A 72,089-nucleotide genomic window follows, 5' to 3' on the forward strand; every position below is an offset into this window, starting at 1 on the left:
TGGTTTTCTCTATTATTTTGCTGTTTTTATTTACTTCTACTGTGATTTTTTGTTACTTCCTCTATTTTACTTACATTGGCCCTTTTTTCGTTTCTTAAGGTAAAGGCTAATCTTTTTGAATCTTTCATAAAATTTCCCCTTTGAATTGCTCTATTTATATTACATTAATTTTGATTTGATAGGTATTTTCTGATTTTCCAAATTTCTTCTGTAATCATCAGCTGTTTAGAAACTGTGTGAGACATTTATCATTTCCTTCTGTCACTCATTGATCTATAATTTTCTGAGGTCAGAGTCTATGTGACTTTGATCCTCTTAGATGAAACATGGCTTGTATTAGGACACTGCATACAGTCCCTGGAGAACACTTCAGTTGCACTGAAAAGAATGTATGTAGACAACTGGTACTGAATACAGCATTGTTGTTGACAGCAAGTGTTGCTCAGCTGTTCTGAAATCTTTCCGATTTGCTATTCCAGCCATGTTACCAGTTAGTAAGAAAGAAATATTCAGTCAGAAAGATGATTCAGTGAGTAGGTAAAAGCATTTGCTACCATGCCCAGCAACCTGAGTTCAATCCTAGAGACTCACACTGTGGAATGTATATAACCTCCCCAGATACACACACATTATACCCTCTCCCACACACACACACCATAAATAAATGTAACTTTTAAAATTTTGAAGAAATATTGAAGTATCCAAATATAACTCCTGAGTAGTCTTTCTCCTCTCCATTCAGTCAGTTTTTGTGTCACCTATTTTGGGGCAGTGAGGTTGTCTAGCTACTATATTGGTATGTACCATGCTCTGGTTAGTTAGTTCTTTTGTTATTATGAAATGTCCCTGTCTGTCTCTAGTGACATTTCTTATATTAAAATATGTTTTAACATAGCCTGTCCCAATCTCCTGTAATCATTGTTTGGTATGTCTTTGCTATGCTTTATACTCTCCCCTCTCCAATTATTTTCAGTCTACTGTATGTTAAAGTATTTCTTCATTAGACAAAATAGACTTTTAACCTTACTTCCACCACTGATTGGAGTTTTTAATTCAGTAACACTTGTCTGCCATGCTCTTTTCTTCCTTTCATTTCTTCATAATATATATATATTTTAGTGTACCAATTAAGCACTATATTTTTGAGATACTGAGGTATAGAACCTAGCAAGGTTTTTAAAATCCAGTTTTATTTTGTATAGTTTGGTCTTTTTAAGACAGAGTCTCATATTGTAGCCAGGGTTGGACTGTAACTGACATAAAATTCAGGCTGGCCTCAGACTTGTGGCAATCAATCCTCCTGCCTCAACTTCCTAAGCACATTTTAGAGGTTCAGTTATCTGTGTGTGATGTGTTTTTCCATGTATAGATGTATAAACTTCTGTTTAGCAATATGAGAAAAGTGTTAGAATTGAATTCATCTTTGATTGTCTTAGACATAGGCTCATCCACCTCAAGACAGAGCTGTAGCATTTAGTCAAGATGTCTAGTGATGCAGTAAACGAGAATTCTCATTTACTTGGTGATATTTAATGAAAACCAAGCATAATCCTACTTAAAAGAAGAAGCACACACAGAAAAAAACTAAAATGAGCCCTTAATGTAAGTAGCATTACTATTTTATTAGGCTGTGGCAATTCTTATTCATTTCCTTTTCAATAAGAATTTATTGAACGATTACTCAACACTTGGCACTGGGGAGTCAGTGATGAGCGAGACCTAAGGAGTTCTTCCTCAAAGGAGGTAACAATCAACTGGAAGAGGCAACAGAATAATCACACAAATAAAGCACTTCAAAGGATGTGATCAGGTATGAGTGCATAAAAGAGATTCCAACGGATGCTGAGTCATTGTTTTCTCTGAAGTGCAGTTCAGCATCTGTTTGAAAAATAAGCAGGAGTTTCAGAGACATAAAAGCTTGGCATGCTGAAAACGTCCTGTAGTGAAAAAGAATGGCATGGGGCGCAATGTGGTTGAAACGCACAAAACTCACACAGATGAATTGTTGGTAGAGCCCACGCCACTACCAGACTTATCAGGCTCTGCCAAGAATTTCGGATTTTTATCTCATCTCATGAGCAGTGAGGGCCGCAGAAAGATTTGGGGGGAAATATGTTAGGTTAAGATTTGAATTTTTATAACTACTGGCAGTTGGGGACTAGTGGGACAAAGATGAACAGCAAGACAATAGGAGGACTGCATCATCCATGTGGAAACAGGGAAGGATGATGGAACCTTGGCCAAGGACAATGGCGGGTAGAATCTCAGAACGTGGAGGAATTTGGGTCGCATTTTGACAGTAGGGTGATTGAAAATTCAACTAGCAAAATAGTTCTACCGAGCCAAAGACCCGTTCCAATAAGAACGCTGAATGAGGTTGGTGATAAGTTGTAAGGTGTCCCCACTATCCCTTGAGAACTGCTAGAAGACCCTACGACACTGGGGCCTAATGAAGACTCAAGGCAGGGCTCCCCCAGCCGGCAGGAAAGGCCCACACCTTCACCCTTGGAGGTCATTTGTAATGGCGTGGAACCACGGGGTTTCCTGGGCAACGCCATTGTCGCGCTCCAGGCGGGGGGTGGGGTCGGGTAACCAAGGACAAGGCTGAAGAGAATCCGGAAGAGAGGGCGAGTGAAGAGGCGGGGGTGGGGGAAAATGGGAAACAAGAGCTTCGTCGGCTGGGCCATGGCGGATGATTCCAGTGTTGCGGCACAAGGCTAGAGCGGTGGGTGGGAGGAGCCGAGGAGCGGGCCTGTGATTGGCTGGCCGGGGGCCCCGGGCCGCTCACGATTGGGCGAGGCGAGCTGGAGGCCCGAGTCTGTGGAGCGCGTAGGGTTCTGGGTAGCCAAGGCCTTGGAAGCGTCTTAACCGAAAGGGGGAGGGGGAGGCCGCCAACAAACGGCTGAGCTCACAATCCCGGCCGCGACCCCAGCCGGCCGCCCCCTCCCCCATGGAGAGAGCCAGGCCGGAGCCGCCGCCGCCGATGCCGCGCCAACCGCCGCGGCCCACCCCACCGCGCCCGTTGCGCCCCGCTCCGCCCGCGCAGCCCGTCGAGGCCGCCACCTTCCGGGCCGCGGCCGCCGAGCGTCCCCAATCGCCGCCGGCCCAGGCCGCGGCCGCCATCGCCGCAGTGGCCTCATCGTGCGGGGAGGCCGCGGCGGCGGGCGCGCAGGCCGGGACGCGGCGCCTGCTGCAAGTGAAGCCGGAGCAGGTGCTGCTGCTGCCGCCGCCCGGGCCGCTGTTACCTCAAGCTCCCGACGAGGGTGCCGCTGCCGTCGCCGCCGCCGCCTCCTCTTCCTCCTCCGCCGCCTCCGCCTCGTCCGCGCAGGCGCGTCTGCTGCAGCTGAGGCCGGAGCTGCTGCTGTTGCCGCCCCAGTCCGCGGCCGACGGAGGCCCTTGCAGGCCCGAGCTGCGCCCCATGCAGCCCCGGACGCTGCTCGTCAAGGCCGAGAAGCAGGAGCTGGGGGCGGGCTTGGACCTGTCGGTGGGATCCCGGAGGACCACCGAGGCCGGCCCCAGAGCCTCCAGGGCCGCCAAGTTGGATGGCCCCGGGAAGGCCCTCGACGGCCGCCGAGGGGATGAGAAGAAAGCCAAGCTGGAGGCCGAGGAAGCCTCGAGGGATGCGCTGAAAGGCGGGGAAGGCAGGAACCTGCTGGCCATCGGAGAAGGAGTCATTAAGACCGAGGAGCCAGACAGACTCAGGGAGGACTGCAGGCTGGGCAGCACGGAAGCCGCATCCAATGGCCTGGGCCACGGCAGCAAGGATGCTATCCTGGCCCAGCCGCCCGGTGCTTTCGGTCCGCACCAGCAAGACCTAAGGTTCCCTTTGACTCTCCACACGGTCCCTCCTGGGGCCCGTATCCAATTTCAGGGGCCTCCGCCTTCTGAGCTGATACGGTTGTCCAAGGTCCCCCTGACACCAGTGCCTATTAAAATGCAGTCCTTACTGGAGCCTTCTGTAAAAATTGAAACCAAAGATGTCCCCCTCACCGTGCTTCCCTCAGACGCAGGTATTAGGAGGCAAGGGAATCTGGCTTTCACAGTTAGGTCTATGTTGCCCATAGCAGACATACTAGCAGCCCAGGAGCCAAAGCTCGGAAAATAGAATCATGGTACTGATTCTTAGCCTGCACAGGGATGGTTTCTGACTGATTTTTCTACATATTGGTAAAAATACACAGAAATGTGAAGGATTTCCACAAATATTTTTTTAAAAATCAATTTTAAGACTTAGTAAACAGATTTAGGTAATAGACACAACAGAATACCTTGTTAGGTAATACAGATTCCCCAGCTTACACATAAGTAACATTTCAAATTTCCTGATGTAGTAGCTTCATAGGTTGATGCTTATCAAGAAGTAGAACAACAAATGTTTTGGGGGGAAATGATAATTGTTTATAGTGAGTATAGAGGTTATCTTTAAAAGTGAACAGTAACTTTTCTTGCAGAAAACATTAAATACTGCATTGTAGTATTCTAAAAGCTAAGGTTTTCTAGAAATATTAATAAAAATACTCAATAAGCTAACTTGTTTTTAAAAGAAGTGATAAATTGAAATAGCAGTGACTACAACCAAATACTACTTTCCAATGTTTTTCAAGTATATAATTAGCAAGTCCTTAGGATTAGTTCCTATAGAACACAAGTCACTAAATGTCTTGATAAGTCGTAGCTTTCTTCATATTTTCATGAACTTCTATGCTTATTGTTTTTGTTTTTGTTTTTTTAATTTTCAGTGCTGATTCTTCCCACCCCACTCCTTTGCTTTTTACCTTTTACAATTTAAATAACTTTTTTTTCTTTTTTGGTGTGTGCATGCACACACATGTTCCCAAGCCCTTCTGTGCACATACCACTTACTACACCTGACTTATATGGCACTGGGAATTGCCATATAAATGCATATTAGGCAAGCATTCTACCAACTTAGCTACATCCCCAATCAGCATTCTTTATTCTAAATATCTTTGCACATCTAAAACAGTTTTATATATCAAGTAACCCTAAAATGAATTAATGTGAAACATTCATAGGTAGCACTTTTTTCCCCCCTTTGAGACAGGGTTTCTCTGTTTAACAGTCCTGGCTGTCCTGGAACTCACTCTATAGACCAGGTTGGCATCAGACTCAGAGATCCACCTGCCTCTGCCTTCCAAGTGCTGGGATTAAAGGCATATGACACCATCTCCTAGCCATAGATATTACTTTTACAAACTGCATAGGGATATAAATTTAGTGAACTTCCTTTATAGGAGTTTTTAACTGGTACTGTGACCCTCAGGGTCACTTGTTTATTTTTCTCCCAGGACACGAGTCTAGTTTTAATGATTCACTGTGGCAGGAATTTCACCTTCACAGTGAAAATTTGTGTTAGCATAAATATTGTTTGCTTTGAAGGACACTACTACTGCTCTTGGAAATGACTTCCTTTAAATACTTAAGTAACTAACATATATAGTGCTAGGTGCATAGTCATGAATGAGTCAGTTCCTGGCTCCTAATGATAGACTAATTTTAGTGGAACATAAACTAAATGTTAATTACTTCTAGAGGTAATAATGAAGCTCAAATAAATAGCCATCCATGTGTTTCTAACGTTACTGAACAGTATCTTCAACAATACTATACTCTCTAGGAGTTACTTTAAGCTACAATTTAGAATGCTGAGTTCAGAAACTATAGGGAATTTTGGAATACTGGCAGTATTTTGACTATCGTAGTGTATGTTTTCAGGTACTCAAAATGCAAATATAGATGAAGGTACACTTCAGTTTAAAATTGCATACGTGGCACATTAACTTAGTCTCTTAATTTTTGTCATGTAGGAATACCTGATACTCCCTTCAGTAAGGACAGAAATGGTCATGTGAAGCGACCCATGAATGCATTTATGGTTTGGGCAAGAATCCACCGACCAGCACTAGCCAAAGCTAACCCAGCCGCCAACAATGCAGAAATCAGTGTCCAGCTCGGGTTAGAGTGGAACAAACTCAGTGAAGAACAAAAGAAACCCTATTATGATGAAGCACAAAAGATTAAAGAGAAGCACAGAGAGGAATTTCCTGGTAATCAATGAAATGAACAAAGGCTCTTTCAATTTCTTTTAAATTTATTTAGGTAAAGATTAAGTTAGGTTGAGATTTCCTAATCTTTGTGTGAGAAAGAAAATAATGGCTAACATTATAATAATGATTTAATACTAAGCATATATTTTCTTAAGTAGAACACAGGTGTGAACTATCTGGTCACATATTTACCAGTTAATGCAAATCAGGAGACATGCTTTTACTGTAGTTTTGATTAAATACATATAGGTACATACAAACATACATACACAGGTGTAGCTATATATGTAATAGTAAATCTCCATGGTTCTATTTTGTAGTATACTAGACATATCAAATAATCATGTTATCAGAAAAAAACATAGTTCACACTTAAAAGATAATTAAAATGCAGGAATTAATATCCTGTTCCATTTTAATGTTAAGTGGGTTATCAGAACATAGTTCGGTGTTTTGATTGATAGATTTATTCCTATCATGATACAGTTTGAAATGAGTGATTCGTCCTCAGTAAGGGCATTGAGATAAAGGTTGGGAACTATGCATTCTTTGTGGGTTATATAACCGTACATAACACAAAAAGAATTTTTTTTCTGAAATATAAGCAGAAATATTTTAGGAGGCAAGATTCTGAGGTATCAACTGGATGGAACCAGTGATTTGTTTATGTGATAGCACCAAACTTCTGACTTTGAAGGAAATTTGTGTTTATGGTTTTAGTAATTGTCAAGTCTCAGTCTCAGAGAGTGACTTCCCAAACCAGGCATACAAATAGTGAGTGGCTATTAGTGACTATTACATTGTAAGCTACTGACATTTGTATCTTATAGAGTGAGGAGGAGGAGGAGGAAGAGGAGGAAATAAATCATGTCTTATGGGGTATTTTTCTTTAGGAGAGGAAAGGGTTTGGGATTCAAACTCAATGACTTCGGTATAGAGTGTGCCACGAAGTCACTCTGTGACTCTGAATATGAGGCATGTTGACCTTCCTCTCTATTATGGATTACAAAATTAACAAAATCAGAAGCTATGTGGATGTTAAAATGAACAGTAGAGGATTTGTTCACAAAAATAGCATCATGGAGCTGGAAAATACGCTTTTAGACAACCCATTTTTTTAAACTTTAAAGTGTCCTATATTATTAATAAGAAAAGGCCAGAGTCTGTGTATTCATAATAAAAACTCTATCTTTTTCTTTAGGTTGGGTTTATCAGCCTCGTCCAGGGAAGCGAAAACGCTTCCCTCTAAGTGTTTCCAATGTATTTTCTGGTACCACACAAAATATTATCTCTACAAATCCTACAACAATTTATCCATATCGCTCACCTACCTACTCTGTGGTAATCCCTGGCCTTCAGAACACCATCACTCATCCAGTTGGTGAGTTGGTCCTGTTGTAGATTATTTGTAAATACCTACATTATAATTTTACCTCTTAAGATGAAATTTGGTTTCTATTAAACTTAGAATTTAGAACAATAATAAAGGAATAAAATTAAGAAGAGAGAAAATGAAAACATTAAATGGGAGAAGGAGCAATAGCAGATCACTGTGGACAACTCTGATTTTTAAGTAAGTTAGGATTAGCCCCTATGTTAGTCAGATAATGAAGGAAATGGCTGATGTAATTCAATAGGGAATAGGGATGTGTTTCACTTGCATAATAAATAATGCTTTGCTAATGGGCTATGAGATATTTTGTCATGAAACTTAGGAAGGATACTGATCTATTGAAGACTGTTCTCTTACTGTTCCAGAAAAGCAATGGAAACTATCCATTTTCCCTAAATACTTGTTTGGTTCATGTTCCTCACAGTGTGATCTATGGAAGGTAGGAATGCTAAATTGAGACTTTCAAATCTTAACTATGTGGTACCTCAGTGGCTCGTTCCCCCAGAACTTTTGTAACTGTCTCTTAAGGAAACTGCCATCTACTCATTTTTGCTATGGCTTCAGCTGCTCTTCCCAATTTCTGCCTGTCTGGAGTCTCCTAAAAATAAAGCTGGACCTATGGGTTAGAGATGGGTAGATCTTGGAAATTAACTTATTAATATTATGCATTTTCAGTATTTTTAATTAAAGATTTTTATTTTATGTATACGAGTGTTTTCTTTGTGTGTGTGTGTGTGTGTGTGTGTGTGTGTGTGTGTGTGTGTGTGTGCGTGCTCTTGCATGGTGCTGGTGGCAATCAGAAGAAGGTGCCAGATCCCTTGGGCCTGGAATTATACTTTGCCTTTTGGCATTGGGAATTGGTTTTAAGCTGCTGTTTGGGCACTGGGGACTGAACCTGGGTCCTCTGCAAGAGCTGCAGGTACTCTTAACTGCTATACAGTGTCTCCAGCCCCCATTTTCAATGTTTTTTCAACTGTGTCATTTTAGCCATTGGAAGTAATAAAGCTGCACTCAAGATATCTCTGTTCAGGTGAAAGATGCAGAAAGTTGGTCTGTAGCCCTGATTTTGCGATACAGTCAACCACTCTTTGTGTTGCTTGTAAATCTGTATTTCAAACTAGGCTTCACTGTTTCTCTGTTTTAGTTTTGCACTGTTAAGTATTATTTTTTACTTTAGTACACACTGCTTCTTGTTGCCCCTGTAGGACTTTACTTGCATCTGTTTGTCCATTTTTGAATGCTCATGTTTCTCAAGAACAGATGGGTCAATGTTCTTATCTGAAGCAGTTGAGCCTTTATACAGTATATTACATTTGCACCTCTGTGCAAAGATGTGGGATGGAAGAAGACTAAAGATTTTTTTATGATATTGGGAGGATTAGTGCATCATGATTTTGTTATTTAAGTATGGTAAACAGGATTATAGGAAGCAGTTTGGAAACATATACAACAGTAAACAAAAACATGATAATGAGTCTTTGTTAGCTACTTTAAGAAATTGTTTACAATGCCATGTATTTCTTGTGAGGGCCAGAGAGAGTAAAGATTGATTTCATGGACTTCAAATGATAAGCAGAAGCATTCTATAAAGATAATTTGAAAATTGTTTTTAGATAAGTATCATTCATAGTGAAATTTATTTGCTACCATGCTGTCCAGTTGTGCAACTTTGAAATATATTTAGTTATTCCCATCAGCTTGGTATCATATTACCTAGAGGTAATAGTATAACTAGGAAGTTTGGAAATTTAAGACTCTAAAGCATCCATAAAATTATTAAAGTTAGTTAATAGACTATATCATAAGTCCTTTCAAGAACCAAAGTTATTGGCTAGGCATGGTAGTGTGTAACATGAATTTCCAAATGTCTTTTAATAAAAAATCCGGAACCAGATATTGGGGTAAATGCTGAAAGATCAGAGAGACAAAGGAACAAGCTACTGCCATGTCTTACTTCTAGGACCCCTCAGCCTGAAAAGCCTTAGCCAATAGGCCTCTAGCCAAATGAACTTCCTCAGCCAAATGTCTTTAGTTCCTGTTTCTTCAGGCCTCATATACTTTTCTCTACCCAACATATCACTTTCTTTCTCAGTCTCTCTAGTGCTGGGATTAAAGGCATGTGATTTTCAAGTACTGGAATTAAATGTGTGTGCCACTACTGCCTGGCCTCTATGTTTAATCTAATGGCTTGTTCTGTCTCTGATCTTCAGGCAGATTTAATTAGGGTACACAATATATCACCACATTTCCCCCTTTTGTCCAAAATAATAAAAGGTTATAACTAATAGAAGAAAAACTATATACAATAAGTACAATAAGTATATACAATGTATATATAGTCAAAAATTACATTAACAATGTCTAGTCCACTAACATTTGACAGATTCAGAGAAAATACTCCATTATTTATCCTATGTTGGTGAATCCAAAGTTCTGTACCTAATTCACATTTTATTCTAACTTGTATTACCAACTAAAAACTACCTTTTGATGTCTTTCAAATGTATACATTTTGCACCTCTTTAGTGAGTTTCTTTTCTGAATTTGATAACAAGGAAAACTATAACTATGACTAATCTTCACCTCCTTCAGAGACCCAAGAAGGAAATAATATTACCTAAATAAGCAGAAGTGCAGACATGCAACTTCCAAAAAATGTGAGAAATGACAGAAACAGCTGGCTTCCTGGACAGTTACCCAAGGTTCCTCCACAATGTTGGGGGCATCCATCTTTGGCCTATAGGCCTAGCATATCTGACAGACTTATCTGTAAAGCAGGATTTTCTGAAAGGCTGTCCTACCTTGTCTTGGCAAGGTTCTACAGTCCTTTATTTTGTGTCCTGCTTGTCCATTTGGACAGCATACTGTTATCAGTCAAGGCAAGGGTACTTTCTTGCCAAGTGGCTTACTTTTGCCACAAAGAAATTAAACTTCATATGGAGTCTCTTTAATGTCCATCATCTTCTCTGAAGTAGATTGGTGCTGCCAGGAGAAGACATGTCTCATAGTCATAAAAGAATCTATGCTATTAAAACATCTTAAATGTCATATTCTGAGGATCTCTGAAGTGTTTGAAGACCCTCTAAAATATATCTGTTTGACCTTGAAAACATACCTAACATTACTACGAGTTTGATTGTAATGACTAACTACTAACTTTCATTTCTTTATATCCTAATTAGTTGATAATAATAACTTTCAAGGACTAGCAATTTGCATTACATTGTTAAATGAGCTGTATAGATACAACATCTTGATCAAGAGTAGAAATATATGTGCAGTATAATCTAACAAAATGAATCTCAACTTTATTAATCCCAATATACACAATTTGTATGCAATATATAAAAATCCAATCCAGTGTAAAATATTTAAAACTAGTAGTTGCTTTGTAAAAGTAGATTCAATAATCTACCTTTTTATCTTATCGTTTCTTTATAATACAGTTTTATATCATATCCCCCTTTCTTCTTTTAGAAAGAGATTGACTATGACCAATAACAATTTTTAACAAACCTCTAAACAAAGACAAACATCCATAATCCATTTTTTTGGGAATGTGGACGTAGTTTTCTAGACTACTTCCTGCTGACTGGGGGCACTGGTAGTCTTTTGGGGACACAAAGAGAATTTAGGATTATGGTCAAGTCCTGATTGGTGTAGTCTGTGAGGCTATATCATCTCAGCTAGCCATTTCAATATTGTCCTGAGCAGTTCATAATCCAAAGCCGATCTTTGGGTGGTGTTTGTCAGCTTAATGGCATTATCATTGTCCATGTGGAATTGTCATTCTGGGGTCCTGTCATATTTTTGAAGACTCCAATATCACTGTTAGGAGTGGTAATGATTCACTGCAGAAAATCTTTATTGCGGGACAGTCTTTATGGATGATTTATCCTTTTTCTTCAGATCTCTTATTTGTCCAGTGTTCTTCAGATTCTTTAGTCTTCATTCTTCTGAAAGACAAAAACAAAACCCTTCCCCAACCCTAACTTTAGGGAGTTTTCAAATCTAATTTTTATCAATTTTGGTTTATGGTTTCTCCTGAATTTTTTGTTTTCTCTTCTATAGCTGTTCTATCACTCCAAGCAGTATGGTTTTTTTGTTTGTTTGTTTGATTGTTTGTTTGTTTTTTAACAATAGGCATTAGGTTCTTTAATTGCTCTAGGAAGGAGTTTCTTCCATGGTGACAGGAAAAGACTGAACAGAATTTGACATGGGGGCCTTTGAGAGGCCCCTCAGGGAGTCTCCTGATGGCAAAGGTAAGGGATTACCTTGTCTGTCCCTTATTGATCTACTTTGTTAGTCCAATGCCTGCCTTTGCCACACCTTCTGCATAATCCAGAAGGGAGAGGTGTTATGTTGGGATTATTCCTTGAAAAAACATTGTTCCTAGGCATGCCCTGTTTACAGTCCCTTTTTAGGTGACCTTGTTTCCCATGATTGAAACACTTGACATTACTATTTTTCTTCAAACCTCTGGAAATCACCTCTCTTCTCCAAGCATCATCATGTTTGTGAGATTCAATATGTATTGTATATCGGATTCATTCATCTAAGGGTGCTGATCTTGACTTTAAGGGCCTACTTATCCTGTTGTGTTGTGCATTAGCATTTTCAAAAGCCAGCGATTTAGTTATTATTATCTGTGTAGCTTCTGAATTTGGTATCATTCTTGTGGTTGATATATTGTACACCCGAATAAACTTATCTGGGGATCAGAAATAGAACAGCCACTTTATTAAACATAGAGGTTAGGCATTGGTAGCACACACCTTTAATCCTAGCATTCGGGAGGCAGAGATCCATTGGATATCTGTGAGTTCAAGGCCACCCTGGAAACAGTCTGGCATAGTGACACACACCTTTAGTCCCAGCACTTGAGATCTCATGTCTTGCTTAGGAAAGACACATGCCTTTAATCCCAGGAAGTGATGGCAAGAAGCAGAAAGGTATATAAGGCATGAGGACCAGGAACTAGAGGCTTTTAAGCTTTTAGTATTTTAGCAGCAGTTCAGCTGAGATCCATTCAGGTGGGGACTCAGAGGCTTCCAGTTTGAGGAAACAGGATTGGCTGAGAAGTTGGCAAGTTGAGGTTAGCTGTGGCTTATTCTGTCTCTCTGACTTTTCAGAATTTACCCCAATACCTGGCTCCCAAGTTTTTTTTTTTTTTATTAATAAGACTTTTTAAGATTCATGTTACACATTCTATTTACTGCTCAAGTCAATCTTTGTAAGAAATGAGTGAAGGTTTCTTTTGGACCCTGTATAACTCTTGCAAATGACTCAATTTCCTTTCCTACTTCTTCAGTTTTGTCTCAAGCATTCAAGGCTGCCATGGGGCATAAAGCCAGGATGTTGTCATCATATAAGGATTGTCTTTGTTTATCAGCATAATTGCCTTCTCCAAGAAGCTGATCTTGGGATGTTTCAAGACCTCTAGCTCTACTTAGTTGTTCAATAGTCTTAGCCTCATCTTTCCACCAGGTCCTCAATTGTAATTGGGGACCAACCTCTAAGACTGATGTAACCAAACCTCTCTAGTCTTGAGGGGTAATTCAATTACAACTTAACCACAAGTTTAACATCTGTTTAATGAAAGATGAGTCGATGTTGTATGAGACTATTGCTTCTTTGAATCTCCTTAAATCTAAAATTTGCACAGGAGTCCAATCAGCTTTTACATAGCCTTGAGGATATCTATCAGTTGGAAGTTCCTGTAAGGTTACTGGATAAATTAAGGTTGGCTGTTTGAAAGCTGTAGGCTGTTTCTCTGTAACCTTTTAATGCAATGTTGAGATTGGTTCTCCTTTAAATTTTTCTGTCTGTGTCTGAATATCTCTATGATCTGTTTTAACAGGTTTTTCTAAAACTTTTATCTTGGCACTCATATTTACCAAGTTTTTTGATGATAAAACAAATTATCAAATAAATAATATTTATAATTGACATTGCATCTATCCCATCAACATTAATTATCCTCTCATTTAATTATTCCATTTTCAAACCATTTAATGTACAGTCAAACAGAGACCAAATGCCTTCCATTGTAAAAATGTTTCCCATTTTTTTAATGTGGGAAAAAATTTTCTTTTAACTAATTCCTCCCTTTAAGAAATCCCAATTGACTCACCAAATCTGCTGATAGTAACAATTCAGATGACAGTGTGGCAGCAGCCTGAGGAGGGGGCTCAAGGAAAGCCAAAACCCACCAGGAGAGAAAAGAAGTGAAAGATCTAGCCATCTCACAGGGAAGATGTGCAAAAAGTGGCTAATTCCTACAGTTTTGGGGGCCCAAAAGCCTATGGAGTTTGCTGCAGAGAGGCTGCAACAAAACCTTAGCCAGTGGGTTAGGGAGTCTGGCCCAGGCGGGTGTAGCTCCAGCCTGAGCCTGTGGCTTTTTCATGAATTCGTGCCTCACAAGTTGGATGCCAGATGTAATACAAATTTCAAATGGTCGTTTAATAAAAAAAATCCCAGTGCCAGATATTGGGGTAAATGCTGAAAGATCAGAGAGACAAAGGAATAAGGCACATCTTACCTATAGGACTCCTCAGCCTGAAAAGGCCTCAGTTCTTGTCTCCTCATGCTTTTTTTATACTTTTCTCCTTCCAACCATCACTTCCTTCCTAGTGTTGGGATTAATGGCATGTGTGCTTCCCAAATACTGGGATTAAATATATGTGCCACCACTGCCTGGCTCTGTTTCTCTCCTAGACTGAGTCAATCTCATGTAGTCCAGGTGGCTTTGAACTCACAGAGATTCAGATGGATCTCTGCCTCCCGAGTGCTAGGATTAAAGGTGTGTGCCACCACTGCCTGGCCTCTATGTTTAATCTAGTGCTTGTTCTATTTTCTGATCTTCAGGCAAATTTTATTAAAGTACACAATATATCACCACAGTAGTGCATGCCTTTAGTCCCAACACTTGGGAGGCAGTGACAGGTAGATTCCTGTTATTTTGAGGCCAGCCTGATCTACAAAGCAGTTTTAAGACAGCCAGGGCTACACAGAGAAGCCTGTCTTGAAAAACGAAACAAAAATGCTGTAGTTTTAATCTTTGCAGGCACTGATTTTAATACCTTGCTGCGTTGTTTCTTTCAACTAGTTTTATGCTCTTTAAAGTCATGGTAATTTTTTTGTTTTTGTTTTTGTTTTGGATTTTTGAGACAGGATTTCTCTGTGTAGTTTTGTTGCTTGTCCTGGATCTCACTCTGTAGACCAGGCTGGCTTCGAACTCACTGAGATCCACCTGGCTCTGCCTCCCAAGTGCTGGGATTAAAGGCATGTGCCACCACTGCCCAGCTCGGTAATTTTGTTTTTTAAACATGTATTCTTATGAAGGAAAGATATGAAGATAGTGAGGCATGATTTTTCTTTTACAGAAATAATTCTTTTTTTTTTTTTTTTTAGTAATTTTGGTGCATTTATGATACTGTATAGGTGACTAACTTTTTAGGTACAGTAAGTAGACTCACTAAGGTAGTGTGCTTGAAGTCACCATTTGAATAACTAGAAGTTGTTATTCAACTCTACTCTTTATAGGACCTCCTGCCTAGGGAATGGTACCACCCATAGTAAGCTGTATCTTCCCATATCAATTAATACAATCTCCTAAAGACACACCCACAGGCCAATTCAACATATACAATCAATCTGTCATCGAGATTCTTCCCAAGTGATCCTAAACTATATGAAGTTGACATTTAAAGCTAACCATCACAAAAGTGATGTACATTTAACAAAATTGTTCTGGCAGAAACTATTTCTATCTACATTATCCAATACATTATGCTTTACCTTTGAGTTTCACTACAGTAATTATGCTATTGGTACCTGAGATCTTTATTTGTCAGTTTGTAAACTTACCATTGTACTGTATTGATATAGATTTCTCAAACTTCCTTCTGTGAGAATTAGGGTTCAAGAATCATAAGATCTTTAGTAGGAAGGATTGTGTTGTCTCCACTTCAGTTGCCTCTTGAAACTGTCATTGTCTAAGCCAGCAGTTCTCAGTCTGTGGGTTGTGACTCTTTGGGGGTCAAACAGCCCTTTCACAGGGGTTGCATATCAGATATCCTGTATATCAGATATTTACATTATGATTTATAAGAGTAGCAAAATTGCAGTTATGAAGTAGCAACGAAATAATTTTATGGTTGAGGATCACCACAACGTGAGGAACTCTATCAAAGGATCCAAGCATTAGGAAGGTTGAGAACCACTGGTCTAAGCAGTTTCAATGATTTTGTTCTTTCAGGTGAAGAATTTATCAAGTCAGGTAGTATTGCATTACAATTATTTGGTTTTTGTTAATTCAGTTTCCTTCTAAATGCCTGATTTTAAAATGTGTGTGTGTGTGTGTGTGTGTGTGTGTGTGTGTGTGTGTGTGTGTGTGTATGCATGTGTGCACAAAGCTGCTGGTGCCTTAGTAGGCCAGAGGGGTCAGATACTTCTGGTTCTGGTTCTTAAGTTATGGTTGTGAGGCCCTTGATATGAGTGCTGGGAGTCACACTTGGGTCCTCTACAAGAGTAGTTAAGTGTTTAATTGCTGAGCCATCTCTCCATCCTCCAACTGCCTCATTTTACTGACTTAAAACATGTAGAGTAATTTTTTCACACAAGATTTTAATAGGTTTCTCTTAATTTGGCCAATTGGCTTAACAGCTTTGTGATTTAGAAGTAGGTTTTTTCTTCTTCTTTGCTTTTAGCATTATTGCGTAAACAACCACTTTTATATGAATGCTTTGCTTTAGTTATCCTTTTCAGTCTTCTTCCCTAAGCCAACATTTGTGATGCCAAAAAGAAAAATAAAACCTCATTATTCAATTAGTGATTTAGAAATGAATTATTAAATACTTCATACCAAATTAATGGATTTTCTAGTAATCTTTCCTTTTATTTGATGCTCAGTCAAGCTTGCTTCATGTTCCTGTGTAGTCTACCAAGCCCACTTGTTCTAACTGGCAAGCATTTGCACTGCACCACACACTACATATAGTATTTTCAGAATATCTCATAAAGATATTAAATATACGTGAAAACTAAAAGTGTACTCAGGGTTTTATTACCATGAAATCTTTCTATCTCCACTATCTTCTTAGTGAATTAAATGCCATAGTTGCAGACCTGCCTCTCTGACCCTTCTACTGCTTAATACTTATCAGGCACCTGCTATGGGCCAGGTTGTGTTAGGGACAAATGTGAATGTTTCCATAGACCCTCTTGTCAAAGATTTCATACTGTAGTTGTAGAAAAGATAGCTACAGACAAAACTAAGCTTTCTGTTTCCTTGATCAGACTACAGCAGCTTCTTGTCTGTTTTTTTTTCTTATATACACTGCATTTTTTGCTCTGTCTCATGTTCAACATCACACTCTAAGCTCTTCTCCTTCTAGTCTTGAAAGTATATATGGCATAATTGTCTAGAATCTTCTTCAGGTATATTATCAAATGTCTTAGGTGCCACTTATGCTAGCATCCTCATTTTATATCAGCATTCACATTTATATACAGGTTATGAAACTTTTGTGGAAAATACATTTGTTTTACCTACTGCTAAAATGTCTACTTGACACATAGATGCATTTTTTATTATTGAGTTCTCTATATTTTATTTGTCCAGCCTAAGATCGGTTTTGTTGATTATGTCATCACTTAGTTGACAGTCTTTTACTCTCCAGAATTCATACATTTTTTCTAAATGTTTTAGGTATATTTGTGACAAATTTTTGCATCTGTGTGCCATTTGTGTTTATATACTTCTTATTTATGTTTGTTTTTTTGTTTTGTTTTGGTTCACAGGGTTTCTCTGTGTATCCCCGGCTGCCCTAGAACTTGCTTTGTAGCTCAGACTGGCCTCAAACTCATAGAGATCTGCCTGCCTCTGCTGGGATTAAAGGCATGCACCACCATACCCAGCTTATACTTCTTATTTAAATAAAACTGGAAGAAAAAAATGTTCATGACTCTAGTACTGTTCTAATCCAAAAGACAGCAGGTCTATCTGTCTTGGCCTTAAGATCCATTCATAGAAGATGTTATGTCTATTAGAAACTCAGATCTAGCCAAAAATCCCCTTTAAATGTTGTATAGTTTGATGCAGGACAAACCATTTTGACTTTGAACCTATAGCAGCTGTGGTTGTCAACAGGCATGGATGGGAGGTACTCCATACTCATAAGGGATTCTGTCCCTACTGATGAATTTGCCAGGCTCAAATGGATGGTTCCAAGCCCATGGACATAAAGGTGACCCTGGTTAAACTCAGTAGGCCACAAAACAAAACAAAAAGACATGAATATGGGGAAGAGATTTGTTGGGGGAGGTTCATAGGTGTGGAAAGGACATAAGAAAGAGTGGAACATTAGAGTACACATAAATGCATTAAAAATTTGTGAAATTGTCAAATAACAATTAATAAAAGTCTATTTTATTAAAAACAGCAATAAATAAAAAGTAGTATGGTTCTTCATTTAATTTCTCATGAAGAGGCTGGGAAGAGACTCTTGTGGTTCTGATGTGACTGTGTCATGAGCCCCCCAGAGGCTCCCAGGGACAATGTACTCTATTCTGTAGCTGCTTCCAGCTCTTATTGGGGTGTTGGTTGTCAGGGCCCAGGAAGGCTAAAAGGCTAGTCAAAGGCTGGACAATTGGGCATTCATCAGCAGCATCCGATTAGCTGTTCCAGGTGAAGGGACAGGGAGCTATCACATTGGCTGGACTGGATCTCATTAGCTTTCAGCAAGTCCAGAGCTCAGCAGTTGGAAGTCCATAGGTGCTCCCTGGATGGTGTCTGTTAAAGCTGCAGAGACAAATATAGACTAAGGACAAAAGTTAAAATTTAGGAGCTTAAAAGAAAATCTTAAGAACTGAGAATGAACAAACAATATAGCTGCAGCCTTGAGGGAAGGAGCTGATTGCCTGCTGTTGTCTAGCTGACAAAGCTATAGTTAGCTTAGCTGTCAGTGTCAGAGATCTGAGAAGGATTAACCAAAAATGACAGAGGCTAGTTTATAGTCTTTACCGAGACAGATATTCCATGTTCCTTTGGACTCTATGGTCATGAGGGCAGAGTCATCATGACAGAAGTCTTGGCTGCCAGGCACAGAGGATGAGAGGCTTTCCTATGGAAGAGGAATATGGGGAGATTAGCCTTACCTTGTCTAGGCAAAGTGGGGCATCAACTCTCCAGTGCCCTGCTTGTCCACAGTTTGGGCTGAGCCTTGGCAGAAGGTGAGGCATTGGGGGCAGTCTTGCCCAGTGGTCAACTGGTTAGCATTACCAAAGTCCAAGTGGAGTTGTTCATTGCTGTATCCATTGTCTTCTTGGAGACCTTGGGAATCATTGCTAAGATATGAGAGTCTCTGTTTGTCTTAAATGTCATCTTCAGCAAATCTCTGACAGTCTGAGGTCTTGAACCAAGCAATTCCTGTTTGTTTTTAGTTATTTGGTTTAGTTGATACCTTGAGAACATATTGATAAAAACAGTTAGTCAGAAGTAGAACTAAAGGGATTAAAAACCAAGGTTAGCACATTTGAATATTTGCCCAGAACTATAGACACTGATAGATTAGATCATTTAAGGCTACCTATGTAGCCTTCTGATTATTAACCCTGTGTTATAGTTTTGAGTTAACATTTTTGTTATAAATATTAGATTTTTAATTATGTTTTTATAAATTTATAAACCAAAAATTTTGTGGTTGCCCTGTTCTTGTTCTTTCTGCCTATTTTTGACCTCAGACATAGAAACTTCAAAAGCAAGTCTGGGTCTGAAAAATGGTGGGCCATAACCCAACTTCAGAGGCAGCTTTTTAATAAAACAGAACAGTAGAAAACAATTATTATACAGGGTGTAGTTCTAATGGCTAGAATGCCCAGAGATAAATCTGAGGCCAGGTGGCTGGTTGTAACAGTAACAAACATACAGAACATAGTAAACTCATACATTTAAGACTATTCAGACATGCAGGGGCTGAATTAATGCATTCAAATAAATGGAATATATATATATATATATATATATATATATATGGCTTTTGTCCCATAACATCAGTCTAAAGTGTCAGACACAAAACAAACAGTCCAAAACCAAACATAACATACAAACAATGCAGATTCCTCTTGGCCACCTGAAGAAAAGCTGATTTCTCCTGGCTGCCTAGAAAAAGCTGATTCCTCCTGGCCACCTAAGGAAAAGCTCTTTCCCCTCTGGCCACCTGAGGAAAAACTGATTCCCCTCTGGCCACCTGAGGAAAGCTGATTTCTCCTGGCCACCTGAGGAAAAACTGATCTCCTTCTGGCCACCTGAGGAAAAGCTGATTTCTCCTGGCCACCTGAGGAAAAGCTGATTTCTCCTGGCCACCTGAGGAAAAGCTGATTTCTCCTGGCCACCTGAGGAAAACAGAACCTGAGATGATGGCTTGTTGCCAGCAGGGCCTGACTCTGCCTGTCTATTCAAAAACACTAGGGGGATCCAAGATCCAATCCTATACAGAAGGGTCCTGGAATGTCTCCCCGTTCCCCAACCTGCAGTCTTTCAAACATGTCCACCCATACCTTTTGCAGGCAACTTGGAAATTGGCCCAAAGTACAATGCAAGACAGAGACAAAGTGAGACCAAACAAGACAAACAAACAGAAAGAAACTTACTGGCAGTCAAAGGCTCCATGGGTTGGGACCCTGGTGGGTCTGAGAAATCCCAGAAGAGCCCCCAAATGTCATATGCCTGTATCATGGGCCCCCCAGAGATCACCAGGAGTCCAAGCTTGTATGCAAAAGCAAAGAGCCTTTATTGCAAGATCGAGATTGTGTTTCCTGTCCATTCTGACACAGTGGTTGGATCAGGGAGAGCCTTGAGCTCAGCATGGCAGGGTTTTTAAGGAGTAAAGGATGGCGGATAGGGGAATTCCAGATTCAGATGGGGACTGAATTCTTGATTAGACAAGAGTCAGGTAACAGAAACCTTGTCAAACAGGGATTGGTACTGGCTTTGCTGCAAGGAAATTGGCAACCTATATACAGGTTATGTAACCTACCCTTTATGTCTTGGAGCATCTAGAACTTGTTTGTCTCAATTCTGATTGGTCTCCCAGGGCACAGTTTGTGGTTTTCCTGGTTATTGTAATGATGAGGCCTAATCCTAGTATTGTTGGTCTGCAGCCTGTCATGGCTAATGTTAACTTAGGCCTCTTCAGTTCCATCTCATCTTCCTGGGCTCTTTATTGTCACTTTGTCTTCCCAGGACTCCACTTGCTAACAATGGCCTAAATAGCCTTTCCAGTTCTCAGTCTCCCCCTTTTCTCTTTATCTCAAGCTACATACTGCTCCTCCTTATGAACTCTATAAAGCTACTTTTTTTGTATAAAAAAATAGTCTGTCCTCAGTCTCTGCCATGCCTTGATGCCTCATTGTTCATTCCAGTCATGCAACAGAGGAAGCCTGGTGGCACCTTCCAGTCACTCAGCACCTTCAGCGGTTTCTTCCTCTTTGGGACTGGGTGATAGGAGACACGCAGGAATTGTTTACAGGTGTACTGCTTGATTCTTATATTTGAATTTGTTATTTGGGTTTTGGATTTTTACTCTTTTGTCTTTATGTATCTAAGCTGCTTTCCACTTCATGTAATGATTGGACAGTTCTAGCTATTTTAACAGCAAGCTTATGTTTTACTCACATCTGGATGTTTCTGGTGGTAAATATAGCTCTTTCAAAAGACAGTTAATGGATGAAGGCTTTTTTCTTCTACAGCTCTGACATCATTAAAATGTGGTCTCCTAGGCACTGTATTCATACATTTGAACCTGCACAAGGCAGTAAGAACATGGAGGACCTCCAGTGAGTGCATTCATTACGCCAATGATGGACATTGCTTATATTGTATTGGGTAGCCCTTAGCCACTCCTAAGTGCAAGGGAGGCTAGGACATTCTAGGCTTGCTGTGTCCTAGAAGAGGAGAAGCCAAAGCACTGGCTGGTTCCCCAGGGTTGGCATCTACTATACCGTAACAACTGTCTGAGTCATTAGAGCTCTGAGCTGTTTCTCAGTCGTCCATATCACTGGCTTATTGAAGGTTATACACTTTTAAGCTCCTGCTTATCAACCTGAACTTGGACATTTAAAGATACTGTGTTTCCAGATAACTGTGCAACAATTTGCAGTAGTTGATATGTGTTACTTACTTTTTATTTGTCATTGAAGGAATGCAGGGTTATAATCCCAGGCCTCGTTTCCATTTCTTCTTAGAAATGTCTTAGGGAGAAAGAGCATTGGAAAAGATATATCCCCCTTTCAATGACTGAAACTTGATCAGTAGTTCTGTAGAGTTCTTGTAACATTTTTTCCTGATAACTAAATGTGTACACTTGGTATAGGAAAAAGAACTCAACAGAAGTAGATTGTCAGGTTAATTCCTTGAGTATGGTAATAATTCAAGAAATAAAAATTTGAGAGATTTTACAAGTTTTCCTGGCCATGTGATTGTTGTAAGGTGCTTTAAGTCTCCTTAGAGCAGATCAGTGTAGAAGTACTATCAGCTTAGGATTAATTGGTTTTCCTTCAATCCAGTACTAACTCTTTCTTTAAGGATTTGTGTGGGAGTGCATATATCTGCATGAGTGTATGTGCACTTACATATGTGTATGAATGTGTGCCTTTGCATGCCTGTGTACAGAGGCCAGAAGAAGCTGTTGAATCTTTGAAACTAGAGTTAGAGGTGCTTGTGGGACCCCCAGATTATTATGAGAATGTTAATATCTGAACTCTGGTCCTCAGAGTTCACAGCAAAGCAAGTGCTCTTAATCACTGAGCCATCTCTCTAATGCCTCTAACTATTTTTAAATCAGGTTCTTGGCTAGATACTGGTAAAACAAACATGAATAAAAACTTGGCATGATGATACATGTCTGTGATCCCAGCACTCAGGAGCCTGAGGCCAGTCTGGGCTAACAAGATCTTGGCAGCTTCATTTATACCCTCCTCCTGTACTTCACTGGGTCAAGAACCATCTTGAAATGGATGGGGGGCGGGAGAGACTCTTCATTCCTACTAGGAGGTTTAGAAGGGCATTACCTTCCACTACTGAGAGAAGGAAACAGAGGGAGGTCTTACCTGGATAAAGCTGAAAGATCTGTGTTTTGGGCCTCTGAGAGCCATTTCTGACTGCAGTGTCTATACGTGGACTATGATTTTGTTAACAGATATCTAGCTGCATCGGACTACGCTGGATATGATTATTCCAAAGGCTTCTATTTGTATTTTGACATGGAAGCTTAGTTCAGTTTAGTCTAAGTGTGGTGTTTGGATAACAGCATCTCTTATATTTTTGGTTGTGAGCCTAGCCTTTAACGGCTGAGCCATCTCTCCAGCCCGGATAACAGCATCTCAAGCAGCAGTACTGTCTTTTTGGGGAGTGGAAGGATAAGTCACGTGACTGTTTTACTTACCTTTAAGAATTCAGTCCTTAGCAAATCATGTCCTGCCAGTATTTTTTTCAGGTCTGTCACAAATGGCTAACCCATGATAAATCATATTCTTTTTGGAGATTTCCAGCTATAGTCACTTTGAGTGCAGTAAAGTGAAACAATTTTCTTAAATTTTTCAGCTAAAAAGTATCATAATTTTTAATGTAAAAAAGTATGCAAAATGAAAGAAACATGACCCACAGTGCTATGAAACTTCTATTTATATGAAAATAAAATAAATATATTTCAGGCTGATCAAAACCCAAATACTATGAATTGAACATGTAGATTTTCCTACTATCTATGTATCTTGTCCCCTTGCCAGTAACTTTATATCAACATTTTCATGTATACATTCTTCTAAGTTATCAATAGTAATGTCATTCATTTATTTACCTACCTAAGTTGAGGACTCTCCCTACCTTGTGCTACGCAGAAGCTGAGTTTGGGGATACAGTAGTGAACTCAACAGGTCTCTCTGCTTATGACACTCAGAGGCTAGCTGGGAAAGAGGAAAATGTAAATTCACAAGAAATTACAGTGACTTCAGTATTGTCAGAATACTGTAAATAAAGGGGAGAGTGATTTGCTATGAGACCACTACGAGGTAGAGGTGGGTAGTGAACTCCTTCAAAGTACCAGTTCGCAGTGTGGTGGATCCCAGCAGTGACCTTGGCAATGGTTAACTTCTGCTATTTTTATTTCTGAAGGTGAAGCCCCACCTGCTATCCAGCTGCCCACACCTGCAGTCCAGCGCCCAAGCCCCATCACACTTTTCCAGCCCAGCGTCTCCAGCACTGGCCCGGTGGCCGTCCCGCCTCCAAGTCTGACGCCCCGCCCATCACTCCCACCTCAGCGCTTTACTGGGCCTTCCCAAACTGACGTTCATAGGCTTCCTTCCGGAACCAGTCGCTCTGTGAAGAGACCCACTCCAGTCTCTCTGGAGAGCACCAGCAGGATTCCAGCTGGTGCAAGTACTGCCCATGCCAGATTTGCAACCTCGCCTATCCAGCCTCCCAAGGAATATGCCGGCGTTTCCAGTTGTCCCCGAAGCACTCCAATTCCCCCAGCTACTCCCATTCCACACTCACACGTCTATCAGCCTCCGCCCCTTGGCCATCCAGCTACACTGTTTGGGACGCCACCACGATTCTCCTTTCATCACCCTTACTTCCTTCCTGGACCTCATTACTTCCCGTCAAGGTAAACAAATCGTTTTCTACCTCTTACCTACAAATACTTCCAATGAAGTTAGGGGAATTTGGGGACGCATTTCTTTATTTCTCCCCCCCTCCCCATCCCCCTTGGTTTTTCAAGACAGAGTTTCTCTCTGTGTAGCTCAGATAGTAGCTGGCTATCCTGGAATTTGCTTTGTAGACCAGGCTGGCCATGAACTCGAGAGATCCACCTGCCTCTGCCTCCCGAGTGCTAGGATTAAAATCATGCGCCACCGCCTGGCCTGGGGCATTTCTTTTCCTCTGAAAACGTGGCATCCCCAATCAGGCTTCCATTCAGCATGGAGGCTAAAAACCAAGCAGTCTACATAAAGAGATGAAGGGGGCACGTGGACCCGGGGAGCTAGAGCCAGAGAGAATGCATCGCCATCTACAGGGGCCGCTGTTTCTCCGCTCCAGCCAGCTCTCCATGTGAGAATATGGTTTCAGTATTGTCAAGTGGGGTTTCATAGGAAACAGTTCGGAGTAACCACATGGTCCCTTTACTGGAGCTGTGTTTCACGGACGCAAATAGTGTAGTGTCTTGTTAAAATGCAGACCCTGACTGTTAGGTCTCGGGTACAAGAATAGTTTTAGCATGCTTGCGAGGCTACATTTCTAAAAGCTCCCAGGTAATGCCAGTTCTGTTTGCTTATGGACCACATTTTGAGTAATAAAGGTGGAAAAGGGAAGGTTGACAAGCCAAGAGAGGTAGAATGACTAGTTAAAAGTTACACTTTGTCTCTGTGCCCATTTTACCAAACCAGGGAATTTCCCGTGTAAATGACCAGTAATGAAATTGATTTTCATAGGGAAATGTCTTGGGGAAGCAAATTGAAACTTCGCTTTGCAAATATCTTCTACTTCTGTGTTGCTGTTAAGTATACACACACAGTTAATGTTGTGATTGGAATATTCAAATGTTTGATACCAATCTTCTACTGTTATGTAGATCAACTAAAGGAAGTTAGGTTTTCTTACCATGACAAGTTTATAGGATGGGACTTTAACGTACAAATTCTCTGATACCATTTATAAGAAGGCTTTTGAAAACAAGCACTTAAAATGCAGAACTATACCTCTAATTAGCAATAGTAAATGAAGTAGGTAAATAATAATATTGTACTTAATAAACTTGAATTTGATTGGATTTAAGAAAGCCAAAACAGTATATCAAGTGTAAATATGAAGATAATGCACTTTTTTTTCAAAAAGGAAAGTGAGATTTATAATTTCATTCTTAAAATACTATGTAATTGTTCTCTGACTTTTGTCCATATATATCTGATGATAGGTTTTCCCAGGAAATGAGTTATCTAGTTATGCTTTCTTAAATAGAAAAATCTAGTATGGGTAAATAGCAAAATTAACTGATTTCCTTGTCTCTAAATTGATAATGGAATTTTATAAGGATTTTTTTCCCTAATTGCTTCAATACAGTGATTGTAATGGGTATTTAAAGTCAAGATACACATATTTTGTGTGTTTATTATATTTTACATATTTTAACAAAAATTAAATTGGTTAGGCATTTTTTTTTTTTTTTTTTGGTTTTTCGAGACAGGGTTTCTCTGTGTAGTTTTGCGCCTTTCCTGGAACTCACTTGGTAGCCCAGGTTGGCCTCGAACTCACAGAGATCCGCCTGGCTCTGCCTCCCAAGTGCTGGGATTAAAGGCGTGCGCCACCACCGCCCGGCAAGGTTAGGCATTTTAATGGAGTCATTTTATAAAACAAAGACACTCAGATGTCTCATGCTTCTCTGAGATATTGTCTTCCTGCCTTTGAGTATTAGCCATTTCATTTTGTTTTTGTGACACTCTTTTTCTCAGGTAACATTCATTCTTCCAGTTAGTTCTCTTCTCTCTCATCCTTCCTTTTCCCCTCCTTGTAGCATGTTTTTTAAAGATTTATTTTTACTTATGTGTATATATATGTTTGCCACATGTGTGTAGAGACCAGGAGAGAGTGTTGGATCCCTCAGAACTGGAAATACAGGTGGTTGTGAGCTGCCTGATGCTGAGCCATTTCTTCAGCCCACTGTAGCATATTTTTATTTTCATACTCAAGAGAGATGTATAAAATCTTCATTTTATACATTCAATAAACATTGAATGTTACAATGAAAAATATTAAGATGATATGAAAGACAAATGGAGACTTAGTACCCTCAAATAAAGAGAAAACATACTCAAATGTGTACATATAATAGAGAAGGCAGTCTATAGAATTCCTGATTTATAGAAACATGGCAATCTAGTTGTAAATTTTAGACACACACACACACACACACAAAAAAAAACAGATTAAAAGTCTTCTGAACAAGTATTTGGTTGTCGACTTATTTAAGAATGTGATTGAGGCCCAGTGGTGGTGGCACACACCTTTAATCCCAACACTCCAGAGGCAGAGGCAGAGGCAGAGGCAGAGGCAGGTGGATCTCTTTGAGTTCAAGGTCAGCCTGGTCTACAAAAGGGAGTTCAAGGACAGCCAGGGCTACACAGAGAAACCCTATCTCGAAAAACAAACAAAAAAAGAGAAGAAAAAAGTTTGAAATCATGGCATGCATACTTTTGTCTGAACTTTTATGAGGGACATTTATAGTTCCCACATATTGATGGATTAGTTACTATAGAATACCTTCTGCTGTAGCTACCTAGAAGCATTGAATTTTTAAAAAATATTTATTGTTTTATTTTATGTGTATGAGTGCTCGGTCTGCATTTATGACTTTATACCAGAACAGGGCATCAGATCCTATTAGAGATGGTAAGCCACCATGTCGTTACTGGGAATTGAACTCAGGGCCTCTGGAAGAGCAGTTAGTACTCTTTACTGCTGAGCCATCTCTTCAGCCCCGAATCATTGAATTTAAATATGAATAATTTAAGATGTAGGTAAACCCATCAGAAAAGAGAATAAGAGAATAAGGCCTTATTTTGGAATGGCCAACAAGCTGAAAACTATTTACAGTTGTCCTGGAGTTGGTTTTCAGACTCAGAAATAGTCTCAGTGGCTGTAAAGTCAGTTTTAAATGCCTGCTTGAGGAGACATCCAGTCTTGGGTTTATGCATGATCTCAAACTAAATTATCTCCATAAACCAGAATTGCAGAAGGCTTTTTCAATCATAGTAAAGAAAATAGAAAACTTACATAACCAGCTCAGATGAAGTATAATGAGAAATATGGTTTTGCCTGGAGTTCTGTGTGATTTCAAAAGTGCATTCATTGCACACTGATTTAGAATCTAAAATCACACCATCCACTTGTTGAAGACATTTTAAAGTTGATAAATTGCTTTGTAATTGGTTGGAGGTTACCTGGGCAACTGTTTTAGAGGAACACTTCCACTACCCAAGCCAGCTGGAACTTCCAAGGAGGCAGAGACGTGGTTATAGCATGAGGAAAGGAGTCATTAGAGCTAAACAGAGAATTCACAAAAGAAGAATCACAAATGGCTGAAAGACATTTAAAGAAATACTCAACATCCTTAATCATCAGAGAAATGCAAATCAAAACAACCCTGAGATACCACCTTACACCTGTCAGAATGGCTATGATCAAAAACACTAATGACAGTCAGTGTTGGAGAGGATGCAGAGCAAGGGGAATACTCCTCCACTGGTGGTGGGAGTGCAAACTTGTACAACCATTGTGGAAATTAGTATGGAGGTTTCTCAGAAAATTAGGAATCGATCTACCTCAAGACCCAGCCATACCACTCTTGGGTATATACCCAAGGATTGCTCAATCATACCACAAAGATACATGCTTAACTATGTTTATAGCAGCACTATTTGTAATAGCCAGAACCTGGAAACAACCTAGATGCCCGTCAACTGAAGAATGGATTAAGAAAATGTGGTACATATATACAGTGGAGTACTACTCAGCAGAAAAAAACAATGACAGCATGAAATTTGCAGGCAAATGGATGGAACTAGAAAAGATTATCCTGAGTGAGGTAACCCAAACCCAGAAGGACAAACATGGTATGTACTCACTCATAAGTGGATTCTAGATATAAAGCAAACAACAATCAGACTGCAACTCATAGAACCACGGAGGCTATATATATAGCATATGGGACCCTAGGATGACTGTGGCTTATATTAAGTTTTGGTTTTACTCAATTACTGGGCAAGCCTCAATGAAACGTTTCACCATTAGGGTAAGAATTTATACTGTATCAAGCTGATAACAGGAAAAATAATTAATTAATTAATTAAAAAAAGAATGTGAGTTTGGGCCTGGAGAGATGGCTCAGAGGTTAAGAGCACAGGCTGCTCTTGCAGAGGACCCAGGTTCAATTCTCAGCACCCACGGTGATGGACAACCATCTCTAACTTCAGTTCCAAGGGATCTGCCACCTTCTAGACCCACCTTCTAGGCTGCTTGGGCACTGCAGGCATGTGATGCAGAGACATGTATACATTCAGTCTCATATATACATAAAATATTCAAAAAGAAGAATTTGAGTTTGGTGCTGGGGAGATGGTTCAGTCAGTAAAGCATGAAGACGTAAATTAAATCCTCAGCATGTGTGTGTGTTGGGGGTGGGGGACAGTGCTGGGGGTTACACTCTTGTAATCCTAGCTCTGGGGAGGCAGAGATAAGTAGATGCCTGGGGCTCGCTGACCAGCCAGCCTAGCCTAATTGGTAAATCCCAGGTCACAATGAGGGGCCATGCCTCAATAATTAAGGTGGATGGCTGCTGCGGAATGACAATCAAGGTTGATATTTCACCTCTACATGTACTCATGCACAAATGCTTTGTGCCCTCTAATGAGTACCTATGCATACACACACAGATACAGACACACACACACACACACACACACACACACACACACACACACACAGAAGAATAAGAGTTCGTAGAACTTACAAATAGGTTTAACATCCCAAGAATTTGAGATAATTGAAAATTAGGAATAAACTAAAAATATGTATTTTAAATCATTAAAAAAGGCTTGTATTTCAACTGAATATAGTAATAGGGACTGGATTTACTTTTAGGTGGAACAGTAAAATTATACAAAATATATGTATTGCAAGATACTGGACGTCAGGTAATGAAGAACAATGGTCTATGAGAGGCAGAAACCTAGAAGAGAAAAGGGGAGAATCACTATTGAGCTGTAACAATGTATTACCCAAACATATAGTTTTCAACAAAATAACTCAAAAACAGAAAATTGCAATCCATTCAAAGGTAAAACAAAGCTGAGTGTGGTGGCGCATGCCTGTAATCCTTGTATTCAGGAGGCTGAAGCAGGAGGATCTTAAGTTCAAGGCCAGCCTGGGTTTCATAGCAAATATTAAACTTGCCTGAGCTACCTCAAAATGAATGAATGAATTAGCAAATGGATGAAAATAAAATCAGTAGAAACTTTATTCCAGAATTGAGTTTTACAAAGACTACAACACTATTACCAATGTTTTTAATAACTAAAGAAAATTATGCTTAAAGACATGGATAGATTAGCGTTCCTTTGTTTATCTAGTCCTCATAAAAATTGTTCTTTCCTGTGTTGTCATTGTGGCTATCTTTCTTCTGAGTACAGTATTCCTGTATTTCCTGCAATACTGATGTGATGGTCATGAACTGCCCTAGTGTGTGCTTGTCTTGAAACATTCTGATTTTCCTGTATACCATATTTTTACGCCATAACTTTGCTGAATATAGCATGAATATAGCAATCTTTTTAAAAGAAAATGAAGTATCTGTTACTGTTATGTGTATAGGTGTTTGACTTGATTATGTACCAGATGTGTGCAATATTCACAGAAGTCACAAGAGGGCATCACATGCCCTGCGACTGGAGTTGCCAAGCATTGTGGGCTGCCATGTTGGTGCTGGGAACTGAACCCTAGTCCTCTGGAAGAGTGGGTAGTGATCTTAACCAAGAGCCATCTCTTCAGCCCTTGGATAGAGCGGTTTTGATTGCATTTATTTTCAGGGGTTGAAATACATCATTCTGTGCTTATCTAGTTTTTAGTGTTACTTGCAAGAGATCTGATATTATGCTGATGTGTTTGACTTTGTAGGTGAGCTGGCAGTTTTTTCTTAAAGCTCTCTTTGTATTTTTGACATCTTGACTGTCATGTGTCATAGAGAGGTTCGTTCTTTGTTCGTGTGTATTTAAGGTTGTAAATGTTTCTTGTAGTTGTATGTCCATTCCTCGAGATTTGGGGAATTTTCTGCTACAATTTCATTGAATAGATCCTCTGCTTTAGTTTTAACATCAACTCCCCCTATCCTTTGATCTTGGGTTTGGTTGGTCTCTTGATTCTCATGATTTTGTGGTCATGCTCATTTATTATTGTCTTTGCAGATATTTGTACCATTTCCTCTACCTGTCCTTCATTCTTAATATTCTTTCTTCTGCTTGTTGGATTCTGTTAGTATTGTTTCTACTTTTTCATTTGATTTATTGAGTTTTCTAACTTCCAGTATATATATTTGTTGGAAATAACTACAGCACTAAAAACTTTACAGGTGCAGGTCCTGTTTTCATCCTTTCCAAACCTCCTAAATAATGATCACCCTCCTAGAGGCTAGGTAGCTATAATAATAGTGAGCAAAATCAATAATGGGATCAATGAAGAGATAAAGAAACTAAAAACACTGTAAAACTAATAAATACACATACACAGACTCCTTTTAATAGTAGAATACACACTCTTCTCAAGTACTGTACAACTTTCTAGGTAAGATCATGTTTTAGATTACAATAAAACCTCAGCTTTAAAAGAATGAGATCATATAAAATTTCTTCTATGACTACAATGGAATGTAATTATAAAGTAGTGATAAAAGAAAAATAAAAAAGTAGAAATTAATATATCAAAGACATGACAAGGAATATAATATTTGGAGGGAATCAATGAAAATGAAAACACAACATCCCAAAGCCTGTGGCATATGCTATTGAAAGCACTGTTCAGCTTTTAATTCATATCTGTAATGGCCTGTATTTAAAAATAAAGATCCTCAGGGCTGAAGTTATAGCTTAGTTAGTACGATATTTGCCTGATGTGCATAAGGCCCTCGCTTTAATCCACAGCACTGCATAAACCAGGAACAGTGCCACATGCCTGTGATGCTGACACTTAGGAGGTTGAAGCAGGAGGATCACAGGTTCAAGGTCATCCTCATCTACATAGGAAGTTCAAGGTCAGTGTGTGCTAAATGAAATCAACTGCAGATGGAAGTTTCTCTCCCACCCGCTAGTTCTCTAATACCCATCAGCCACTTTCCAAATAATCATTCAGAGACTTAAAATTACATATAATTGCTTGGCTGATGGCTCAGGCTTATTGCTATCTAGCTCTTTCATTTACATTAACCCATTTCTATTAATCTGTGTATTGCCACATGGCCCATGGCTTACCAGTGGTGCTCTGGCATGTTGCTTTTTTGGCAGCTGATGGCATCTCTCCTGACTCCTCCCTCCTTGTTCCCATCATTCTCAGTTTGTCTTTCCCACCTAACTTCCTGCCCAGCTCCTGGCCTGTCAGTTTTTTATTAACCAATGAGAATAATACATATTCATAGTGTAGAAAATTATTGTTCCATAGCATTTCTCCCTTTTTGTCTAATTAAAAAGGAAGCTTTTGACCTTTATAAACTGTTTGGCCTGTTGCTCAGGCTTATAATTAACTAGCTCTTACTCTTAAATTAACCCATAATTCTTGTCTATGTTTAACCACATGGCTTGGTACCTTTTCTCAGTCCAGCATTCTCATCTTAACTTCCTCTGCATCTGACTGGTGACTCGGTCTCTGCCTTTCCTCTTCTCCACCTTCTCCTAGTCTGGTCACCCTGCCTATACTTTCTACCTGGCTACTGGCCAGTCAGTGTTTTATTAAAGTAATAGGAGTGACAAATCTTTATAGTGTACAAGAGCATTATCCCACAGCATTTCCCCTTTTTTCTTTTCAAAATAAAACCCCTGAATCTAATCTTTGTTTAGCTTTTTCCTTGACCAGTATCCATAACAATTTGTAACCAACATTCTAAACAAAGACAACATCCATAATCCATTTTTGAGAATGTAGGCAGAGTTTTCTAGGCTACTTCCTGCTGATTAGGGGTGCTGGTAATCTTATGGGGACTCAGAGAAAATTTAGGATCATGCTCAAGTCCTGTTTGGAGTAGTCTGTGAGGCTGGATCATCTCAGCCAGCAGCCTTGAAGCCTTTCTGGATGCAGAAATCAGAGGAAACTGCAACAGAGGTGCTCTGAAATGTTGAATCATCTCAGCCATCTGTTCCCATTGGAGTTTTTCAGGGGGTCTTGCTTGATCAAACCATATTAACTTGGAAGCAATCCAGAGGTTCTCATCTTCTGTGAAAACAAAAGCAGAACCTCTTTTCCAAAGCAACATATCCTTAGACCCAAATTTCAAAGTCAAGATATCTTTAAAATATATATGTTGGTTTAACTTAGTAGTCCCTTCAATCAAATGTCTCTCTGTAGTTAAAAATCCCAAAGACAACATAATAATAGACAGTATCCAGATTCTCTGTATATTTTCCATCTTTATGTGGCTTGTTTTATTTTTTATTACTTTATTTCCTTTTTAAGGACTAAAGCCATGGTCCTGGCTGCTGGCTCCACCCACTCAGCCTTTCAATATGGCCAGAGGTACCAATGAGTCACAGTTACCTCCCCAATTCTGGGAAGCAGTATTAAATAGCATGGAGCTGTGTTCTTAAGCTCGTGGCTGTGCTCTCAAGCCCACAGGCAGTAGCAGGGGCTGGGAGAAGCCTCTCTGTACCACAGCCTGTGGGAGAGACTGCAGGAGTCCACCATGCCACTTAGCTCATGGCGACTGGCGGCCAGCTCCATCTCACAGGCAGCTGTCAGGAGACATGTCTCTGCACTTCTGCTGGCATAGACTGTGAGACCAGGAAGCCCAGTGCTGCTCCATTTCTGTGCATTGAGAATCCTTCTTAAGCTTTACCAGGTCTATGTGGATCAGTGCCTGATGGTCAGCGCCAATTGTAGATGGATGTTTCTATCCTGCCCAGTCCCTCTGCTATTCAGTTCCAAATAAACATACAGAGGCTTATGTTAATTATAAACTGTTTGGCCTGTTGCTCAGGCTTATAACTAACTAGCTCTTACGCTTAAATTAACCCATAATTCTGTCTATGTGTAGCCACAATCCTTGGTTCCTTTTCTTAGTGCAGCATTCTCATCTTGCTTGCTTCCTCTGTAGCTGGCTGGCGACTCCAGACTCTGCCCTTCCTCTTCCCGGAATTCTAGTCTGGTCACGCTGCCTACACTTTTTGCCTGGCCAATCAGTGTTTTATTAAACCAATTCAAAATCTTTACAGTGTACACATGAGCCCCACTTTGGGCACCACATGTAGATAGAAGTTTCTCTCCCACCCACCATTTCCTGAATACCCATCAGCTGCTTCCCAAATAATCATCCAGAGATTTAAAATAATTGCTTGGCCGATGGCTCAGGCTTATTGCCAGCTAGCTCTTTCATTTACATTAACCCATTTCTACTAATCTGTGTATTGCCACATGGCCCATGGCTTACCAGTGATCCTCTGGCATGTTGCTCTTCGGTGGCTGATGGCATCTCTCCTGATTCCTCCCTCCTTGTTCCCATCATTCTCAGTTTGGCTTTCCCACCTATCTTCCTGCCCAGCTACCGGCCTGTCAGCTTTTTATTAACCAATGAGCGTAATACATATTCATAGTGTAGAAAAGGATTGTTCCACAGCAATCAAGTCAACAACTTGACTTTATGCTTTGAGAAATTAGAAAAAGAACAAACAAAAGTCAAAACAGAGCCGGGCGGTGGTGGCGCAAGCCTTTAATCCCAGCACGCGGGAAGCAGAGCCAGGAGGATCTCTGTGAGTTCGAGGCCAGCCTGGGCTACCAAGTGAGTTCCAGGAAAGGCGCAAAGCTACACAGAGAAACCCTGTCTCGAAAAAAAAAAAAAAAAAAAACAAAACAAAAAAAAAAAAAAGTCAAAACAGAAGAAAGAAAATATAGATTAAAGTAGATAGGACTTAAATAGTAGAAAAACAAAAATTGAGAAAACTGGAAAAGCACAAAAACTGCTAAGGTGTGTAAGATACATAAAAAGTCTGCTTCTTATTGCTACCATCTGTCTGCTTCCTAACTACAGGCACAGTATGGCCAGTTACCTCACACTCTTGTTACCAGGCTTTACCTGTTGTGATACCCTGTATCCTTTCAAGCTAAAAGCTAAAATAAACCCTCCTTCCTTTCTTGTCAAATCCCTTTCTTGTCAAATATTTGGTCACAGCAGTGAGAAAAGCAGTTAATACAAATGCTGTAGATGTTTGTGCTGTAACAAGCTTAACAAATATCTTAGCCTCTTTTCCTGTTATGTGATAAAATAGTCTGGAAACAGCGATGTAAGGAAGAATGGGCTTTATTCTTGGTCACAGCTCAAGGATGCAATCCACCATGTCAAGTAACAAAAGCAGCAAACATTTGAAACAGCTGAGGACATTTACCCCAGTTAGGAAACAGAACAACTAATGCATGCTGCTGCTCAGTCCCCTTTCTCCCTATGTACAATCCAACATCCTCCCTAGGGAATGATGCCACCCACAGTACCCAGGTCTTCCCACCTTGATTGATGTAATCAAGATAATCACATATGCCCATGCTCAGAGACCCATCTCCCTCAAGTGTTTTTAGGTACTGTCAAGTTGACAATTACAAGAAGACATAAAAAATGTAAACAGACCTTAAGAGATGAATCAACAATGTAAAATCTCCCAACAAAGAAAAAACCATGGACCAGGTGACATCACTGGTAAATTTTATGAAATTTTGAAAGAGGAATTCATATCAGTCCTTTCTCAAACTCTTCCCCCTCAAAAAAAAAATTTAGAAATACTTGTAGTGCTAACATTACCCTGTTACCAAAGCCAGAGTGAATCATCAAAATCACATACCTTGTATGAATATAGGTGCAAAATTATGCTAGCAAACTAAATCCAGCAGCAACAGTAAAAGAATTGAAAACCAGGACCAAGTTGGATTTGCCCCAGAAATGAAGGTATGGTTTACAGTCTGAAAATTGATTAGCAATAAAGCCACAAGATAGTATCTGCTGATATATAAAAAACATTTGCTAAAACCCAGTATCTTAGCGAGAAAATTAAATGCCTTAGTTCAAGTTATTTTTTAGACTGGGAATAGGAAGGACTTTCTCAATATTATAAAGAAATGTATCAAAATCCCATGGATAACATCATATTCATTAATTAACAGGTAGAAAATCCTGCCCCCCACCCAAGATGAGGAATAAAAAATAGAATGTTTCTTTTTTACTACTTCTGTTACATATTGTACCAGAAAATCCAAGTTGGATCAATTAGGCAAGAAAGAAAAACAAAAAAATTCCAAAAGGAAAACTGTTCTTACTTGATGTCATCATCCTATATGTGAAAAACAGTATTTTTAAATCCACAACAAAAGGGGCCAATGAGGTGACTTAGTGGGTAAAAACACGTGCTGGCAAGACCTGAGTTTGATCCCTGGGATCCACAAGGTGGAAGTCACAACGGACTTCCAAAGACCATCTTTTGACCTCCACATGTGCGGCAATGTATGCATGTGCCCACACACATACACACACGTGCACACTACATAAAAATAAGGGCTGGAGAGGTTGCTTAGTGGTTAAGAGCACTTACTAGTCTTCCAGAGGACCCAGATTTGGTTCCCAGCATGCATGTGACAGCTCACACCATCTGTAACTCCAATTCTAGGGGGCCCAATGCCCTTTTCTGGCCTCAATAGACACCCGCTTGTATATGTGTACATAAATAAAGGTGAAAAACTCACAATTATAAATAACAACACTAAAAAAAATCACAAAATGTATACTGTCCCTGATAAACTACATGGTTTCAAGGTATTAAATGATTATACAAAACTCAGTGGCCAAAGTGCCATGGAAAGCCAGGCACACATCTATAATGGCAGCATACCTAAAGCAAGAGGGACAAAAATCCCCAGAAGCATGTGGACCAGCTGGCCTGGTGTGCAGCAGTGAACGAGAGACCCTGTGTCAAACATGGTGGAAACTAAGGTTGTCTTCTGACCTTCACATGTGTGCAATGACATGCACATGTCCAAACTCACACAAGTGCACACACAATTATATATGGCACACACATACATCATACACACCAATAAATAGATAAATTCAGTGCAATTTCAAGAGAATGAGAAAATAATTCACAGCTGGTTGGAAGACAGGTTGTCAGATTCTTACAAAACTAAACATCAGTAATTGTGTTGCTTGGTGTTTACCCAAATGAATTTTTGTCCATATAAAGATCTGCATAAAGATGTTTATGGACACTTTTTTCATAGTTACCTTTAAAGGAAACAAGAACTCCTTCAGTGGATGAATGGATGAATTGATATATCCAGCCAGTTGAATATCACTTACTGCTAGGGTGAAAAAAAGGAACTAGTAAACCATGAGACATAAAGAACCATGAGCATATATTACTAAGTGAGGGGCCCTTCTGAAAATAGCAGACCCTGTGCCTCCAATATATAGTCTCCTGGAAAAGATAAAAGTGGCCAGTTTCCCTTCTGTGTGTAGTTGTCTCTGAGTGTTTTTATCTTACCAGGACACTAGTCACTAAATTAGGTCTTACTCCATTAACCTAATCTTAATGCAACTACCAATACAGAGATTCTGTTTCCAAAGTCATAAGCTGAAGTTTCCAGACATCGGCAGGGAAGGGAGGGATGAATGTTCTGAGCAGTGAAATTGCTGTTGGGTAAGAGACTGTGGTCAGAGGGTGTTTTACACATTCGTTAACACCCTCAGTAGTAATGATGGGTCTCTATAGGTCAGTGGTTTTAACACATCTGCCATTCTGTTGTGGGATGTGTGGTTGAGATCCTGTTTCTGTAAAAGGTAAAACGTTTGTTTGTTTGTTTGTTTGTTTTTAAGTAACTTAGAAAATAATGTGGCACCAACATGAAGATGGACAATGGTAGTATTATGGTAGAATTCAGTTACAAAAAAGCAATCTATGATTACTTCATTGTCAACAGGGATGTTGCCAAGTCCCTTTAATGAAGGGAAAGAAGAGTCTGTTTAAAAATGGTTCAGTAACAACTGAATATTCACATACCCACAATGAAATTGCATGTTAGCTCTCCCTGCAAACATTCTCTTAGGAGAAACTGTAAGGTTTCTTGTAAGGGTCAACTTTTATGGCTTCGTTTGGGTGATGCTTCTGTACTACATTAGAAACACAACCACCACCATCAAAAATAGACTAGACTTCATCGTAATTAAAACAGCTTTTGCGTCAAGAGGTATCAAAAAAAAGAGACAAGAATCCACAGAATGAGTGAGTATGCAGATCATGTGTGCATAATACAAAGAACACTCTCAATGCAATGAAAGGCAGCTCAGTTTATAAGTGGGCACAAATTCAATTAGATTGCTTCAGAGAACATGAACATGTGGGCAGTAAGCACATGGCAAGATTCAGTGGTCATTACAGGAAAGCACACCAAAAGCACTCCAAATCCCCTGGCTAGATTTGCTAAAGTAATGCTTTGAAATGAGAGGGTTGGAGAAGTTAGAATGAACGTTTATTACTGGTAGAAATGAAAGTGATACAGGCTTTTCTGAAACCTTCCAATTCCTTAGAATAGTAAATAAACACTGAGTAGTGACTTATTTCCTAGGTATTAGTAGAGTTAAGAATATATGCAAGCTAGAAATTTGCCATTAGGGAAGACAGCTGCACAAACAGATGTAAGTAGTCAGTCGAGTTCTTAGGAGTGTAAAGAAAGGAATTTAAAGACAATGTAGATAATCAGCTAGATAATAGATAGTTAACTGTGAGGTTGACAGCTGAAGTTTGAATAGTAAACAGATAACTCACCATTGCCATTGTAACAAATGATGCTAAACTTAGTGGCTTAAACACTATAAACTAATTACTGTCTTACAGTTGTTGAGGTCGGGAGCTGAAATACGCTTTTAGGTATAGGTTAGTTTTCTAGGGCCGATAGAACAATACATCAAACACATAGTACCTTAAATCAGCAGTGACAATTCGTTTTGTAGTTCTGGAGTCTAGAAGTCTGAAATTAAGCTACTGACAGGCCTGTGCTGTCTTCTGAAGATTCTGGCAAAGAACCCTTCCTAGCTTCCTGCTGTCTTCTGAAGATTCTGGCAAAGAACCCTTCTTCCTAGCTTCCTGGCAGTCCTCAGCTGCCCTTGGCTTATCGCTACCACCATCTCTTGCTATCACCATCTTCTTTCTGCATGTCTCTCTCTCTCTCTCTCTCTCTCTCTCTCTCTCTCTCTCTCTCTCTCTCTCTCTCTCTCTGTGTGTGTGTATCTGTGTCTGTGTCTGTGTCTGTGTAGTATGTGTACATACATGTGGAGGTCAGAGGACAACCTCAGGTTTTATAGATCTTGTATTCTATCTATTTGAGACAAAGTCTCTTTTTTTGCTTCCCACTGCTTAGGCTGGGCCAATCGGCCCACAAGCTTTTAGAGATTCTCCGGTCTCTACCTTCAGCTTGTTTTAGGTTCCCATGTGCTGCTGCTACACTGGTCTTTATGTGCGTTCCAGGGGCTTGGACTGCCCACATGCTTGTAGGTAAGTGGTTTAGCCACTGAACCATCTCCCCAGCCCCACCCTGCCTCTCTTTTTCTTTTCTTTCTTCCTCTTTTTTAATTTTTTTTTGGGGGGGAGGGTAAGGGATTGGTTTTTTGAGACAGGATTTTTCTCCATAGCCCTGACTGCTCTGGAACTAGCTCTATAGACCAGGCTGACTTCGAACTCACAGAGGTCCGCCTACTTCTGCCTCCCAAGTACAGGGATCAAAGGTGTGTGCCGCCACCACCCAGCATTCTTTCTCATTTTTTATGACACATGAAAATTTCATACCTGTATACACCTTGTTTTTATAAGGACACAAGTCATTGGAATCATGTTCTGCTCAATCCAATACAATGTCACCTTGATGCAGTCACACCTGTTAAGACCCTGTTTCCAAGTAGTCATATTTTAAGGTTCCAGGTGGACATGAATATTGAGGGGCACTCTTCAGCCCACTGATGGGGTTTAAAACTAAGATGGGAGGGGTGGTTGCCTTGCTCCTCTGAGTCATTTTCAAAGCCAGTGGCTTTGTTTTCATGACTTGAGATGCACTATATTTTGGAGCAGAAAATACATGAAGATTGTGCTCTATAGGCCCGAGCAGTTAATGGAAGGGGAAGGAATGTGCAGGCTTCATTTCCCCAGCTCCTGAGCATTCTCAAAGAACAGAGTTCTCATACCCTCGGTTCGGCTAGAGTCATTTACAGCAACAGTAGCCCCTGGGGAGTTGCTATGACCAGCACAGTGAGTACTGAGGTCCAGCTTAAGAGAATGTGAGGAGAGAGAATGATTTATCTCCTTCACCATGGAGAATCTTTTGTGAATAATGTATTATAGTTTTGTTACAGAAAATGTCACATACTAAAAAGGTAACAGTGTAGCATGATGTACCCCACATGCTGGCACCTAGCTTCGGAAGTTGACATTTTACTGCTCTTGTTTCTCTGGTTTCCCCTTACTTTGATAGCAAGGATGTATTTTAAAGAAAATCACAGATCTCATATTTCATGTACAGAAGTACAGTACACTTTCATACTCTTCATCCAAAATCCAAATAAAATCCATTTTATTACTGTTGGTGTTCAAAAAGTTTCAGATTTCAGGGCACTTCTGATTTCAACTGTGGAGAGTAGAAATATTTATGTAGAAAGCTTATGCAAATCCTTTAAGCTCGAAAGCAAAACAAGACTCAGGGCTGGGGAGATGCTCAGTGGGTTGTGTACAGGCTCTTCTGCCGAGCTTGATGACTTGGGTTCCATACCCAGGACCTACATGGAAAGAGAGAACCAACTCCCAAAAGTTTTCTTCTGACTTCCTCACATGCACAGTAGTACAGGTGCCCCTCCCCCCAGAGTAAATAAATATGAACAACAACATCCTGAAATCAGGACACTCTGGTTCTAAACGTTTTGAATAGAATACACTACACACACATGCTTACTAGTTACAGATTTATGAAATGACCACCTAGCCTCTCATAGCTGAAAATTTCATGTGCCTTATTAACCAACAATTCATCCATCTTTGCTTTTCTTTAGTGTCTCAAACCTTTCTTTTCACATCAGGTGTGGGTAAGTCAAGAGCTAGCCAATATACACATTGGGTTGACTGTTTGCTAAGCTTTTGCCAGTGGCTCTCTACCTTCTTCAGGGCTGTGTAGTGACCAAGAAACAAAAACTTATCCACATCCTGGATGTGGCTTCTTACATCCTAGGGTACTGACATGTTCTCTATCCCTTATTTTTTTTTTTTTTTGGTATAAAATGACAGATGTTAAAATTCAGTGAGACCCAGTTCTTTGTTTCTTTTCTTTCCTTTTTATTTCATTTATTTATTTATTTTTGCAATGGTACCTCATAGGTAGTAGTGTATTACATGAAGGAGTACATAAAACTGATTTTCTCTCCAGTGATGGGAAGAATGCCCAAGGGTTCCATGTGGTGTTGACATGGTTGTGTCTCCATCACCCTTCCTGCTGAAGCAGCACACAGTCAGCTCCTGGTTTCATGCTGGCTGCACTAGAAGAACATGAAAAATTCCAGTGTGTAGTGTAGGCCCTGCCCTAGGTGGAGGATATCAGGAGCCTTGGCAATAGCATTCCTTTGTATTTGAGATGTAATATTTGTGCATCTTTATGGAACTTGATGCATCTATACAGTATGTAATAAAGGATAATAAAACATTTCCATCTCTTTAAATACTAATCATTTTATGTGTGGGAAATTCTACTCTTCTGGTCATTTTGAAATGCAGCACAGATTGTTTTAACCAGTAGTTACCTGCTGTGCTGGAGCAGAACCAGTATTCCTTAACTCTGTTTTGGTGCCACATTCTCTGCCCTTTCCAGTCTCCAGTCTGTTCTTACTAGTTTCCACAAATGAATAATAGTGTTGTGTTTATCTTTCTGACTGGCTTATTTCACTTGGCACAATGATTCCCATTTCTACTCATGTTGCTGCAAATTTTTTTTTTAGTATTCTATTCTTTTTATGACTCAATAGTATTCTAGTCTGTAAAGATACTATAGCATGTTATCTGTTCATCCACTAAAGGGCATTGGGACAGATTCAATACTTGTGAATAGTGTGATAATAAACATGGGAATATAAATATCTTCTGGTATAATGACCTCAGCTTTGAATGTATTATATCCAGTAGGGGGCTTGCTGGATCACATGATAATTTGTTATTTCCCTTTTTGGTGTTCAGTGCTCTATGTATTCTGGATATTGATGTAGAATTATTGATGGATAATTTGTATTTTTCCCACTCAGTATACTCTCATTTCCTTACTGTGTGAGGATTTTTAGTTCATCATCCCTTTTGTCTGTTTTTATTGCCTGTGCCTTTGGGTCCTGTCATTAAAACTAAGTCATCACCTCCATCACACCAGTATACATGAGCCTTCCCCTTGCTTCCTTGCAGTGACTTTATAGTTCCATGTTTTGCATATAGGCCTTTGATCTGTTGTCAGTGAGAGAATCAAATGTAGTGTTATTCTGCTGTCTGTGTATATGTCCATGTTTTTCTGGCACTGTTTATTAAAAAGACTGTATTTTCTTTGTCCACCATTTGTGTATTCTTAGTATATTTGTACCTAATCAGTTGGAGTATTGACAAGAATTAACTTCTGGATTTTTGCTTCTGTTGGGGGCTTGTCTATGTGTCTGCTTTCATGATGTTTGGGTTACAGTGGCAGTATAGTATACATAGTATACATATGGATTTTGTTTGTGTGGAGAATAGGGTCTTATGTCACCTAGGTTGGCCTTAAACTGGCTCTTTCATCAATATATCATAGTTCCCATTGTAGACATTTCTCACTTCCTTGATTAAATTTACTCTAAATATTTTATTTTGTGGCTTTTGTGAATGGATTGAACTCCTCATTTTCTTTCCATCAATTTCATTGTATGGCTTGTGTTTGAAATCCCAGAGCACATCAGAATGAGGCGGGAGAATGCAAGTTTGAAGCCAACCATGGTTATATACTGAACTCAAGGTCAGCCATGGATGCACAGAGAAAGTCTGATTTTTGATACTTAATTCATAGTCTGCAGCTTTACTAGATTTATGTATCCACTCTAACAGCTTTTTGATGGGGAAATTTAGATTTTTCTCTATAGAAAATCATGTCATATGCAAATAGGGATAATTTATCTTTTTCTTTTCCCATTTAGATATTCTAGTTTCTCTTTCCTTCTAGTACTATATTAAGTAAGAATGGTGAAAACAGGTACCTTTGTGCTTTGCAATCTTAGAGGAAACATTTGCAGTTTCCTTGCTCAGGGTCATATTAGCTGTGGGTTTTGTACACTTAGCCTTTTGTATTTTAAGGATTTCCTTCTATATATGACTTGGTAAGAATGTTTTGCCGCCGGGCGGTGGTGGCGCACGCCTTTAATCCCAGCACTCGGGAGGCAGAGCCAGGCGGATCTCTGTGAGTTCGAGGCCAGCCTGGGCTACCAAGTGAGCTCCAGGAAAGGCGCAAAGCTACGCAGAGAAACCCTGTCTCGAAAAACCAAAAAAAAAAAAAAAAAAAAAGAATGTTTTGCCATAAAAAATACTGTATTTTACTGTATACTTTGTCCATGGATATGATATATGCTACAGTCCTGAATTCTGCTGATGTGTTATACGCTTATTGGTATGTGTATGTTGAACCATCCTTGAATCCCACTTTATCATGGAGTGTGATCTTTCCCATATTCCAGTAAATTTATTGAGAATTTTTGCCACTATGTTTATGCAGAATATGAGTCTATAGTTTCCTTTGCTTTCATACCAGGGTAATGGGGAAAGCTGGACATACAAAAGAGTTTGGCAGAGTTCCTTCCATTTCAATTTTTGACTAGTTTTCACAGAATTGGAATTAGTTTTTCTTTAAGTAAATAGTACAATTGACTAGTCAACTCAGTAGGTCCTGGAAGGTCTTTTAAACAAGACACTTAAGGCCTCAGTCTCACTACTCAGTACTAGTCTGTCCCATTTAGGTTCTCCCTCCTCTCCTTCCTCCATCCCTTCTTTCCTCTCCCCTCCTTTTATTTGTTGATTGTGTTTCTCTGTGCTGCCCAGGCTGCCCTTGAACTCCATATAGAATCCTAGTTGACCTCAAACCTGGATCCTCCTGCCTCTTCGTCCTGTGTCCTGGAGTTACAAACAAACCACTGTGCCTATTCCTGTTTACTCTTGACTCAGTTCGGGTGGCTTCTGTGTGCTCATAGACTTACCCGTTTCTTCTAGGCTTTCTAGTTATTTCACCGTGGGATTTGTCCTAACAGATTTTAATGAGCCTTTGTGTTTCTGTGCTGTCTGTTGCATTATCTTTTTCATCTTTGGTTTTGTTTGAGATCTCTCTCTCTCTCTCTCTCTCTCTCTCTCTCTCTCTCTCTCTCTCTCTCTCTTCCACCTAGAAGTTTGTCAATCTTGTTTTTCCTTTAGTTTTGATTTATATCTTCATATTTCTATCCTTCTACTAATTTCTGGTCTGTTCTGTTGTTGCTTGCTGAGTCCTTGAGTGCACTGCTGAATGCTGCTTCGAGGTTGTTTTCTTTCTGATGTATGGGGATATTGCTATACATGTCTCTCTAAGAACTGCTTTTGTTATGTTACACAGATTTTGCGAGGTGGTTTTCACTTAACTACCAGAATTTTTTTCCTTTTAATTTCTCCAGTTACCCATTGGTTTTTGTTGCTCATTGTACATTTTTTTTTATGCTTTCCATTCTTCTTGTTGCTGTTGACTTGCAGTTTTATCCTGTTGTGACCTTAGAAAATGTGAGATATTACTTCAGTTTTTAAGAAATTATCAAGACTTGATTTAGGGCCTAACTAATATATGAGCTACCTAGAGAATGTTCCTATGTGCTGATGAGAACGTGTTCTGTTCTTTTAGATGAAAAGTAAATGTCTGCAAGGTCCATTTGCTCTATATGAAATCCTCAGCCAGTACCTGGAAAGCATAGACTAGTCTTAACTGTGTGTTGACTAATATTATTATTCTAATCATGCCAGCATTAAAATAATACTATGATTCTAATCTAATCTCCATTTCAGTTTCCCACCAAGTCTTAAAATTGAATCTTGTGACAGACAGTTACTAATTGAGTATGTCTACATTCAATGAAGGCTTTATATGGGAAGTAGTTTGGCTATTCTCTCTGCCATACCCATGGAGTTCAGTGGAGGAACCTGAAGGTGGAAAGCTGTGTGAACAGCCATGGCAGCTAGAATGATGGTATATCCGAGCACGTGTTTTCAATTCTAAATACTGAACTAGAGTGTGGCAGTCTGGTTGTAAGCCTGAAAAATGCAAACACTGACTTACATGTGTGGTGTGTAATGTTAGCAAGGACCTCTTATTGCAGGGTTTGGGAGTGGAACATCTTCAGAGGTTTGAGGCAGTGGTCTAGTACTTCTGCCGTACAATTGAAAGGAGAGAGTTGGTTTTCCTTCCTATCTCCCTCCCCTTTTTCTTCTCCTCTCCCCTTCCTCCTCCTCTCCCTTTCTCCTTCCTAGTTCAGAAGCTGCACTAAGTCACCTGGCATTCCATGAGGTTTGCACATGAATATGATCATTATGTTGACTGTCACTAGATGGAGCTCATGAGCCCAGTTTGTGTGTAATCCCTGTTCATCTCCGGAGAGGGGATCAATACTCAAAGAGAATTGGCAACTGGTTTTGAGTGACAGGATTATTAGCTTTGCCTTTAAAAAGTCAGTTGTAAAACTGCAAAAGTTTTTTATTCCACAACCTTGCCCTTATTTTTATTTTGTTTTGTTTTGTTTGCAATCCCTTTGAAGCATAGTGTAGTATCAGTACTAAATCTTTATAGTACTGAGAGTATTCTAAGTTTATTTTTTACTGTGTCATTTGTATAATAAAGCTGGAGTCTTCTGTTCCAGGGCTTTGAAATTTAGCAGCTCTTCCTTTCAGCCCATTCCAGGAAGAGCAGGGACCACTTTGCTGTTGTTACCTGACGTTTTCAGTGTCACACATGTACTTACATTTCCAGCACTTTATGTAGCTAGAGGCCAGGATGGGATTTTCTCTATCACGCTCATCGAAGGTAAGAAGCTAGAAACTAGAAAGAGGGGATAATGCTGGGGATGGCTTCCATCCAAACTGCCTGTGCTCTGAGTTTTGGATGGGGAGGTGAGAGGCAGTGGGAAGGCAGAGGAATGCTTTCCAAGCCTTAAAGAACATTCAGTTAACTCATAGTCAGGCATATGTGGGCAAGATCTAATCTAATTTTTTGTCTTTCTACCACAGCACATGCCCTTATAGTCGGCCTCCTTTTGGCTATGGAAATTTTCCAAGTTCAATGCCAGAATGTCTTGGTTACTATGAAGACAGGTACCAAAAGCACGAGGCTATATTTTCAGCTTTAAATAGAGACTATCCTTTCAGAGACTACCCAGATGAGCACACACACAGTGAAGATTCTCGAAGCTGTGAGAGCATGGACGGGCCTCCTTACTACAACAGCCATGGCCACAGTGGGGAAGAGTACTTGAATCCCATGCCTCCATTGGACATTGGAGCCTTGGAGAATGTCTTCACAGCCCCAACATCAGCTCCCTCTGGTGTCCAGCAAGTCAATGTCACTGACAGCGACGAGGAGGAAGAAGAAAAAGTGCTCAGGAATTTATAATTTAAAACAAATATGCACAGAAAATAAACATTTCTTAAAATATATTCTGGGTCAGTTGGTGTGAGAAAAAAGCCTAGAATGCTTTGCTGAGAGTTTTCAGCCATGATCTGAGGAGTCAGAACCAAATGCCATTCATGTCTTCCTAAATTCTCGTTAGTGACCCTGGATTCCCGATGCCTCAGCATAGGGATGTTAAAATCTAGAGTAGTTACTTTCATGGCTGAAATTTGCACCAACATGTGATAGCATTACTTTATCTTGGAACATTTGAAATACAGAAAGCTCCCAGTGGCGTGTGAGGACACACATGTGAGTATATATCTGGCATGGCAAGTGTGATTAGAATTTTATCTCAGGGTACATTTATTTTATTTTTCTGAAAATTTGCTGTTTATATATTTATGAATGTTGTCAGTTTTTATGTAACATTTTGAAAATATTTTGATAAATTGTAGACATGAACTAGAGCTCAGTTGCTAAATTTAATTTACACTAATAACCATTTATAAGTTGAAAATGTATTTTAATGACACCTGGGCAGTTCCTTCAGATACAGTCATTTCTGTTACTGAACATTTTATCATCATTTTAACTATCTTTCCCATTTGGTATGCATTGTTGTATTGTTGTTGTAACTGAATAAACAGATGAAACCACTCTTGTTAAATGTTTTCTGTTGAGAGGAGGGACATGAGCACTGTAAGTGCTGGTCAGGTGTGGTTAGCTTTTATGCTCCGTGCAGGTATTTCTGCTTAGCAGCCGATAGAGTGGCACAGAATCCTGTTAGTCTGTGTGTTAATTATGTGTGTCATTGCTGCGATAAAATACCTGAGAAAAGCAACTTAGGGAAGGAAGGGTTTGTTTTGTCTCATGGTTTGATGTTATGGTCCATCATGGGGGAGCATGGCAGAAACATGAGGTGGCTGGTCGCATTCCATCTGTGCTGGTACTGAGCTTGTTTCCTCTTTATCAAAGACCCCAGCCCATGGGATGATGCCATCCACATTTAGAGTGCATTGTCCCATGTCAGTTAACCTGATCTAGAAACTTCCTCAGACATGCCAAGAAATTTGTCTCCTAGGTGATTCCAGTTCCTGCCAGGTTAATAATAAACGTAAATATCACCGTTTGCATGATTTGAAATTGTACCGCTAATGATGTGTGTGTGTTCTAATGCTGTTTTGAAAGTCTGCATATGATTTAAACACTCCCCAAAGGGGACATTGTGTTCACCTGGCTTGAAGGCCATGGGATTTACTTACAATTATGTAAACTTAACTCACAGTGAACACCAACGTTTGTGATGTCACAGCTTGGCAAGCATCCATTTGTGAATAAAGGGTAGAGTAAGGACCACCAGAGTCATCAATATCATTTTAAAAGGTATCTGTCTACAAGGAAAAAATTGAATTATTGGGAAATTGCTCTTCTGTAATTTTTATTTTCAGGTTTGATATTCTTTTTTTGTGTGCACCCATGCATGCAGACATGGAGGCCAGAGGATGGCATGGGTGTCTTCTTTAATCATGCTCTCACTGAGCCTAGAGCACACTGTTTTGATAGATCCACCTGTTTCCACCTCACCCAGTTCTGGCTTACAGATATGCACCGCTGTGTCAAGCTCGTACATGGACGCTGAGGATCTGAACTCATCCCCCTGAGTCCTGAGTTCATTCCCAAAGCCTCCAAGTCTGATACTCTTTTAATTGCTCAGCACAGATAATTTTGATGTAAAGATAAAATCCTGAATTTATTGGATGATCAAATATCATGTCATTTTATGTGTGAACTAAAGGAACATTACATATTTAATGTCTGTTAATCCAGTTAATGTCTAGGAGAAATGTATGCAACAATTTGACCTTTTTTTTTTTTTTATCCCATCTCATTTAGAAGGCTTTTGTCATAGCCTTACCCTACAGACAGAGTAGTTGAGGAAATCACTGTGTAAAACAGCAGAAAGGGGAAGGTCACAGTTCACCATTTCCTAATTACCTGTTTCCAGGGTTGCCTTTCACCTCTTCTTCCACGGTTTTCTTAAAAAAAAAAAAAAAAAGTATTATTTAGTGTGTGTATGTCTGTGTGTGTGCCATCTGTGTGCTATATCAGTGGAGGCCAGAAGAGGGTAGTATCTCACAGAGCTGGAGTTAGAAGAGATTGGGAGTCGTCCAACCTGGGGGCTGGGCATCAAGCTTGGGTCCTCTGGAGGAGCAGCAGGTGCTCTTGACTGCGGAGGCATGTCTCCAGACCCTTCTACAGTTGTTCAGTAGCTAGGGCTAGGCATTCTCTTAATTACCTCTTCCTCATGCTGGCATCAGAAGTCAGTTCAGGTTGTTTGTAGACCCACAGTGTAAGTTGGACCAGAAACCTACTTGTTTATTACTTAGCGAAGACCAATCAGATAGTCGTGCGTGCCCACAAAGTACCCATACCTGTTCACTTACCAGCTTTTAAACCACTGACTGAAGATCTACAGACTAACACCCCCACCCCCACCCCCTTACCCCCCAACCCCCACCCCACCCCAAGGGCATCCGCGTCTCATCAGTGGGGAAAATCTCAATGCTCCAAGCCACAAGTGGTCTCCAACAGTCTCCTTGTCTTCTTTGTTCCTATATTAAGTTGGACTGCATGGAATTTGTTACACAAATTGTCTCCTTTTCAGAGTGTATTGTAATAATGTCAGTATGCTTCAAATGTCAAAGTGTTCCATACTCTAGACATGACTGCTGGAAGCATTTGCAAATTAAAAACTAGTTTTATTGCACGGAGATGGAAAGGGTGCCTTTCTGAGAAACCGAGTTAGAAAGGAGAGAGAAGCGTTTCTCTGAGTGTGCCGATCAAACCCAAGTGGTCCAGATGTTCTGACTGAATTGGGTCAGACACCTTTGGAAGCTGGTGCTGGGCCCCACTTTGAAGTGAGCAATGTTTATTATCGTCATAATGTCACAAAAGTCTAATATCTCAGGGTAACACATTTACCCTGCTTGCTTGAGACTCCTTTTTGGTTTTAACGGTACCTGTTGACGTCACCCAGTGCACACTTTGGGAAATGGCTGGCAAATGACAGCTGGGGTTTTTGGGTTGTGAACTTCACACGTGGTTTTCCACATTGGTTACCTTAAGTGCTTTGCTAAACAAAAGCAGTTTCTGAATAAACTTTTAAAAATTGTGTCTAACAGTCTTAAAAGATTAAAGAACTGAAACTTGTAATTGTTGTAATTCACTGCTAGCTATTAAACTGGCTTTTTAATGAATGATGACTGTATCAAAGAATCCATGGAGGCAAATGTGCCGATAGACACAGCATGCTTTTACCATCAACCAGCTGTCAGGAGAGTCCTGCCTGGGCTAAAGGTCAGAGCTACATAGTTCATGTTTCAGAAAAATGTACCAGTGTAAATTCACTGTACAAAGTGAAGGGTTTCTTAAGGACATTTTCATGTACTTTGACCATATTCACACTCTTCTACCCTTTCTACCCCACCCTCCGCTCCCAATCTCCATTCTCTTCCCTAAAAGCCCTCCTTCCATTCTCTCTCCCTCATCTCCCTCTCTCCCCCCCTCTCTCTCTGTGTGTGTATGTGTGTGTGTGTGTGTGTCTATGTGCGAATCTAGGTTCCACATATAATGGAAAATGTGACATTTTGTCTCTAAATCTACCTTATTTTGCTTAATATGATGCTTTCCCATTCATCCATTTCATCCATCTTTCTGCGGATGATATGCTTTTATTCTTCTTTTGCTTCTGAATAAAACTTTTTTGGGGCTACTGAGCGTCTCTGCAGATCAGATCCCTTGCCTCAGAGCCTAAAGATCTGAGTTCCAACCCCAGGTCCCATGTGGAGTGGATACCTGGGCAGAATCTTTACCTCACTTCTTGGACTCAGCTATAAACCCTGACCCTGTCTCTGGCACCTCTGAGAGCACACAATGACTCCAATGCCTGGTAAAAGTGCTGCTGTTCCTTATGAAGAGAAGTGGTCTCTCTCCATCTGAGCATGGAAACATGCATTTTTGTCGTGGTAATCTGCATTTTTGACAAGCTTATTTAGCAGTTCATTCTTGTGCCTACCATTGACACTGCATCAAGTTTGTTTTCAAAATGATCGAGCCACATTAAAAGCCATCTTCACAAGAGAGAAAGAAGGCTTCAGTCTATCTTATGATTATTCTTATTTTATAACATTTTCCTAATTTCATTGATGACATGCCCATGCTATCTGTCATGCTAACAAACCCAAAAGAGGATTTTCTCTGTGCTGGGGTGTGAAGTTGGAGCTGAGTAGAAGCTACTGTTGACATGAGAACTGAGTGGCTGGGGCAGATCCAATCACCCCAGGTGCAGTTTGTATCATAGCATGAAGGGCAATGCGCAGATCATGTGGGAGAGCACCCCAGGGTATGTTGTCCTTGTCCTGCCTAATCCCAGCTCATTCCTCAGGTCTCAGTTTATACATATCCCACCTGTCACGAGTGACAACAACCCTTTCCACTTTTGGTACTAGAACCCTAAAATTCTATTGTATGTGGCCATTCTGAAAAACACTTTATTTTACCTCTTGTAGCAGGGTGTGGTCAAGTACCCAAGTCCTGGACTCTTAAGATACCAAGGAATGTTCCCAAACATATCTTTAAAGGGAGATACCATGCCATTCTTGCCCCTGTGACCTTCCTACTATTAGCAGGAATATAGTAGTGATGGCTGGAATCTCAGCAACTATCGTGGACTGCATAGGCCTCTTTCTGAAGATGGTAGAAAGACAAAGTTAGCACCATACCTGGGCTGGGTTGTTAACACTGTATGAGAGCAAAAGGAACATCTAGCCAAACTAATCCACAATCATTTGGTTTTCTCTGTCACATGAACCAGATTCTTCCTAATGTAGGCTTTTACCCTCCAGAAAGCATGCAAAAGCCCTCACAGCCTGAGCCAGGTTCCTGCTTTATGTTCCCGAGAGGCCTGGATGTACATCTCCCACTAGCATCTAAGCACTTTTGTGATCAACCAGGACTAATGCATTATTCTACAGACTAGAGAGACACATATGTGGATGAACAGAACAACGGATGCATTTTGAGCCTCACAGGCCAATGAATTTCATTGGCCAGCTGGTAAACTGTGCTCCCCACGGCTACATTTCGTGTCACTAAGTGTCTTTAAAAGAATAACACCCTGCTTCTCCAAAGTCTGAATATTAAAGGCTGGGTCCTGAAAAGCTATGTCTTTGCAAGGCTCCCCAGCTGATTGTAAAGTCCACTGAAAAGGTTCACAAATGGTGCTAGAGAGCTACCTGATAACATCAGCAAAATTGCCTCGTCTACATCCCTTTTAACAGTTCAGTTGCCTTTCCACACTTAAGCTAAAGGCAATTGCCCACCTGAGATTTGTTCCTGACACCTAAGATAGGGAAGGGGTGAACAGGAAGGTTCAAAATCCTCAGCATGATTTGCACACTGGCAAACATAAACTGAGAAATCTACAGGAAGGTTCACAATCCTCAGGATGATTTGCACACTGGCAATTATGTAGTATGATATTTTGTCCGTGCTCTGACAAATAAAGCTTGCCTGGAGATCAGAGGGTGGAGCTAAGCCACTAGTTGACCATACAGGCCAGGCAGTGGCGGCACACACCTTTAATCCCAGCACTTGGGAGGAAGAAGCAGGAAGATCAGGAGTTCAAGGCCACTTTTTCTTTCCTAGGGTGCAGGTCTTGCTACCCAGACTATCCTTGAACTCTTCAATCTCATGCCTGGGACTGTAGGCATGCGCCTCCACACAAGGACTTCCTTGAGGCAATGCTGCTTTCCTCACGGGGAATGGTTGTCAAGGGTGCTGGAATGCCTGGTGGCCCTGCCCGCTCTGCTTTGGTTAACCCCCTCTGTAGTGGAGCAGGTGTTGCCAGCACAGCAGAAGCAGAAAACAGACTCATGACAGCCTTTGCATCCATGCCCTAAGGGCTCAGCTTTACACCTGCCTTGGTCCTTGAGCCAGCTAACTAGTTCAAGGATTTTTGTTGTGATGGTTTTCTATTTTTTTAATTATTACTCATTTTACATTTATTTATTTATTTATATGTCTGTTGCGTGTGCATGTGTAGGCGTGCATGTGCTACAGTGCACATGTGGAGGTCAGAGAACAACTCACGGGAGTTGGTTCTCTCTTTCCATGGCGGGGAGAGGGGTGAGTTCTAGGATCAAACTCAGTCTCTACAGGAGGCACCTTTCCCCACTCAGCCATCTCTCTGGCCCACGGGTTCTCTTGCCTGTAAGTTAGCCTAGACAAACACAGTTTGAACCTAAACACATTCCTTCATGTGATGCTAGGAGCTAGATGGCATTTTTCATCCCAGTGAAGGCTTTTCACCGTCAGTGAAACTGTGCTGAAGAATTTCAGCTCCGGGATCAATGAGGCACATCTGGGAAAGACTCCTGGCTCCATCCCTTCTGGAGATGTGTGACACTCTGCAGGTGATATACTTCACTTCTCTAAATGGAGGTATTCTCTGTATGAGACTTGTACCTCCCCATGGGATTGTTGGGAGTGGTGTTAATGACTACTCGGTGTTGGGTGACTCATGAAGACTGCTGTATTTTTAGTACTGTGTGCCCCTCTTGGGTCATTGACAATATGTCTAATCCATGAATGTGGGAGGTGGTCCTTCTACCTTTTCCTGCCTTCTTCAGTTTCTCACATCACTGCTTTTACCCTCTCCCTCTGTTTCCAGGTACTTTTATAGCTGTTGTAAACAGGTGGTTTTCTTAATTTCTTTGTCAACGTATTTATTATTGTAGTGTAGAGAGGCTACATGGAGGCCTATAATCTTTGCAAGATCAGAAAACTGTATTGCTGTCAAGGCTCTTGGTATACATTCATTCATTTTTTCCTCTTCCTTCCTTTTTTTAGAGACAGGGTTTCTCTGTGTATCCCTGGCTGACCTGGAACTCTAGATCAGGCTGGCCTTGAACTCAGAGATCTGCCTGCCTCTGCCTCCTGAGTGCTGGGGTTAAAGGTGGGCACCACCATGCCCAGCTCACCTTTTCTTTTCATTGGATTATTTCAGATCAGTCTTCAAGTTGAGTTGTGTGTGTGTGTGTTGTTGTTGTTGTTGTTTTATTTTGTTTTCTCTTCTGCTTAATGGAGCCTGTGAAAGCATTCAGCTGTACTTCTTATTTGGGTCATTGCGCTCCTCATGGCAGATGTATCACTTAGCTATGCCCTCTTGACATCTTTCTGGTCATCGAGTCCACTGATAGGCTCAAGCTGCCTGATGTTTCTACCACAGCTTTGTAGGAATTAAGACTTCTGAACTATTCCAGGATCCATAAAACCTCAGCTCCTCCGCAGAGACTAATACTCCTCTGGGGAGGCCCAGCGGCGGCCCACAGAGGTAGACAGGCCCGGCGGCAGAGACAAGCAGACGCAGGTAGGCCTGCGGCGGCGGCCCGCGGAGGTAGACGGGCCCAGCAGCAGCCCGCTGAGGTAGACGGGCCCAGCGGCGACAGCCTACAGGGATATTCAGGCCCGGAGGCAGCCGGCAGAGACATTCAGTCCCAGCGGCGGCCCACAGAGGTAGACAGGCCCGGCGGCGGCAGAGACAAGCAGACGCAGGTAGGCCTGCGGCGGGGGCCGGTGGAGGTAGACGGGCCCAGCGTCGGCAGCTGACAGGGATATTCAGACCCAGCAGCAGCCGGCAGAGACATTCAGGCCCAGCGGCGGCCCACAGAAGTAGACGGGCCCAGCGGCGGCCCGCTGAGGTAAACAGGCCCGGCGGCAGCGGCCGACAGGGACATTCAGGCCCGGCAGCAGCCGGCAGAGACATTCAGGCCCAGCGGCGGCCCACAGAGGTAGACAGGCCCGGCGGCAGAGACAAGCAGACGCAGGTAGGCCTGTGGCGGTGGCCCGCGGAGGTAGACGGGCCCAGCAGCAGCCCGCTGAGGTAGACGGGCCCAGCGGCGACAGCCTACAGGGATATTCAGGCCCGGAGGCAGCCGGCAGAGACATTCAGTCCCAGCGGCGGCCCACAGAGGTAGACAGGCCCGGCGGCGGCAGAGACAAGCAGACGCAGGTAGGCCTGCGGCGGCGGCCCGCGGAGGTAGACGGGCCCAGCAGCAGCCCGCTGAGGTAGACGGGCCCAGCGGTGGCAGCCGACAGAGATATTCAGGCCGGGCGGCAGCCGGCAGAGACATTCAGGCCCAGCGGCGGTCCACAGAGGTAGACAGGCCCGGCGGCGAAGACAAGCAGACGCAGGTAGGCCTGTGGCGGCGGCCTGTGGAGGAAGACGGGCCCAGCGGCAGCCCGCTGAGGTAGACGTGCAGCGGCCGACAGGGACATTCAGGCCCGGTGGCGGCCCCCAGAGGCAGACAGACCCAGCGGCAGCTGACAGGGACATACAGGCCCGGCGGCGGCGGACCGCAGAGGTAAACAGGCCCAGGGACGGAGACAAGCAGACACAACTTGGAACAGGGACGCCCCTAACCCCAACATCTGGGGAAGAAGCTATCTCCGTGGGTCAGAACCAGAACGAATCTGAACACTCCGTCTGAGGACAACCCAGGGCCCAGCTGCTGATCCTGTGAAACCCAACAACTTGGAGGTGTTGGTGAGACTACCCTGCTCAGCTGAAACCCATCTGGGAGAGGATTCAGATGCCTACAGTTTAAAGTCTGAAGAAACAAGATCAGCTGAGGAGTTGACAAAAGAACAAAAAGTGACCTGAGAACACAGAAGAAGGCGCTACCCAGACACCAAACCAGATCACCAGAATCATAAGTATATAATTCACCGATCGAAATCAGCTGCCCCTGAAGAAATAGCCCAAAAGCACCAATTTAACCAAGAACCCCTACTAAACCAAGACTAAAAATTAGAACAAGAGAGGCACTCTCAGACACAGACACCACCTGCACCTCACAGAGGAAGAGATGAGTAGGCGCCAGTGCAAAAATACAGGCAACAACATAAAGACCTATATGGCAACATCAGAACCTAGTGATTCTACACCTGCAAGACCTAAACATACCATGACAGAAGAAACAGAAGAAATCAACCCTAAAAATGACATTAAGAAGATGATAGAGGCCCTTAAAGAAGAAATAAAACATTCCCTCAATGAGGAAATAAAAACTTTCCTTAAAGAGGAATTGAAAAACTACCTTAAAGAGGAAATAAAAACTTTCCTTAAAGAGGACTCCCTTAAAGAGGAAATAAAAACTTCCCTTAAAGAGGAAATGAAAAACTCCATTAAAGAGGAAATAAAAAACTCCCTTAAAGAAATGGAAGAAAAAACGAACAAAAAATGGGAAGAAATCAAAGAAAGCCAAGAAAAAGCAATTAAACAGATGAAAGAAACATTCCAAGATCTGAAAAATGAATTTGAGACAATAAAGAAAACACATGCTGAGGGAATGCTGGAAATAGAAATCCTGACAAAACGAACAGGAACTACAGAAACAAGCATAACCAACCGATTGCAAGAGATGGAACAGAGAATCTCTGACACTGAAGACACGATAGAGAAAATAGATTCGTCAGTCAAAGAAAACAATAAAGACAAAAAAGTCCTAACACAAAACGTCCAGGAAATTTGGGACACCATGAAAAGACCAAACCTAAGAATAATAGGGATAGAAGAAGGAGAAGAATACCAACTCAAAGGCACAGAAAATATATTCAACAAAATCATAGAAGAAAACTTTCCTAACCTAAAGAAAGAAATACCTATGAAGATACAAGAAGCTTACAGAACACCGAATAGGCTGGATCCAAAAAAAAAGTCCCCTCGCCACATAATAATCAAAACACTAAACACACAGAATAAAGAAAAAATATTAAGAGCTGCAAAGGAAAAGGACCAAGTAACATATAAAGGCAAACCCATCAGAATAACACCAGACTACTCAATAGAGACTATGAAAGATAGAAGATCATGGACAAACCTCATGCAGACACTAAGAGACCATGGATGCCAACCCAGACTATTATACCCAGCAAAACTCTTAATCACCATAGGCGGAGTAAACAAAATATTCCAGGATAAAACCAGATTTAATCAATACCTGTCCACAAACCCAGCCCTACAGAAAGCACTAGAAGGGAAAATTCAACCCAAAGAAGCTAAACACATCCATGAAAAATCAAGCAATAGATAATCCTACACCAACATACACCACAGAAGGACAACACAACACAACCAAAAAAATAACAGGAATTAACAATCACTGGTCATTAATATCCATCAATATCAATGGTCTCAACTCACCTATAAAAAGACACAGACTAACAGAATGGATTAGAAAACAGGACCCATCCATATGCTGCATACAAGAAACACACCTTAACTCCAAAGACAGACACTACCTCCGAGTAAAGGGCTGGGAAAAGGTTTTCCAAGCAAATGGACCTAAGAAACAAGCTGGTGTAGCTATCCTAATATCTAATAAAATAGACTTCAAACTAAAATCAATCAAAAGAGACCAGGATGGACATTACATATTCATCACAGGAAAAATCCACCAAGATGAAGTCTCGATTCTAAACATTTATGCTCCAAATACAAAAGCACCCACATTCATAAAAGAAACACTACTAAAGTTTAAAACGCACATCAAACCCCACACATTAGTAGTGGGAGACTTTAACACACCACTCTCACCAAAAGATAGATCTACCAGACTGAAACTTAACAAAGAAATAAAGGACCTAACAGATGTTATGACTCAAATGGACCTAATAGATATATACAGAATATTCCATCCTAACACAAAAGAATATACCTTCTTCTCAGCACCCCATGGAACCTTCTCAAAAATTGACCACATGCTTGGACACAAAACAAATCTCAACAGATACAAAAAAATTGGAATAACCTCCTGTATTTTATCAGACCACCAAGCCTTAAAGTTAGAACTCAATAACAACAAAAATTATAGAAAACCCACAAACTCATGGAAACTGAATAATACATCCCTGAAACATCAATGGGTCAAGGAAGAAATAAAGACAGAAATTAAAGAGTTCCTAGAATTCAATGAAAATGAAAGTACAACATACCCAAACTTATGGGACACTATGAAAGCAGTGCTAAGAGGAAAATTCATAGCTCTAAATGCACACATAAAGAAGATGGAGCAATCCCATACCAATGAATTAACAGCACAACTGAAAGCTCTAGAACAAAAAGAAAAAAACTCACCCAGGAGAAATAGACGCCAGGAAATAATCAAATTGAGGGCTGAAATCAACGAAATAGAAAACAAGAGAACAATACAAAAAATCAATGAAACAAAGAGTTGGTTCTTTGAAAAAATCAACAAGATAGACAAACCACTAGCCAAATTAACCAAAAGGCAAAGAGAGAACACCCAAATTCACAAAATCAGAAATGAAAAGGGAGACATAACAACAGACAATGAGGAAATCCAGAGAATCATCAGATCATACTTCAAAAACCTGTACTCCACAAAAATGGAAAACCAGGAAGAAATGGACAATTTTCTGGATAAATACCAAATACCAAAATTAAATCAAGACCAGATAAACCATTTAAATAGACCAATAACCCCTAAAGAAATAGAAACAGTCATCAAAAGTCTCCCAACTAAAAAAAGCCCAGGACCAGATGGTTTCAGTGCAGAATTCTACCTGACTTTCAAAGAAGAACTAATACCAATCCTCTTCAAAGTGTTCCACACAATAGAAACAGAAGGAACACTACCAAACTCTTTTTATGAGGCTACAATTACCCTGATACCCAAACCACACAAAGATGCAACAAAGAAAGAGAACTACAGACCAATCTCCCTCATGAACATTGATGCAAAAATACTCAACAAAATATTGGCAAACCGAATCCAAGAATACATCAAAACAATCATCCATCACGACCAAGTAGGATTCATCCCAGGGATGCAAGGATGGTTCAACATACGGAAATCAGTCAATGTAATACACCATATAAACAAACTGAAAGAAAAAAACCACATGATCATCTCCCTAGATGCTGAAAAAGCCTTTGACAAAATCCAACACCCCTTCATGATAAAGGTCTTAGAAAGAATAGGAATACAAGGAACATTTCTAAACATAATAAAAGCAATTTATAGCAAGCCAACAGCAAACATCAAATTAAATGGAGAGAAACTCAAAGCGATACCACTAAATTCAGGAACAAGACAAGGCTGTCCACTCTCCCCATATTTATTCAATATAGTACTAGAAGTTCTAGCTAGAGCAATAAGACAACAAAAGGAGATCAAAGGGATACAAATTGGCAAGGAAGAAGTCAAACTTTCACTATTTGCAGATGATATGATAGTATACATAAGTGACCCCAAAAACTCTACCAGGGAACTTCTACAGCTGATAAACTCCTTCAGTAAAGTGGCAGGATACAAGATCAACTCAAAAAAATCAGTAGCCCTCCTATACACAAATGATAAAAGGACTGAGAAAGAAGTCAGAGAAACATCACCCTTTACAATAGCCACAAATAATATAAAATACCTTGGGATAACACTAACTAAACAAGTGAAAGACCTTTTTGATAAGAACTTTAAATCTCTAAAGAAAGAAATTGAAGAAGATATCAGAAAATGGAAGGATCTCCCATGCTCATGGATAGGTAGGATTAACATAGTAAAAATGGCAATCTTACCAAAAGCAATCTACAGATTCAATGCAATCCCCATTAAAATCCCAACACAATTCTTCACAGACTTGGAAAGAAAAATACTCAACTTTATATGGAAAAACAAAAGACCCAGGATAGCTAAAAGAATCCTATACGATAAAGCAACCCCTGGAGGCATCACCATCCCGGACCTCAAACTCTACTATAGAGCTATAGTAATAAAAACAGCTTGGTACTGGTATAAAAACCGACATACGGACCAATGGAATCGAATTGAAGACCCTGACATTAATCCATGCACATATGAACACCTGGTTTTTGACAAAGGAGCCAAAACTATACAATGGAACAAAGAAAGTATCTTCAACAAATGGTGCTGGCATAACTGGATGTCAATATGTAAAAGATTACAAATAGATCCATATCTGTCACCATGCACAAAACTCAAGTCCAAGTGGATCAAAGACCTAAACATAAATCCAGTTACACTAAACTTAATAGAAAAGAAGATAGGAAGCACTCTTGAACGCATTGGCACTGGAGACCATTTCCTAAATAAAACACCGACAGCACAGACCCTGAGCACAACCATTAATAAATGGGACCTCTCAAAACTGAGAAGCTTTTGCAGGGCAAAAGACACAGTCAATAAGACAAAAAGACAGCCAACAGATTGGGAAAAGATCTTCACCAACCCCACATCTGACAGAGGATTGATCTCCACAATATATAAAGAACTCAAGAAACTAGACATCAAAGCACTGAACAGTCCAATTAAAAAATGGGCTAAAGAGCTAAACAGAGAATTCACAAAACAAGAACTACAAATGGCTGAAAGACATTTAAAGAAATGCTCAACATCCTTAATCATCAGAGAAATGCAAATCAAAACGACTCTGAGATACCACCTTACACCTGTTAGAATGGCTAAGATCAAAAACACCAATGACAACCAATGTTGGAGAGGATGTGGAGCAAAGGGAACACTCCTCCACTGTTGGTGGGAATGTAAACTTGTACAACCACTATGGAAATCAGTATGGCGGTTTCTCAGAAAATTAGGAATCAAACTACCTCAAGACCCAGCCATCCCACTCTTGGGCATATACCCAAAGAATGCTGATACATACCATAAAGATACATGCTCAGCTATGTTCATAGCAGCACTATTTGTAATAGCCAGAACCTGGAAACAACCTAGATGCCCATCAACGGAAGAATGGATGAAAAAAATGTGGTACATATACACAATGGAGTACTACTCAGCAGAGAAAAACAATGAAAGCATGAAATTTGCAGGCAAATGGATGGAACTAGAAAATATCATCCTGAGTGAGGTAACCCAAACCCAGAAAGACAGTTATGGTATGTACTCACTCATTGGTGGATTCTAGATATAAAATGAACAATCAGACCACAACCCATAGAACCATAGAGGCTATATATATATAGCATGGAGGTCCCTAGGACGACTGTGGCTTATAATAAATTTCAGTTTTACTCAATTATTGAAAAAAAAATAGCCAAATGAATGGAAACACATGAACTATGAACCAAAGACTGAGGGGCTCCCAGCTGGATCAGGCCCTCTGAATAGGTGAGACAGTTGATTGGCTTGATCAGTTTGGGAGGCATTTAGGCAGTGGGACCAAGTCCTGTGCTCATTCCATGAGTTGGCTGTTTGAAACCAGGAACTTATGCAGGGACACTTGGCTCAGTCTGGGAGGAAGGGACTGGACCTCCCTGGACTGAGTCTACCAAGTCGATCACAGTCCTCGGGGGAGGACTTGTCCTGGAGGAGATGGGAATGGAGGGTGGGCTGGGGGTAAGGGGAGGGCGTGGGAGGGGGGAGAATAGGGGAACCCATGGCTGATATGTAGAACTGAATGGTATTGTAAAATAAAAAATATATATCACACACAAAAAAAAAAAAAAAAAAAAAAAAGAAAATGCCATAAATCTTGCAGACCACATTAAAAAAAAAAAAAAAAAATACTCCTCTGGGGTTTGAAGGAGAAGGCAGAGGGGTAAACATTGCCAGCTCCTCCCCAGAGGTCTTGAACACTCTCACTAATGACAGCCTACTGGCTGGGTGCAGCTGGTCAATTGCCTAACACATCTAGTGTGATTGTCCAGAGTGCTAATGAATCTCAACTGCAAAGTGTCTTCCTAAGAAAATAGGACCAAGCAGATGACTAGGATATGAGTAGAAGCAACGAATACAGATACAAGATTGATTTCCAGTCTTGGGCAGAATCATTCCCTGCAAGGAGTAGGCCATGCTCAAATAGACCCTGAAGTAGATAAGGATGCTGAATGTAAATAAAGGCAATAAAAGATGTGACTGATTAAAGACCCTCAATTCTGGCATCCAGAAAGGAACCCCGGAGTCAGCCCTTTCAACAGTCCAGATTTGTTTAGTTTATCAAACCTGGACAAGAGCAAGTGTCCTAGAATTCACCCACTCCACTACAAACAAGTCTGAACAAGTCCAGCACTGTCCATCAGTCATCTAGGCATTTTGACAGTTCAGTCCTGGCCACCAGCCAAATGTAAATCTAGACCTCCGAGACATCATGCGTTAGCCACTCGTGAGGTCAGTGTCCCATCTTTTAAAAGCACAAAGGGCCATTGAAGTGGGAAAGCCCCACTAAATCCAGCCGAAACACACAACCCACATTTGGATCATCTTTCTGAACAGTGTCTTGGTTTGGAAGGCGCAGCTGTTGCCCAGCCCCTGATACAGTCTGCTGTTCTCTGTGGAAGCTATGACAGATTAGCATAGTTAATTTGAGATGCAGTCAAGCCCTCTAGTCTGTCCCTTCCTCCAAATAGCCTCTAGAGCCCAATTGCTGACTTTTGCCGAAGAATCCATGTTTGCTTGCCAGTGAGTAAGGTTGGGTATTGATTGAATTGAACGTGCGACTTTGGGAATAGTGTCAGCCTTATGTAGACCTGGGACCACTGACTTAAGATGGAAGTTGACTCTCTGTCCTGCTGGAAATCCCAATAGTCTGCTTTGGTGGTGGGGGTGGGGAGTCAATACTTAGAAGCACACACTTCTCTGAACCAACCCCCGGAAGTGTGGCTTTTTAGAGAATTCCATGAAACTTGACACACGGATCAAGGACAAAGCCAAGATCAGGTTTATGCCTCCAACAGCTGTAGCTTTCAAACGGTTACAGGTTGAAGCTGAATTAACAGCTGTGGGCTTATTTCTTGGTCTTGGCATGAGAGGCAATGGGTGTAAATACAACCCAGACACAGTGCTGTGGTAATTTTTCTCCTTTGGTTTAAAAAAAAAATTTCTTTTTAAAGATTTATTTTATGTACATGAGTGTTTTACCTGCATGTATGTCAGAGTATCATATTCAATGTCTGGTGCCTATAGAGGTCTGAAGGGGAACTGGAATTACAAATGGTTGAGAGCTGTCATGTGAGTGCTGGGAACCGAACTCAGGTCCTCTGCAAGAGCAGCAAGTGCTGTTAACCTTTGAGTCATCTTTAGTCCTCGAATAGTAAACTTTAAATTATGTCTTGGAATCTGGGGTATATAGTGGAAACTGGGTGATTTAGTACAACTTGGCCAAAACTGAATGTATGAAGTTGGGTATCTCTGAGGCCAATGATTTTCAAAGTAAAGGCTAATGCTTTTGCTTTAAAAATGCCCCAGACCCATAAAGATGTAAGGAAACTTAGTTTTCTGTTCTTCTTATGGGAACTGCATAGTTTTCCTATGACGCTTCTCAGTCTTACGTCCACCGCAGACGTTCCTAGTCAGTACTAGTTCCCACCTTGTGTCAGACATCCTTTCTCTTCGCAGAGGTGGCCCCCGACAGTTCCCGAAATGTGGAAGTGCTCACAGGGTGAGAGTAATCTGCTCTCTCTGACCTAGCCTAACATGCATTAATAGGTGGAAAACTCAGAGTCCGAGACGGGAAGAACTTGCTCTGTGTCATACACTCAGTCCAGTGTATTGGAGGAACGTTAAATGAAGGGTGTGGAGTTCTTAGAAGAGAAACGTCAAGTGAAGACAAACCAAGGCACTACATACTCACTTTTTTTGCCTCTGTTTTTTCATATAAAAGGAATAGTCTTTACAGAAATAAAAATAAATGAAACCAAAAAGTCCTCTCAAAAGTTACACATAAAACCATTGTTAAGCCAAAGTCTATAGACATTTTCTGTATGTGTATACATAAATATCTCAGTGTCTGTGTTTTTATATGGCAAAAATTCAGGCTTCCTTCTTAGAGTTTCTGGTTACAATAAATCCTTAATAAAAACAATACTTCAGGCCATAGCCTCAGAATGAACCCACAAGGTAGCTATGGTTTTGTGATCTGCTTTGTGGAAATACACTTTAGTTGTAATATCTACATTACATGAAACTTCCATTGGTAGACATTTAGATTCTTTCCAATTTTTTTTTTGCTACTCTGAATAAAAACATCCAGGCTAAATCTTCCATCATGAGTTTGTTTTCTTAAGAAATTTTCAAGAGGGAATCTAGGTCAAAAGGAAAAGACATTTTGAAAATCCTTGTGGGAGACTGCATGCTTAGTATGGTCAAAGCCATGAGTTCAAGTCACAGCACGCACACACAGACACACACACAGACACACACAGACACAAGGTCTTTTTTGTCTTTTATCTATATAAATAAAAAAGATGTATCTATATCTATCTTTTTTTAAACAAATTGCTCCCTAACAAAGCTCAAAGAAGGGCACTAGTGTTGCATGAAAACCAAAAGGCATGTTCTTTTAAAAAATATTTTGTTTCATTTTTTAATTACATATATGTGTTTCTATCTGTGTGGTATGTGCACATGAATGCAAGTGTCCTTTAATAAGGCCAGAAGAGGGCGTCGGATCACCTGGCGCTGGAGTTGCAGGTGATTGTGAGCTGCCTGCCATGGATTCTAGGAACAAAATTTGGGTCCTCTGCAAGAGCAGTACACACTTTTAGCCACTGAGCCTGTGGAACCAAAATAAGACCAAAATGCTCTCACCCCAAAACTAAAGGCCTAAGACTGTTCCTTTTAGCTACAGGCCATAAGTTACTGGAACAGGCCAGAAGTTACTGAGACCAGTCAGTTCAGATTCCAGAAACCAGGAAGTGTAAAAGTACAGAGCCACAAGATAGTCACGAGGTAATGCCTGCCAGACTATGGAATGTCCTCTTCCTGGTTTCCAGGGTAACTGACCACAGAAATGCCCCCACCTGAGGGCAGCCAATGAGAAATGGTGGTGGGCAACCACTCCCTTAGAAGTAATTTCTAGAAGTCCCTAGAAGCGAGCCAATCAGAATTGTACCTGTACTAGCACCCCTAAATGATGTAACCTTGTGACTTTTCCCTTTAAAAACTGAGCTTGCAGACAGGTGGGCGCTTCCTCCAGCCTCCACTGCGTTGGATGTATTGGACGAAGTCCCTGCCTAGGCTTGTATTGCTTTTGGATATCCAGAATTAAACCTTGCTTTTGCATTCCGGCATGCTCGTCTTTGGTGGTCTCTCTGGGGGTCACGATCTGGGCACAACATTTGGGGGCTCTCCGGGATCCCCAGAGACCCCCCGCCGGGACACCTAAGAGCTCCGGAGGTCCATCTGCACCGATCGGTAAGAGCGTTCCATTTTCTTGTCTGTGTTTTCCTGTTACTTTCATTCTCTTATCCGAAGCCGGCGGTTGATCTGACAGGCTCACCTTGGCGGACGCGCCTGTAAGGTGACGCTGGAGGAGTTGGAAGACGTTCCAACCCCTCATCAGGATGCGGGGGTCCTTACAGGTCCCCCCGTCATAGGACGCCCGAGAGGGGTCCGTCTGTTAGGATGCCCGTGAGGGGTCCGTCTGTTTGGATCCGTCTGGGGATCGGGAGATGCCCATGAGGGGTCCGTCTGTTTGGATCCATCTGGGGATAGGGAGACTCTGTTGAATTGTCCCTGTCCCATCTGTAGGTCTTTGGCATTATCGAGGCTCCCTCTCCGGACTCTCGTCTGCCTGGACCATCTGTAGGGCCCTTGTCTTCCCTTTTGTCTGCCTATCTTGTTCGTCAGTGTTATTTGTTATACCTTCATAAATGTATAAATGTGTGAGAACTGTGGCCACATGTGTGAGTGTTTTATGCCTGAGCTTGTGTGTGCATTGGGACTTGTGGGCCGATTGCCAGCCGAAGCACAGACTAACCTAACATTGCTTTTCTTGCTCTCTCTGACCAGAGCACAGGCAGCAGGCAGCAGAAAGCTTGCAATGAGTCCAGCAGGCAGCGGCTGCACAGCTGCTACTTTTGGGGACCCAGGGCCCCGCTGAGAGGGCTAGGTGGCCTGTGAGCATCACGGGGCCTAGATGCAGTGGGTTCAGGGCCCCAGCTCGCTCAAAAAGCTGTGGAGTAGAGGCTTGGCTGCATGGGAACTAGGCATGGCTTTGTGCTAGAGCAGGCTGTGAACACTGTGGGGCTCAGATATGGCCGGCAGGTTCTGGCTGGGCTCCTGTGTGGACATGGGGCAGAGCTGGCAGGAGCCAGCAGGAGCCTCAAGGAGCTCAGTGTGGGGGCTGGTGGAGAACTAACTGCCCCTCCAGGGTCACAGCTGAGGAGTGGCCTACAGGTCTGTGGGCCCAGCCAGGGCGTGGAGTCACTTTCAGTCTGTCATTCTCGTGTTCTTGAAAATCTGAGGTTAACAGCAATCTTTTGTCTCCATGGTGCATGCTTCCCCCCCCCCCCCCCCCCCCCCCCCCCGCTTTCCCCATCCTCCTCTTCCATGCTGTTGGGTGGGGCTCCCAAGATCTGCCCTGAGGCTAAAACCTAATCAAGGTCTGGCTCCAAGAATGGAATGTCACCAACAGTTTGTCTGTGGTACAGTGCTGATGCAAATTGAGAGTTATTCTTGTTATGGTATATGCATGTATTTCTGTTCTTGTTTAAAATATTGTAACTTTACAATATATTCTAGAGTACTGAGAGAAATCACAAGAAAGACTTTGGTTTGAGTTTCTATTTTGAAGGAAAAGAAAAGGTGGAATTTGTCTAGAGTAAATTTCTGAGGGATCAAAGGAACGGACTGAGGGTACATGGAAGGTTGTAGAAGGTCAGAGGGGATGTGATGTAAACTGTTTGTTATGGTTTCTTATACCTGCAAATACTGAATTTGAAAGTTAATTCTTGTTGGTTTTCATCTTAAAAATGGCTAATGATTCTGCAAACTGCTTATGTGTGTATGTATACAGGCATGTGACTTGAAAATGAAAGCAAGCTTTAACTATATGTATGTATGTGTGTAACTTGGATCCAACTGTGTGTATGTGTGCAAGTAATTATTGTTTAGAAAAACAAGCTTTGAACAGCAACCACGTGGCTCCCTCCATCTTGGCTGGTGACCTCATGGGCAGCCATGTGGCTGGCAGCCATCTTTTACTAAGGTTATAAAGATCTACTCGGGTTAACACCTAATACTTATGTCTTTACCAAGTGTTCAACAGCAAGTTTCTAGAGAATTTAAATAGATGGCAACATATGTTTAATAAATAAGGTATTTATTAATATTAAAGCTGCACATCAATGCTTTTGTTCACAGGAATATACCTTGCTCTGGCAGCCAAACTTCGCAACATAAAGGAATCATAGGAAACAGCTGAGGTTTGCAAATGTATGGCAGGACTAGAGTTCCAAAAAGAGTCTAGTTGAAGTGGTGGAAGACATTTGAGAGATCTCAGTCTTTTAAGAACAGTTTTTATAGTTAAAAACCAATGGCTTAAAAAATGTTTCTTCTTACCCAAGGTACGTTCAGGCTTAAGAATGTTGTATATTGATATTTTGTTTTGGTTTCCTCACTGAACCTGTATTTGATGCTAGAAGAGCTTCAACTTAAAAGCATTGTTTTTAGGCTACTTTTGTAGACTGTTAGAGAACATAAATAATCAGTCATAAGTAATCAAGTTTTTTAATTGTAGTCAGGGTAAGTAAGTACTGATGTAAGTTTACTCATTTACTCAGTCTCTTGCATATGTTTTTAGGGTTGAGCTTGGAACAAGTAATTAGAAACAAAGTTTGTCTATTCAGATATGCCTGGACAGCCCTCATACTTCAGAGATTTGCAGAATATGGCATTTAAATGTTGATCTAAAAGCTTACTATATCAGACAGGCTTCCAGATCCTAGCAGTGACCCAAGGTCTCCAAAGAAGATTACGTACGAGGCACCACAACGTCTCTGCCTGGATTATGACAACGCTGACCACAGGGCAAGATGCCCCAGTGAAATGCCTGCCACCAGGACCCAGGCCAGACTGTGGACAAGCAGTAGGACAGTGGAATTGATTACACCCTTTTGCCTGATCAAGGTCAGTCTTCCATGTCCCTATTCCACAGGAAAAATACTCTGCCTTATGGACCTGATGGTGGAAGAAGATTGATGCTGTTCTGACTGGTGCCTCCAACGGTATGGAGACCTGGGTAGGGATCGGTCCCTGTAATTTATAGGATTGGAAGCTTCTTGGTCTGCACTCAGATATAGTTTATCCTTCTCAGATCTCTGACAGTACTGATGGCCAGGCTAGCTCTAACTTTGTCAGCATGGCAGCATCAACCAGATCCTCATGCAAGGCTATAGCTTTCTTGTTAGCTCACTTTTAGGAAAATGTTCTAAGATATAAAAGTTTAAGTAAGTCATAAAGGTTCAGATATGAGTCTAAAATGAGATATGTTTCAGATTACTCTCCTGTTCTACGGTTCAGAGCTTAACATTTAGGAATCCCAATGAGCTGGTAGAGCAATGACTACTTACTGTTCAGTCACAAGCTCAATATTTTGGATTTGTTTTAAATGTCATCTAAATATGTCTAAATGTAAACCTAAAAGTGCTTCTCATCAGGTCAAAAATCTCTGTCCAATTTATACCTGGCTTTCTGGACAGAAGGAAAATGCACAAGCTTTTAACCCAAATCTGTAGTTCTTGTTGGGACTCAAAGGTATGAGTCCACTTCTGCTGTTTTATAAGATCCCCATTATCTGCTTTGTCTACAATATGGATTTCAGTACAGATTGGTAATACTAATGTATCTAAAACTTTTATGTCATTTTGTAAGTAGGCCTCAAAGGATCAAAAGAGTCATAAAAACCTAGACCCACTTCGCAGAGGTCAAAAGGACCCCAGATAAGTATTCCTAAAGATGGTATTTTTCCTCTCTCCTGGTCTTGGGACTACTGCTTTTCCCATTACTAAGGGTATGGACCTAAGGGTTCCAAATAAGTTCATAAATTTTAACTTCTGTTCCTAGTTCAAATTTGTCTCAACAGATTTCTACTCAGCTGGCGGTCACCTCCAGGTTTTAGTCGCTGACTCCACTGCTCCAGATGACTGTGTGCTCTAGACGAATGTGAGCTCCAGACTTGCTAAAAGCTGACATGGACCAGCCCAGCTAACATGGTTCTTCCCTGTCCCTATGGGGTCAGGCAGCTACATGCTTCTGACAAATGCCCCCTTGCCCAGTCTTTGACTAGCTTTTCAGCCTTTTGGGGCCCCCTGATATCAGCGCCCCAATGCCAGCTCGAAGCAGTTCCAGAAGAGAATACTTCATCCATATTCCCTGTTCAGAAAAGGTTAAAATGCTGGGTCAAAAGAAAACTCCCTGGCATAGAGACAAGATGGCTAACTATACATGGCCATTATTAGAGAGGGATACTTAGGAACTAACTGTCCAAAACCCATGATTGGGTTCCATTAGGCACATGAGAAGGGGGAAATGTGGAACCAAAATAAGACCAAAATGCTCTCACCCCAAAACTAAAGGCCTAAGACTGTTCCTTTTAGCTACAGGCCATAAGTTACTGGAACAGGCCAGAAGTTACTGAGACCAGTCAGTTCAGATTCCAGAAACCAGGAAGTGTAAAAGTACAGAGCCACAAGATAGTCACGAGGTAATGCCTGCCAGACTATGGAATGTCCTCTTCCTGGTTTCCAGGGTAACTGACCACAGAAATGCCCCCACCTGAGGGCAGCCAATGAGAAATGGTGGTGGGCAACCACTCCCTTAGAAGTAATTTCTAGAAGTCCCTAGAAGCGAGCCAATCAGAATTGTACCTGTACTAGCACCCCTAAATGATGTAACCTTGTGACTTTTCCCTTTAAAAACTGAGCTTGCAGACAGGTGGGCGCTTCCTCCAGCCTCCACTGCGTTGGATGTATTGGACGAAGTCCCTGCCTAGGCTTGTATTGCTTTTGGATATCCAGAATTAAACCTTGCTTTTGCATTCCGGCATGCTCGTCTTTGGTGGTCTCTCTGGGGGTCACGATCTGGGCACAACAAGCCATCTCTCCAGTTCCCAAAAGGCATGTTTTCACACAGGCCATCACCGTTTCTGTTCTCTCATCCTGTTTGTATGCTACCTGTAACAATGGGCATGAAGTTCGCAAAGGCAGGAACACAATTTTCCTAATTCCTGTGCATTGGACATACAACAACAATGATGAATTAAGCTCTGCTGGAAATCTGCTAAGTGCTGACACCGGGCAGAGCTCACGGGACCCACAACTGTCCATTCTGTACCGGAAGCTCAGAGAAACTGAGAGACTTCCAAACAGAGCCACACAGGGCTGGGGCACCGACGGGTAGGTGTGACAAGAGCTGCTGCTTACTAAATTCCTTTGCCAAGCTGTCTCAGTATGGCCGGTACAGAGGAATATCTGCACGTACGCTCACTCATTGATTATTTTCCTCTGACAGAACATATAGGGGCAGCTTGGGAAGCGGCGTCGGTAAAAGTGGATGCAATTGAGTTCTTCCAGTCAGTCCCCAACTCAAATAGTCTCCAAAGAATCTCAGCAATGTGAAGGGGGGAGGGGGTTTTAGGGTCTGCCCTGAGGTAGAGTTTTTATGGAGGATTTCTGCAGACTGGGAACTCTCAGAGGGAAGCTTGAATTATCCCTTGTAAAAATACAACCATCTAAGATTATCATTGGCATTTCCTTTTTATAGAATTTGATGCTAAGAATAGCTCTGGACTCCTCAACCAACCTTCCAGATTTTTAAAAGAACAGTACTTATGAGAATGTCTGGAGGCTGGGGTGGTCATTCTAGGCTGTTTCCTGTGGCTTGCCTGAAGTGGGGTGTGAAAGGCTCAGGCCTGACCCCCCACCCCACCATAGTCACTAGTCTGAGAGGACAGATTTCTAAGGGAGGAAGGGAGGGAATGGGAGGAGGAGGGGAGAGGCTGTGAGGAGGAGGGGAGAGGCGGCCAGGTTAGCTGTGCTCCGGAACCAAGTCAGATCGGCCACCTTAGGTCCAGGCTCTTCTCTCCATCCTGGCTCCTCCTCCAGACACCCAGTCCAGCCCTCTGTTTCTAACAGGTCCCATGGAATGCCAAACTTGAAGAGATCAAATTTGGCACTGTTTTGTGATTTTACTGATATGTTCCTAGCCCTATCATTTCTAATTTCCAAGTTTCTTCCATGGCGTGTCTGCTTTCACTTCCCCCTACACTGTGGCGCCAGGAGATCCTATTACCACATTCCAAGGGGCGTCTTTATGTTTATTAACTTTTTCTCTATGAATTTTTTTTGGGGGCCAGGACTTATTTATTAAAGAATGAATGGATATAACACACTAAAACAGAGGGGCGGGGGATGGGGAAAGGTCCGGACCAGGTCACCGAGCTGTGGGGTTAGGAAGGTGTGGTCTTCTCTGGGTATGTGGCGAGATAAAAATTGAGGAGGAGGGTTCCTGCTCTCTTGGATTGTGGAAGGCTTTCTGACCCTGTTAATTTTTTTATGTTGGCATACAAAGTAATAGATTTCAACATGGTATCTTATTCATGTCACTATACTTTATTCTCAGTTGTTCCCTTCTCCCCTCCCCTACCCCACCCCTCTGGGTCACTTCTTCCCCCAGTTAGTTCCTGTGGTAGTTTGAAAGAAAATAGCCCCCAAAGGGAGTGACACTATTAGGAGGTGTGGCCTTGTTGGAGGAAGTGTGTCACTGTGAAGGCGGGCTTTGAGGTCTCATATATGCTCAAGATAGCTCCCAATATCTCAGTTCACTTCCTGTTGCCTGCAAGATGTAGGACTCTCAGTTGCTGCAGTGGGATGGTCCTTCTGTACACTGTGAATATGTGTTGTTCTCATTGGTTGATAATAAAGCTGTTTGGCCAATGGCGAAGTAGAATAAGGTTAGGCAGTACAATCAAACTGAAGATGGACTCAGACTCACAGAGATCTGCCTGGCTCAGCCCCTGTCTCGAAAAACCAAAAATAAATAAATAAATAAATAAATAAATAAATAAATAAATAAATAAATAAATAAACTAAAGATGGAGATGAAGAAGGGTGGAGTCAGGGCAGACACTGCAAGCTGCCCAAGGAGCAAGATGCCAAATGACTGGTAAGCCACAGACCACGTGGTAATACATAGATCAATAGAAATAGGTTAATTTAAATGTAAGAGCTAGCTAGTAATAAGCCTGAGCCATCCGCCAAGCATTTATAATTAATAGAAGCCTCTGAGTAGTAATTTGGGAAGTGGCTTTGGGACAGGACAGGATAGAGAAAAGCCTCCATTTACAGCTACTTCTCCAGAATCGTGTCTGCCTGCATGCTGCCATGTCCCATCATGTTGATCATAGACTAAACCTCTGAAAATGTAAGCCACTCCATTAAATGTTTTCCTTATAAGAGTTGCTGTGGTCATGGTATCTCTTCACAGCAATAGAAACCTTAAGATAGTCCCCCAACTCCTGCTTTCATATCAAGTGTATTCTGGAAGTACCTGTTTTTCTAACCAGGCTCCTTCTCCTCTCTCATGATCCTGTCTAGTTTCATGACATACACACGTGCTCTCTCTCTCTCTCTCTCTCTCTCTCTCTCACACACACACACACACACACACACACACACACACACACACAGAGAGAGAGAGAGAGAGAGAGAGAGAGAGAGAGAGAGAGAGAGAGAATTTAAAGTCTAGATTTCACATATAAAAGAAAATAATAAATGCTTGCCTTCTGAATATGGCTGTTTTTATGTAATATGATTTCAAGCCCCATCCATTTTCCACCTAATGTCATGATTTCCTTTTTCTGGATCTTTCTCTGTCAGTACAGCTGGGTGTGCCTTTTCCAAAGCTCACAGATGATCACACAGTGTGTGATGCCTTGTTTCTAGCCTCCTTTCACTCACGTGAAGAAAAACATCACCAATGATGGAAATGTGGACAGTTGATTCTTCCTGCTGAGTCCTGTGCTGTGGTGTGGTGAGCTGCCTACCATCTGTCCAGCCATGGTAGAGGGAGTTTCATTTTATTACTGAAAATATAGTTATTATGTGCATTGAGTCATAAATTGGGGTGGGGGACATAAGCATTCATATCTTTGGGGCACATTCCTAGGCACTGAATTGCTTGTCATGGCAGTCTAATGACGTTTCCCTGGTAACTATTCATGCTGAACACCTTTTCTTGTAGTGTTTGAATCTTCTGACTGTTTTCTGAGCTGCCTCCTTTTCATCCAGTTCCAGTTA

The 72,089-nt window shown here is 41.2% G+C and overlaps 1 protein-coding gene and 1 long non-coding RNA gene across 4 annotated transcripts; both read left to right on the forward strand.

Moving 5' to 3' along the window:
- The first annotated feature begins 2,854 nt into the window (after window positions 1–2,854).
- On the forward strand, window positions 2,855–45,996 carry Sox30 (SRY-box transcription factor 30). Of its 3 annotated transcripts, XM_076578206.1 has the most exons (6): window positions 2,861–4,010; window positions 5,829–6,068; window positions 7,270–7,449; window positions 23,636–24,128; window positions 45,235–45,367; window positions 45,571–45,996. In XM_076578206.1, the coding sequence occupies exons 1-5, from the start codon at window positions 2,951–2,953 to the stop codon at window positions 45,323–45,325; spliced, it is 2,064 nt and encodes a 687-aa protein (XP_076434321.1). In that variant the 5' UTR covers window positions 2,861–2,950; the 3' UTR covers window positions 45,326–45,367; window positions 45,571–45,996. The 3 variants fall into 3 exon arrangements, with proteins under 3 accessions (XP_076434322.1, XP_076434321.1, XP_006997439.2); XM_006997377.4 differs by lacking the exon at window positions 45,235–45,367 and having other exon boundaries at window positions 2,864–4,010; XM_076578207.1 differs by lacking the exons at window positions 23,636–24,128; window positions 45,235–45,367 and having other exon boundaries at window positions 2,855–4,010; window positions 45,571–45,826.
- LOC143274558 (uncharacterized) lies at window positions 25,532–33,953 on the forward strand. Its single transcript, XR_013053235.1, has 2 exons — window positions 25,532–25,662; window positions 25,839–33,953. It is a non-coding gene; the product is annotated as an uncharacterized LOC143274558 (long non-coding RNA).
- Window positions 45,997–72,089: the final 26,093 nt, after the last annotated feature.

Source organism: Peromyscus maniculatus, chromosome 8 (genome assembly GCF_049852395.1).
Source record: "Peromyscus maniculatus bairdii isolate BWxNUB_F1_BW_parent chromosome 8, HU_Pman_BW_mat_3.1, whole genome shotgun sequence".
Taxonomy (NCBI): Eukaryota; Metazoa; Chordata; class Mammalia; order Rodentia; family Cricetidae; genus Peromyscus; species Peromyscus maniculatus.

Coding starts and splice junctions, on each gene's coding strand:
- Sox30 (XM_006997377.4), top strand. CDS start 2,951: ATGGAGAGAGCCAGGCCGGAGCCGCCGCCGCCGATGCCGCGCCAACCG. Junction 4,011..5,828: donor CGTGCTTCCCTCAGACGCAG/GTATTAGGAGGC, acceptor TTTGTCATGTAG/GAATACCTGATACTCCCTTC. Junction 6,069..7,269: donor GCACAGAGAGGAATTTCCTG/GTAATCAATGAA, acceptor CTTTTTCTTTAG/GTTGGGTTTATCAGCCTCGT.